Consider the following 72089-nt stretch of genomic DNA (forward strand, 5'->3'; position numbering starts at 1 on the left):
TTTTATTAATATTCACGCAAAGAAATACCATGTTGTGTAGTTGCTGTGTTTCGTTGTGAAAGCAAACTACTTTGTTTGGTCTTCCAAAAGAGGACACAACTAGAAATCAGTGGTTAAGTTGTATTTACAACACTGTTCCAGAACAGTTAACCCAAATAGTCAGATGTGTGCAGCGCATCTTCCCTCTGTAGCTAATGGTTAGAGATTTGGACTTGTAACCCGAAGGTCGCAGGTTCGAGTCTCGGTGCTGGCAGGAGTTGTAGGTGGGAGGGAGTGAATGAACAGCGCTCTCTTCCTCCCTCAATACCCATGACTGAAGTGCCCTTGAGCAAGGCACTGAACCCCCAGTTGCTCCCCGGGCGCTGGATATAGCTGCCCACTGTTCCGGGGGTGTGTTTACTTCTCACTGCTGTGTGTGTGCACTTGGATGGGTTAAATGCAGAGCACCAATTCCGAGTATGGGTTACTATACTTGGCAAATATCACGACTTTCACTTTCATTTTATGGAGGATGAGGACTGTTTCCTGAACCAGTGGCCTGCAATGCGTCTGTGGCACTGTTTCTATAAAGTTGGTCAGTTCAAACTTTGCAAGGACAGTCTGGTGCTTCTGACTCACAGCCTGTAAGTACGTTTTTTATATTTAAATAATTTGCCAATGATGATTCAAACAGGAGTTTTGAGCAGTAGGTTTGTTGTTTCTCAGACCACAAATGCAGACATGGTTTTATTTTTATGTAGCGCGATACACAACGCAATGCGTAAAAAGACAGTTTAAGTCATTATAATCAGTAATTATGTCCCCACTGGATGCAACAAGTGCCTCGTTTGTAATGGGTTTATTGGTTTTGTCTCGGATCACGAACAAATCTTTCTATTTAACCGGATCTTCTTAGTGAAACGGTCGAACCAGTTCACCAAATCGATCTGAATCGTTTGAAACAGTTTGCGTCTCCAGTACACACTAATCCATATATTAATTAAGTTATTCAGTTTATAAACGTGCCTTACACTCCCTCTGACTTAAAATAAACCAATATCCCGAGTTATTCAGTTATTCCTAACAGTACATTGACTGAACTGCTAAAAGAGGACCGATGATGGGATGTGCACGAGCAGAGCAGCTGGACTGAGTCTCGTGCTGCTGGCCTGGGAGATGGCATCACAGTATGTTAAGGGGCGTAACATTTCCGTCACACGCTTGAGTCATTCAGACAATCAGAGCACACCTCGCTTTTTCAGAACAATGAGCTTTGTAAAAATCAGCGCATTTCAGAAAGGCTGGGCATAGAGGAGAAACTATAATGTACAGTGTGTGGAAAATAATGTGTTTTGTTGACCTTAAACTGCATAAACACATTGCATTACACCAAATACACCAAATAATGTTCTTTTTAGCAGCATCATATGACTCCTTTAATTTTTTTCCTCATTTTAAGTAAATCATAGCCATGTTGTTCTAATTCTTTCAAGTGTTATAATAGTATATTATACTTAGTTTTTGTTAATTTTGTAAATTAGATTTAATTTTTATTTATTTACTTTAGCTTGTTTTAATTTGAGTTAATTTTTTAATAGTAATTGTTTGGTTTTGTTTTCTTTTTGTAGTTCTTGTTTTTTTTTAACGTCTATATAGTTTTTATTTGTTATTTATTCATTTTCGTTTATAATTTAAGCTTTAGTTATTTTAGTACTTAAAGTTAAATTAATTAAATGAAATTGCCTTAGCATTTAGCTGAAATAAAATAAGTTTAAGGTATTTTTATATTTAATTTCAGTTAACATTTGTTTCAAGTTACATATTTATGGTTTTAGTTTGCGACAATAACCCTGATTCTTTCCCTTATTTTAGCTGAATCATGGCTATGATGAAACTAAATTAATATAGTGCACATGTTGCATGGACTACTTTTCATGATACTTTTATGGTGCTTTGTAAATTTTGTAAGCATAAAATGCTTCAATTCCACTGTAAAAAACAAACAAAAGTACTTCACAGAACAAAAAAGTAACGTGTTTGGAACTTACATTTTTCAGCGAACTTCTCTTAAAATATGTGACATTTAATAAGCTGATTTTTTTAACTCTTGAAAACTTTCATACAATTCATATTGCTATGAAATAGAGTATACAGGGGATCCAATTGCTCTGGTTCTCCTTGTGTCCCATCCTCTTTGTCCTGGTTTTGTGTCTCTCAGCATGTCCCAGCAGTGGTGCAGTCCTGATAGTCTCAAGTGAGCCTTATTCAGTGTTTGGTGACTCCGTGTGGAAGTTCAAGAGACTTTCCTCCGCCAGCTGCGACAGATACTTCTATAAAAACACAAACAATCTTCCGTTACATTACACGAATAACAGTTTACTTCTAAATTACTGCCATAGGAGCAGCCATGAAGCCTTGAAGAGCAACAGTTTGGTTTCTCTGACTAAAATGGCTGACTGGCAGCCTCTGTTATGATTGTTATACTCAAGTAAGTTCATGCTACATTTGGATATGGCGTGTTTCTGGGCTCTTTCGGCTTAGAGACTAAACTCTTATCATAAGCGTACTTTTCAAACCCATTTGTTTAATAACTTTCCACTGACAATGTCTACTAGTGGATAAAATGGCTGACAACTTAGTCTTACTAAGACTAATTTCATAGCAGGCTTTTTATTTATCCCTCCTAAAAGCGTATTTGTTTACCAGTGAAACAAGGAGAGTTGAAACAGAAGAAGGTCAAAATGTAGGAGGAAAGCAGGTGTTTCCTGTAGTGTTTACAGTCTCTCTCTTTCTCTGTCTGTCTCAGTTTCACCTGTCTTGCTCTTCTGGTGTTAAATTCCGCTGTCAACTTCTCACTGTAGTTCTTGTAAACTCAACACAGCTGGTGGACCTCAAGGCGGAGAAGTGAAGTATGAGGTGACGCTCTTTGGCCGACCGCTCTAGTCTGAGAGACATGACAACTGGTTGTGGTCTGACTGTGATGACGGGGAACGTCCGGCTCCTTGCCACCTCTACCATGTTGTGTTGGAAAGTGTGTTCGTCTGTCTATATGTGTGCGTTTCTGAAGGGTTATAATGAGAAACTATATCCCACCCTGAGGACTGGCGTCTTAGATCAGTCAATCTTACATTGCAGTCATTGCACTGGTGCGGAGTAACTAAGTATGTGTAGCCTTTTCAGTAACAAGCTTCTATTTCCAACAAGTAGCAGTGTAGCGTGGCCAAATTCACATTGTTGAATTTCGTATTTCACATTGTTTATGTTGCGTGCAGCTTTACTGCCAAGCGAGCTGACACAATAGGGCCTTTCGCACCGCAGGAATCTTTTCATAGTACCAGTACTAATTGTGGAACTACCCACTTTTGAGCGTTTTTGCACCGTAGCAACTGGGTACGATTTTAGTACCAGACTGCCTTTTTCGAGAACCAAATTAGCTCCTACTCCTGAGCAGGGTCTAACCAGCACAACTGGTACTACCATGACGTAAGTAGACATTGATTGGTCAAACGCATTCGAAAACACCCTTACCCGCCATTCATGTCACTTAAGTACCTTCCATGTAGTTGGTTATTTAATGTAGTGTGTATAATTTGATCTATACCGCTTGAAAGTTTGATTAATTCCTTTAAATCGGTTTGTTTTGGTTGAGTATTTTAAGTTAAATTTAGTTGATTTGAATCACTTATGTAGCTTCCATGTAATTAGCTAACCTGTGAGTGTAGCTAATCTCAGATGTACTGTTGGAAAGTCTGATTCATTTTAGTGAATTAGTTCATTTAGGAAGAGATTTTAAGAAACAGTTTACTGATTCAAGTCCCGTAACTCATCAGTAATATAGATAATCTCATATGTACCTTTGTAAAGTCTGATTCGTTTAAGTGAATCAGTCTATTTGAGAAGAGTTTTTAAGCACCAGTTCACTGATTTGAATCACTTATATAGCTTCCATGTAGTTAGCTAGTCTGTAGTGTAACTTTTCCCATGTGCACCGCTTGAAAGATTTATTCATTTGCATAAGGCAAGTTTCTAACCTAAATCTATTGTTATCCGATCAGTTTTTTTAGGCAGAGCTTACTCCAAATGAACAGCCAGAAATGAACAAGTTCAACCAATGACCCTCAATGAAAAGTTAATTGTTTTCCTACTAGCAAATGATGTCTGAGGTAGTAAAAGTTTTATAAATGGACCGTAATTCCAATCAGTAAAGTACCTGCTTCCGTCCGACACCAACTAATATTTGATACCATAATTAATCATCTTCTTTCTAAAGAATACTTGTGATAAATCTTACATGCCACACCTAACAAACAAAGTTTGTTTGAAAAAATGGTCTAATGGTATCACAATGGTTATGTAAAGGTACGCTAAAAAGTTTTGTTTCACTGGCATGTTACGCAAGTAGTTTTGGACTTCATACTGACACCTATAGGTGCGGATGTATCATGCAAACAAAAGCATTTTTGCTATTGACGAAATATCAGGCCTGCTTCAGTTTATTTATCACATACAAGTATAATATGAAATTCAGAAATTTGAAGCATATCGTTTTATTTTATAAATTCTTATGTTAAAACCTGTGTATTATTAGAGCTCTTTGAATCGCTTTTGGGTTTATGTGGTTGTGTTGTCATTGGTTGTTGTATAGCTTTTTTGAGATTGGGTTGTGTTGTAATGGGCCTTTCATATTTGTGTGAAAAGAGAAAGGAAGACTGTATCTTCGTATTTATGACCTGTAGGTTCCTGTAGTGAATTGTACTCCGACAGTGTGACGTCTTGGCTGTTTGTTCACTGGTGTAAAACAAACCACACAGGTTGCAATAAAACCCCGTCCTTGGCACGATGAACTCCACACCTGCCAAAAACAACAAAACCAACCGGAAATCAGAACGACACCAAACCAACATTTCTTTCTGAGGCACATTTCACATATCCGTCTCTGTGAGTGTGTGCAGGGGTGTAAAGTCAGCTCTTCTGTGAGGGAATCTAGTGCGTTAGCTGTGTGGTAATGAGTACACAAGTTTGGGCCTCGAGGGTGCAATTCACACCTCACTCAGCAGGATGACAAATGCTCCACTGACATCAGCTGGCCTTAAAGGCTTCAGTCACCCACTGAGAGCCCACATCACAGCCAGAGCTGTTCATTAGTGCTGCTCTCGCTGCAAAGCGTCGCTATTACTATTGCTCATGCTTTCTTCTTCCTGACCAAATGGCACTTGCGGCATTTGGTTTGACCCTTTTGACTTCTGGTGGACGTACCTAACGGTATGCTGTGTTCACTGATGGCTTTCTCCTGCTCCTGAGAGGGTGACGCAGCAAAGATGTCTGTTGCCTGAGGTGAAGGGGCCGGTAATGAGTCAGGAATATCTGGAATAGATGAAATACGTGTGATGAAATGCTTTAGTGTTTGTTGTGTATCATTGATTTAAGTAAATTTAATTTATTTATTTTTTATTTTTTTGCATCTGCAGCCTGTAAATCACATTAAACTGCCACAAAATGTTCAAAATTATCCCCTAAGGTTTTTGAGGCAAGTAGATTTTAAATACAACTTCTAAAAAAAAAAAAAAAATCTTGGATGACAGAATTTAACAAGTTTTGTAGGTTAAATAAAAAAATTATTTGTCAAAATTTCCAAATTTGATCAAATTTTGGTAGTTTTTTTACCTTGAAAACATTTGTTCTATCAAGCTTCCGCAGATCATTTGCTTTAAACTTAAAATTCTGACATTATTTACTTTGTGTCACAAAATACAAAAACATTATCATCAAAACGTCAAAGCTTTTCTACAAAAGCTTTGCAAATTTTATCAAGTTTAGGTGCATTTTAATAAACCATTGCTTGGTTTATTATAACAAATATTAGCAGGACTGTGCAAATGCAACAAATGCAGTTTAATCAGATATCATCTTGTGAGGTGGCATTAGTTAATTTTTAGGAAACTTTCAACTGCACACCATTGTTTCCGGCATGCAAAAATGAACAGCGTGAACAGTGATGTCTGATTCATGGGCAAATTATTCTCAAAAACTTGTACTTTTTAACAGGTCAGGCAAAAGTCTCAAAACGCAAAAAATAAATAAATAAATAATAAATAAAGGTTATTATCAAAATGTCACAGCTTTTTAAGCAAGTCAAAGTTTACTCAAGTGAAGTTGCATTTTTGCTTGGCTCATTAAAAAATATTAGTAGGGCTGCCTCTAAAACTGTTGCAAATGGCAAAAAATTGTAAATGCAAAAAATGCTGTTTCGTCAGTTTCGTCTTGTTGGGTGGTGTTGGCTAATTTTTTTAATAAATTTGAGTGCACACTAGTGTTTTTTGCATGGAAAAATTTACAGCGTGAGCTAGAGCTGTCAAATAAGTATTAGAATTTAGAATATTTGGCGAATTTAAGATAAAAATCCACAATCCAATGTTTTTGCATTCAAATTTTAGATGTGCGTTAATCAATGCGAAGAAGATCTTGTTAACGTCAAAACTGAAACCAAACCATTCACGCAAAATGCATATTTTTGCGCATTTTCTAGCGGGACACCTATCACCATTGTACTCACATCTCACACAAGAGAGATGCATGTATAGAAAGCCATGTAAAATTAATGTAAGGTCAACTTTTAAAAAAACATGTCTCGAAACTTTATGGCAGGTTTTTTCCCATTCCACTGCACCACAATTTTAAAAAGAAAAAGGTACTCTGTGTGATTGGCTTTCAGCCCATTGTATTTAACTGTGCATACATACATGATGCCATTTTGTTTATAATTGTTTAAGCAATTAAATTAAAAGAAAACTTGCTCAGTCAGTGAATCTGATCCGCTCTTGAACAGCAATCTTAATCGTATGATTCTGTAGTTAGACTACAAGTGCGGTCTTATTAGTGCAATTTTGCAAGCAAAAAAGGTCTATTGTCAATCTAAGGTCTATTGTCAGTGAAGCATGCATGCATGATGCCCAGCTCACACAAAAGTCACTTATAAACCAAGCTTTATCTTTTATCTTTCTGTTGGTCTAAGTTGGGAATTTACATGACCAAATCTGATGTGAAATCTGCATGGGGAAATCCTTCGCCCTCACAATATAATTCCCAATGTGGATTCCCATTGAAATGACAGGTTTTCCCATGCAAACATTCGCCAATCAATGGTAAGTGACACTTTTTAGATCTCTGTGAGGAACTGAGAACTACAATGGTATTAGTATGGAGAAGTAACACTCCCAAACTCCCCAGCTAACAGGCAATGTTTAGAACACTGGCTATTGTTCTGGTAAGGTTCTGTCAAAGTTAGGACTTCTTCCAGAATCAAAGTTACCTGGGCCCGTATTCACAAAACATTTTATCTTACCACTAAGAGTTCTCCTAATTAACAGTAAAAGTTTTTAGCTAAGGGTTTTCTCTTAAAACCTATTCACAAAGCTGCTGAGACCAACCTTAACTAAGGAACAGAGAGAAAACTTAAGCTAAGAGTAAGGGTGGGGTTGACCTCATTGCTATGGATGATGTCAGCATACTTACTAACTATGCACACAGTGATTGTCTGATAGTCTCTGTCAGAGATTTATTCATAGAAATATTGTAGAGCACAATATATGTTGCCATATACAAATAAAGGTTTTAAAATAAAAATGTTAATTGTCACATTCAAATAAAGATTTTCAAATGTAGGCTTAGTGTCACTAATTAAACAAGTAGGCTAATATATTCAACTTATTGACAGCTTCTTATATGTATGCTTCTCGTAAACAATTAGTCAATACGCATTAGGGCTGCCCTCAACTAAAGATTTTTCTGGTCGACTAGAAGTCGTTCGTTTTAAGCATTAGTTGACTTTTAATCACACTTTTATTAATAAACCATATAAATCATAATAATGAGCCTTTAATTGCCTACATAGCCAAATAAGCACTCGAACGCATGCAAAAAAGGCTTTTGGCACTAGTGCTTTTGCCTACATAGCCAAAAAAGCACTCGAACACACGTATGCATGTTTCATATGCAGAGCCGATCCTAGACCTAGACGGGGTGGGGGGGCTTGTTGCAGTGGAGTGGGGTATGAGTGGTTATGAACGAATGAATGAATCGCATTTGTCCGTGTTTCACTCCGTCTGGAATTGCGCTTGCGGAAAGCGATTGAGATACAGTGTCTTTTCTGCAGCTTGATATGCTTTCAACTCATTTTTTTTAGTCTCAAGCAAGACTATACACCATTCACATTACATGATTTTTTTTTAAAAACAGTAGAAATGGCGACAGCGCACCACATTAAAAGAAATTATAATTTTTCAAATGATCGTTTTCATAACTGCTGGCCAAATTCAAAAACGAAAATAAAATTAAATCATCTTTGAGAGCAAGGGGGCCCCCTGGTGTTTCGGGGGCCCTAAGCAGCTTGCGTAAAGGGAGGATCAGCTCTGTTCATAAGGATTACATAATCTGAGAATATTTGTTTTCTGTTTGAATTGGTTCATTTAAAAGTTTCATTCTCTGTAGATATATTTTTCATGTCTGTAATAAGGCAAGCATACACAGAGTTTCGAAGTGACGCACACAAGTTCACAGAGTCCGAGACGGCAGAAAGCGCATCCTGTTTGCTTTCATTATTTTACAAAAACGCAACATTTTGTTGTTATTCAAGTAAACGTAGAGTCTTTACAGATACAAAAGATGCATTACTCTTATCTGTATGAGCAAAAATGATGAAGTATTTTAAGAGCAAATGATCGCACAGGTGCCTCCATCTGTCCTGCAGTAGCCCAAGCGTGCTACTGTTCAGCTTCCACTCTCCGCACAGACACGTGAACTGCACACTTTTTTTCTAGGCTAAAATTAGATTGAGCTGCCATGTTAAGTTGCTACCTCATACATATTTCAGATGATAAGTCATATTTGAGGTCGATGAATGTTAGGTGAGCATATGGATGTCCTTACCGATGTAATATATTAGAACATACACCAGCCATTAACGATTTGTCCATCATGGACTGTTTGATTTCGCAACTTCATGTGGATTTTTTTTTTTCTGCGACTAATAAAATTTTTGTAATATGCATATAAACAGCCTTTTAATGAGCAGAGTAGAATACTCATGGCTGACAGTAAGACATGCAAACATAAAAGAAAACCAAACTGAACGCGAGAACAGCTATATATTAAGGATATAATCAAACATTTGGAGTTGGGATATTGTAGTTGGGATAGACGTTAAATTTTTGAAGGTTCTTTTTAATAGGTTGTTTTTATAATGTTTTTATTAAGTGTTTGTTTTCTGGGGTAGGTTATTTTAGGATATTTCAGATTTGGTCTTAGTGACTTAGGGGTCCTCTTCACTACTCCTAACGTTTCACAGATTTAGGAGCTATTTTTAGTGCTAAAATGCTTTGTGAAATACTTTTAGAATAAAAATTTATGAGTCTTATAATTAGGACTGATACGCCCATTATTTTTATGATTTTCTCCTAAATCGGCGAGTTATGAGCTACTTTTAGCCTTAGGATGTTTTGTGAATACCGGCCCTGGTCTTTAATAATGTTCTTAAAATGTTAGCTCTAAAAAATATATATTTATATATTATTCAGGAACAATGAATCTTTTTCCTGAAACCTTTTAGTTGGACGTGCATCTAATGTTTTTTTTTTTAAATGTTGCCATTTTAGAATGTTCAGGAAACGTTCAAAAGTAACGTTCCCATAATGTTTGCAAAATGAACAAATAGTTTGTGGACGTTTTGGAAGTTTGAAATGTACAGAGAACATTCAAAAATAAAATTTTTATAACTTAATGGAAACATTATCAAAACGTTCTTAGAACATATTTTCATTAGCTTGGGACTGGGTCATTATAGACATTCACTAACAAACTAAAGTCAGTTATGAGTACCTTTCTTCTGACTGTCCTGTTTGAGACATGGTTCCTTGTTGTCCATCTCTGCTGTCTTTCTCTCATCATTACTCAAGTCCTTCACTTTCCCACTTTCACATGTGCTGATGTTGTTTAGAGGGTCAGCTGCTGTGGTGGTGTCGATGTGTGTGTCTAGATGAGTGGTGGAGCAGGTCTCCTCCGAAGCGCTCTTGAACTCTTGGGATGGGATGCAGTTGAGTTGACAGACCGTTTGCTCTGGGGCAGATGGTCTCTCTCCGGGGCTGGACTGAGCACCTCCAGAGCTTTCTTCTGGGACCAGATCCAGTATTGGAAGGGTAGGAGGGTCCACTGTGGTCTCTTCGCCTTCTGCTGGGGTCTTTGCATTTGGTTTAGGGCTGTCTGCTGTCAACTGACTGAGCTTGACTCTATGGTCCTCCTCGTGAAGATCAGGTAGATCAGGTTCAACTATAAAGTCGTCCTCTCCTCCCACTTCATCTACGGTCACCAGTTCCTCCATGCTTTTAGGATACCAACTCTCCTCCTCTCCATCATCTACACTTTCTAGTCCCTAAAAACCGGGAAGCATTAGAAATTAATACTTTTATTCAGCAAAGATGGATTTAATTGATCAAAAGTGACAGTAATGATGCTGAAAATTCATCTTTGCATCACAGAAATACATTTCGGAAAACAGTTATTTTAAGTTGTAATATTTCACAACATTAGTGTTTTTACTATATATTGTCTAAATGACATAACGCAGATTGGTAGATGAATGAATTAACATGTTTACCTCACTGTCACCACCTCTGTCACACTTTGAAGACTCTACAGGTTTGCTGTTATGAGGAGACGATGATCTTTCTTTGGTTCTATATTCTTCTTCCTTCTATAATACAAAAAACAGTGCTATAAAAATATTGTCTATAAAGCGCATTTTGATGTAATGTAATATAATATATTTAAAATTTTTGAAAGTTCATATATTTTAAATAATATATAATAATAAACTAAAATAATATAAAGATATTTTATCAAATATATGAACTGAATGGTAATATATTTTACATTTAGATATTTAATATTCTTAACATTCTGTGTATAATTTCAAATTTTGTGATTCAGAAATAGTATTATAGTTGTTGTTTAAATGAACCCTACTGAACTGAAACAGGGCATGCCTGATTTTCGGACTCCTTCTCCTCCCTGTCTTGTCTCCGGCTCGGCCTCTTGCTGCGTCCTCTGTCTTCAGCTGTCCGGTTGGAGTGTGTGTCGTCCGTCACGTCTGACTCTGAGTGTCGGGGTCTGTGGTAGTCGCTGTCTTCCCTTCTCTTTGTTTTCCCCTCATGTCTCTGATGTTGTGGCCTGCTCAGTTTATCAGTCTTGTACAGCGAGTCTTTCTTGTAAAAGTCATCTGTGGAGTGATAGGAGGAGAAGGACGAACCCTGGGGGCTTCCGCGGGGGTACCAGTCCCTGCCTCGCTCGTCCCCGGGGCCCATACGTGGGCTGTTCCGGTCCCCGGTTTTAAGGTAGGGTTTCCTGCGCTCAGATAGCCATCCGTTGGGTCTCTCTTCCTCGTTGTTCCTCCAGTCGTCTCTTTCACGGGGGTCCTCATCACCTCGGGAATGGGATGTCCAATCCCGGCGGGGCCCCATGTCATTGCTCCAGTCAGGCCGACAGGACGGCCCCGGGGGACTGTGGGCAGAGCTACAGGAAGTGAAGCTCGGACTGTGTGAGCGCGGACTCAGAGAACGGCTGACTGGACTCCGTGATCTGGCACGCTCCGGCAAATACCTGCAAAATTTTTTTAATTTTTTTGGTTATAGATACTGTAAAAATTAGGGCTGTGCAATTAACTGCATTCGATTGTTTTGCGCATCTCGACAGTAAAGCCGGTCCCATAATTAGTACTAAATCACCATCACCTGCTTTCAGATTGAACAGCATTTACTACACAGAGCCGTAGTTCACTGACAAGCTAGGCGATATCACCTTCGAAATCGAATGTGATTAATCTGCGATTATGAACACGATATTGCCTAATTGTCAGTGAACTACGGCTCTGTGTAGTGAATGCCGCTCAATCTTGAAAGCAGGTGATGCATATTTACTACTCATTAATTGACCGGCTTTACTGACGAGATGCGCATTACAATTGAATGTAATTAATTGCACAGCCCTAGTAAAAATATATATTTATCATCATAATTAATAAATATCATTACGTTTTTTTGAGAAGATGCTTCACGTCATTTTACAAACTGAACTAATATTTCTTTGTTATGAACAAGACAAATTATCTGATATTAAACTCTTAAATATTATATCAAATTATAAATATAATAAATATGATATAATAAATGAAAAAAATTTAAATATGTTATTTTTAGCAATTTATTTTTGCATTTTCAATTTAGAAAATTCATACAATTCTAGATCTAAGTATTCTATATCTACTATATTTAAGTATCTAAAATTAAAAAATGCAATTTTAGCTAATTTATCTATATTATACATAAAATAGAAAATTTTAATTTAGTTAATAATTCTATATTATCACACAGTCATGAAGATCTACCAGGGACATTTCTTTGATGTAATTTCCTTTGTAATGTTTTTCCCTTCTGCATGTTGGTCATACCACATGATGCAGATTTCCAGGACATATAAAATATTATATAAAAATTATAAAAAATAAATGATAACAATAATAATATGATAGTAAAAATTACTATAAACAAACTACTCAAATCACCCTGACATTTCAGACCAAAACCCATTTTTAGTTTTGAATTTTGATTTTAAACTAATTAGAAGTTCAAATCATTCTTCGATGATAGAAGAGATGTATTTATTTCATTATAAATACGAATTGGCATTTTTATGTATCGTAAAATAAATCAGTAGATCCAGAATTTAAAAAACGACCCAAAAAGGCTCAATATGAATGTGTCCTGGTCTCACCTGTCAATCCCCTGCATCTCGTCTTGCTCTCTCTGGGAATTGATGTCTTGGATAATAGAGTCCACATCTTTACCTGGTTTCTGGATCAGAAAGGAAAACACTCTTGAATTGGGTTTGTGTGAATCCTGTGATCTCGATGAGGCCAGATGAGCTTCATACCTTCAGCTGCAGCTCCTTGTATCTCTTGGACATGCGGATCAGTAGCTTGTGTCCGTTGATGGTAGCCGGCTGCAGCTGGTAGTACTGCACCATCGCCTGCGCCGCCTCCACATATGCCATTTCTAGAAAAGCCTAACGCCAAAGATAAAATCGTGCACGAACATAAAATGTGTCAGATGTGATCCGAACAGATCTTCTTTTTAATTGTGTAATAAATCTTCGAGACAGTTACAAGATCAATTCAATGCCAAGCATTTCAGGCACATGTCAAACTTGGCACTGAACATAGAATTTGATCCAGTCTGTACTAAAAGGACCAATCAAAAAGTCAAATTTGATTAACGAATCGGGGTGATGGAGACATCATCGGTGTCAGGGTTTAAATGTACGAAGATAAAGTAAATAAAGTGCTTGCAGTACTCAGCCTAGCGCTAACATTTTATTTACGACAAACTACGATATATCATTGCCATCTTCATTCAGAGCTGAAATCCCTTACCTGATGCGTTGAGCGCATGAGGATGTAGTTGGTCACTTTGCCGAAGGGAAGCCCTAAGTTAATGACGTCATTCTCCGTGCAGCTGCCCTCTGGGAGGTTACAGATGTGCACGACGCGTCCAGGACATGGTTTACGCTGAACAAACTGAGAGAGGACACGTAGATTATTATATATTCTGTATTAAACATTTTAAAAACTTCAACAATATATAAATGAAATATATGTGAACATTTAAGATATCTGTGAATAGCAGTTGTGTTCATGTGTGCTCAAACAGCTCCATTCTGGCCCCTGCTGTGCTCACTAATGCCACCTACTGCTGCTCAAATACTACATTTATGCATATATCTATGCATTCTTACTGAATAAAAGTTTTAATTTCTTTAAAAAAAAAAAAAAAAAAAAAAATTACAAATAATCTTACTTACCCCAAACTTTTATGGTACGATATATTATACCTTTACCACAATATGAACTAAAATTATATGTAACTTATGTATTTCATTCTACAGGAAATATAATTTAAGAATTATATTTTCAGACTACCTTTTTATACCTGCACATATAACACAATCGAAAATACTCTAAAAAGCATGTCAAATAAAGTTTTCATGATGGTAATATAAGCTGCAGTAGGTAGGATGTGTACAGGGAGTTTTTTTACACGGAGGTGACAGGATTTGATTGACAGCAGCAAGTGTGAGAGGCGCTCATCCCACATGAGCACAGGGTCAGAGACGAGGGTCAGTGTTTACACTGCAATTTACACACCATAGGAGGAGTATTATAGTGTAAGCACCACAGAGATCCACAGAGAGCGTGAAAACCGATTAATTATCATCAGCACCGATCGTGAGAATGAAAGCAGTGAAGCTCATGACGATCCTGTCATCCGTGTAAATGATTCAACTGTTGGATTCAGACCGGATCTCAAAAAACTGCCAAAAAGGCACAGAATGTGACAACCACTTACGAATTCAAAGCCTTAAACCAATGTTAATCTGGACACAGTTGATTTCTGGGTTTATCTGCGGCTGGCTGCTGACCGACTCTGAGCTGAGCTCGTGATAATTCTGTGAATGGCTTCCTGCCAGACTTTCCCTTTGGCCAAATGTGCCAAAAAGGTCACATTAGGTCTGCCTCCATTAACACATGTAACTGTGAATGGCTTCTGTGTGCTGGCCTAGTAAAATGTAACACCAGTGTTTTGGAGTTCGTTCAGCTTTTTGTAGGCAGTCAAAGATTGTTGAGTGGCTCGATGTTCTGGCAGTGAAGGTGATTAGATTGAAATGCTGGGTGGAACATAACTCTAGCAGTGCAGTGAAACCCTGAGGGGCTGTGGCTGCTGCTGATTGGCCAGCACGGAATGCCAATTAAAAAAAAAAATTTATGATTTATGATATACAGCGATCTGTTGCGTCACATCACAGAGCACCAAAATGGCATTTACTGTTTGAATTTCCTGAAAACAAAAATATATAAAACTGGAACTTTCCAATTAAGTTTTACTCGTGCAGTGGTTAAAACAATGCTTTATTTATTCAATACACGTGCGTACTGAACCAAAAGACCCGTTCCAAAAATGTTCTGTACAAATACGTATACTGTTACACCCCTATTTACTATGCTGAGCTGGCCGTGATTTGTAAACAAACAGAGCAATGTTTTGAAAGCATCACAGTGTAAACTGGCTTCAAAGGCACATTTTGATGCAAAATTAATTTACAAATGGCTTAAAGTTGTCTCTGCTTATTAAACTGCAGTGTTATTTAGTAGCAGGATACTATTACACTTTTTATTAATATTTTGAAGTATTTTATATTCTCAGGTGTTGTTTTTTTAGAACATTAACCTAGATTAAATGAAAACAAGATATACTGCCTTCACCAGCTTATATAAAATAATCAAATTTCTGACTTTTATACTTTAGTTAGATCACATTAAATTTAGTTAACGTTTATTTTTTTTTTTTATTTAAAGTATTTGTTTTTTTGTTATTTTAATTTTTTGTTTTTTGTAATAACCCTAAATTGTGATAAAGTTAAGTTGTGATAAAGCAGTTTAACACTAAATAAAGATGAGAAATAACTAGATAACTGAGACTAGATAACTGTTAAAATGTTTTCTGTATGCCAACAAAATATTGGAATATTTCTATACAATATAATTAATGCAGAAAATCAGAATAATACAACAATTATTCTGGATAATTTTGCCACATGACATGTTAACGGACAGTAATATGAACAAAAATTTCCTTATGAAACATACTCCAATTATCTTTTTTTTTTTTTTGTAAATAGAACTAGTGTTGAGATATGTAACATATATGATGTATTCAGTGTTACCATTAAAATGTAACTGAATTTTCCTTAAAGCAAAAATATTTTTTCAGTCATTGTCTGCCAGCATCTGTCACCAGTGACAGAGATTTGTTTCTCTTGTTATAAAAATGCAATGGTACTTTGATCACATCTCTTTATGCGACTGTAACAGAATGCAGTTGTGCTGCATTATGGATGTCACACTTGGCAAGAAATGAAGAGATATGTCATGAGAACCATCATTAATTAGGAACACGAATGGCATTCTCTTTGGAGATCTAGACATGACGGCACCATATCACACTATAGATAAATCTGTTTGCTTATCTAGAAAGGGTTTAAACTGCTTGACATGGGCCCTGAAACAGGTTCATCTGAAATCTATAGCATGCGCTTTCTGAATTTCGTGGATCTCCTGGCATTCCCCCCATCAGGAAGCCTTTATCCCCAAAGATCAGGTTTCGATTCTGTGGACTGAAATTGAATTCCCAGCCTCAGAGCTTTCAGAGAAACCTGGAACACATCACACAAATCTTGATAACTTGGCCAGACGGTTTGATCTGTTGAAACCCTGAATTTCCGTGTGTACTGATTTCTGAACCAGAATCTGTGCATCCTTTCACACGATAAGCTGAAAAAAACTAAACGAGTTATAAAAGCACTGCCGATGTACAGCTGCTGTAAAACAGGTGGGTTTAATAGGAGCTAATATTAGCCCATGCTTTCACCTCTCCAGTGGACTAAATCGTAAATAACTTGGCTAAAAAGACCACCATAAAGAATCTTTGTGTGAGTCTTTGAATCCACAAGCTGGCAACCGCATAAAATACCATCCTGCACAGGACATGGTTTCAATTATAGGTGGCAGACGTCTGTGCAAGGTCAGAGCATCTAATCCGAAACAATGCTTCATGCTGTCCATATGTGAGGACCCATCAGTCACACTCAGCCGTCTGTCTGAGCGCGACTCACATTACTACAGTTCATTTATCAAGGATCCTGACAAAAAATTTATCACAGTTTCTACACAAAATTTCACAGCACAACTTTTTCAACATTGATAAGAAGAAAAGTTTCATGAGCAGCTTTGCCATGCAGGAATAAATTATATTTGAAAATATAATAAAAAAAAAAAAAAATTCAATTGCAGTTTTTATTTTTCAAAATATTACATTAATATTAAAATATTAGTCTTGGTGAGCGTATGAGACTTCTTTCAAAAACATTAAAGGAATGGATCTCCCAAAAATGAAAATTCTACTTAACCACGTCATTCCAAAGCCGTAAAACCTTCCTTCATCTTCGGAACACAAATAAAGATATTTTTGATGAAATCCGAGAGCTTTCTGACCCTCCATATACAGCAAGGTAACTGATGCGTTCAAGGCCCAGAAAGTACATTCATTTTTGGGTAAACTATCCCTTTGAAAAAAGCATACGACACCAAACTTTTAAAGTATAATTATTATTGACCAAATAATTATTATAACTATTATTTTTATGACTGTAAACTGTGATTGTAAGGCGTATGACATTCTCTCTTGGTAACTCTTGGTTTCAGTCTCGGTTAATCTCTGTCTTTTCTCACATAGTTTAGAGTCCTTCACCACAAGATGACTTTGTTGTAGTTCTTTAGCCTTGAATCCACAGGCCTGCTTTGGCTTGCTACACTAAACTTACATATGCAAGTCATTAAGATTATAGTCTATTTCTATAGGATATAACGCAAAAAAAAGTTATACACTTATATTAAAAATTACATAAAAAATATCATATTAATAAGTATAATTTGGTAAATAAAAATTGGCTTTAAATAATGTGGAATTATTTAATTTGGCCAAGTAACATTTATTTATTTTAGGAATTACAACATAATACAGCACAAGAACTACAGTCAGGCTCACACTGATGTAAGAGATTCAAACCAATAACCCTTTACTGAAGAAAACCTCAGTTGAGCATTTACTATCTGAAAAAATCTCTCTTATTTTGTCCTAACTTCAAAAATCTAAACCAAAAACCAACCCAAAATGGGTGGTTTTATGTCGACATGTTTCATTCATTTTGTATTTTTTATTCTTTTATTGTGTGTTTTTTGTTCTGTCATTCTGTTGCACTGCGGAGGTTCTGTCACGAAAACAAATTCCTCGTATGTGTAAACATACCTGCCAATAAAGGTCATTCTGATTCTGATTCTGATTCTGGAGCTTCTGTCACGAAAACAAATTCCTCGTTTTTTTTATATTTATTTATATTTATGTTTATTTTTTATATATATATATATATATGTATATTGTATATATATATTGCTACAACTGACATCAATGATCAGCACTGTTTTTATAGATATCTGCAAAAAAAAATGTTATACAATTTTTTTGTCAATAAATATATTATTAATGTAATGCAATGTAAAACAAAAAATTAAATTAATTAGTAATGTTATGTATTCTGTCTGTGATACTGTGCTTTGTATCATTGGTGGTAGATTTTTTTCTAATCACTCAGCACTGGCAGGTCGGGCAAAAAGTTAATTTTGGAGACTGATCACAGAGCTAAATAAAGTGCCTAGACAACAAAAACTAGTGTTAGTTTTCAAATGGGACAAGATCTGTCTGGCCTGATGAATTCCCACTATATTACAACAACACAACAACATAACTTCCTGATCTGAGTGTGATCGGCACCTATTCATTTAGCTGCATATGTACAGTTGATATGGTTGGTTTTGTAGGATATTTAGAATTTTTTATATTGTTTATATAGTAACATTTTGGTGTTGGTGATATTGAATTTTTAATTGTAAGCAGTGACTGAGCTGTACAATACTGCTGGCTTCCACCTGCTCTCAACAAGCTCTAGCTGTGAAGATGGCTCACTTGTGGTTTGAATAATAACCGTTAGACTGTGATAATAAACACTAAGTAATCTGTCAGTCAGTGAAATAGTGTGACCTAAATATAGCATGCTCTGTATCTCAACGCTCTTGGCTTCTTTATAAACCCTGTGAGCTAAAGGTGGAACAAACAACGCTATGAGATAAGCCAACAAAAATTCACAAATAAAGACCTCATCAAATAGAGCTAGGTGAATTTTTAAATTCTAACATTTTTAAATTACGTTTCTTAAAAAGTCAACATCGAATATCATGTGAATCTTTGCCCAATTCTAACCTTTACCCCTGCTTGGTGCGAAGTAAATCCTGCCCCTGTGAGAGGAAATAACTTCATGGATGTGGCAGGCAAATATGAAGCACTTCCAGTTGAAGCATCTGTAGGAAACAGGAAAAGGCATTTCAGGTATCCAAATATATGTTTTTATATGATAAATGTTGACTACAATTGTGTACAATATATCTAATCAGCAAACTGAGGAAACACTACATACTTAGACCCCATGAAATAGTTTGACTAAAGTAATTCTGTATTATGTTGATGTATTTCTTCTGAAACAGGAAGTTGGGACAAGGAATACTGAAGGGTTTGTAGTTCTTTTTAAAAATAGACAATAGCATTTAGTTTATGTCACTGTCCCGCAAAACCACAGAAAGTCACTTAATTTGCAACCAAATGATAAAAAAGTAGATTGAATCGAATTAAAAAGTAAGCATGTTAGCATGACTAAAGACACACAGTTGAACCATGTTGTGCATCTTGCTAATGCTAGTCAATGGCAGGTGGTATTGGAGAAGGGACATGTTTTGTCAACATACTAGACAAAACTAGTAAGAACTCTGAGTACAAGATGAATCATCAATATTTTTTTCAAGGACTGTCTATTTTGTCTAATTTGTTAACTTTAAGAAGTGCACTAGTACATAGATGGCCTAAAATCTAACAAACATGTTATTTCATGGGGTCTAATCAAAAGATATCAAAACAAGGAACACATTCAATAAAGAATGGCCAGTGAAAAGTTTCTGACAAACACAAAAACTGGTGTTAGCAGGCGTCACTCAGTGTGCCGGTCTGTAGACACTCCGCTCCCTCACCACTGTACTGACAGCCCTAAAAATAGATTCCTCTAAAATCACGTCCCAGAGCTTTCAGTCTCCTGAATTTTCAGCACTTACACTGAAGAACAAATTAAGAGATTTGACTTACCTCGATTGGCAGCCGACGTGTATGCCATAGTGTTACTCAATGCCATGTTGAGACATCCTTCAGACGACACTGGAAAGTGCACTGCTCCGAGCGTCGGGCTGTGAAGGGACAGCACTGCATTTAGATCCTAAATCCCAGTGCATCTGGTCTGACTATATCTTATGACACAGCTCAAATTCAGGTCATAACCCTCTCTTTTTGGAAGAAGTCTCTTAATAAAATAACTCTGCGTTTACTACAGAGATTGTCTGTACTCATAAAATGCTTAACAAGAGTATCACAGGCGATGACCGGAACATAGCAAGGATCAAAATAGACCACATACAAACAAGCCCTTTAAAAATATCTTGTTTCTTTGCCAGGTTAGCAACTATTACTGTAGCCGCCCATGGATTAGAGCTTGCTGATTGATTATCACCATCATAAGACACATAAAAATACAACCCATTATCAATTGATGAGTGCCGTAACATGGTACAAATGGTATTTTCCTTTGTACTCACCTTTCGTTGTAGAGCGAACAGTTCTGCAGATGTAACTTGCCCTTCACATGCTGGTCCCAGTCCTGAAAACAACATACACACACAATACGCCTGTCAGATAGACGTCACTATGATCCTTCTATATGAGAGTGAGAGATTCCCCTGGCGTAGCCACAACCCAGGCCAATTATAAAGCTAGTAGTTCACAGCAGAGAAAAGGCGAGCAATAGTTGAGAACGAATGTGATTACGGCAAACTCTTGCAGAACAACTGCATCCTCGCCCCCTCTAAACCTGCCTCCACTCCACACATGCCAGCTTCCACAAAAGCATTCACACCCTAGTGTAACCAATGAGCCCATTTTAGCCAAGTGTCATTAAAATCCTCTCAGTTCTGCAGAAATAACTGGGGAAAAAACAGTTGCTGAAGTCGAGACCTACTGAATCTCAATGGATCCTGGATGCTGGAGAAATCAGGATAAACTTACTTAAAAATAAAATAAACTACACAGTTCATAAGCAGCATTCAAAGCTTAGCATAAATTTGGAACATGTAGGAAAAAGTTAAGAGTCTTTTGAGGTTTTTCTTACAGATATTTGATTTTGGTCACACCTAGTATTTAGATTTGTCTTTGTTATCTGATTGCAGAGGGTCAAAATTAAATACAAGTTAAAAATGTTTTTATCCCATCTTGGGTCATCTGATCTCAACTGGACAACTGGTTGTAACAAAATCTTAAACTGTGTCTGATGCAATCAACCTTCATAGTAGTTGAAAACACATTACATTTGTAGTACAAAATGCTAATCCATCTTTGAGGTTTGTGTGAATGGGCCATTTCCTTTAATCTCAACCAACAAGTCAGATCTACTCACCTTCAGGTTGTAAACCTTCTTCTCACAAATGGTGCACTGATGGGGTAGGTGTGAAGGTATTGTCCCATGATAGTCATTGAACTGGTGGGGTTGCAATTGCAAGGTCACCCCTTCCTCGCCCTGAGAAACCTGTGGCTGCTGTTGAATTCCCCCTTGCTGTCCAATGGGTGGGCCAATTCCTGGGCCACAAGTCGAGTTGAACTTAGGATCTGCTGTGGGTTCCTCTGGGTTGTACAACTCTGCTCTCTGACCAACAAACCCTGGTCCGGGTGGTACCCAACCTCCAGAACCTATTCCTGTACCTATATCCATCTTCCCCAAGTTGATTGGACCTTTCCATTGATCCTTAGAGGCTGATCCCAGATTCTGATCATTGCTTCCTCCCATGAAACCAGTTTGTTGTACTGGTTTTTCAGAGGAGTAGAAGTCTCTTTGAAAATTGCCGTGGACATTGTTTCTGGGTTGTGTAGAGGCTCCACCATACTGTCCTCCATCACATGCTTTACTAGTGACCACTGAAGCTCCTCCCAAATATCCAAACTGCAAGCGACGGTCCGTGTCCGTCGAATACGTTCCAGGCTTTTTGCCAAAATCATTGTGCTGACTAGGTTTCTGGTTAGACACCCCACTGTAGTTTGTGGGCCTGATTCCAGTGGGATTTGGGGCAAAGCCACCACCAACAAGTTGTCCCAGTGCAGCATTTGGTGGTGGGAAGGATATGGGTGTAGGTGGAAAGGCCCCACTGTGGGCCTGGGCCATGCTGGAACCCCGAAGATGGTTGAAGAGAGGTTGGGACATGGCCACATTGGAAAGAACCTGATTCAGGACAGTGGCTGCGGCAGCGGTATTGGTGGTCTGGGCAAGTTTGAGGCGGTGTAGGGTGAGCTGGGCCTGAAGCTGAGCCAGCTGAAGGCTGGCAGGACTCAGCAGCAGGTTCTGACCCACTCCTCCATGAGTACCAGACAGAGGAGCTGACTTACTATCAAGCTTTTCTCCTGAGGTACTGTGGAGAGAAACATAACAGTTCATCAATTAAATGACCATAATCCATGGCAAATGTACACAGTAAAAACTAGTAACTATCCAAACATTCAGCCAGCAAACACACAATGTTCTTCTAATGTTATTTTTATTGTTAATTTAAAATTGGTTATTATTTCCATAAAAAACCTTCCTGGCTATCCAAAATTAACCTCAAATATCTGTTTTAGGAACTAAAAAAAAAAAAAAGAATTATGTTCCGAGAACATTACAGGAACCAGAAACAGTTACATGGGTCACTATTTTAGTGACAGCTTTTAAAAATGAAATGTGTTGTTTTGCAATACTTCAAGGTTTTGTCCAATTCAGAAACATTCTTCCTGGCCAGACAGGGGTACAGAAACTCTGTCCCTGTTTGAGTGGACTGATTAATGCGCTCACATGCTTGCTAAATTTAGAAAGCACTACTATCAATCAAAATATCTGAGCAAGCCTGATACCACTCTAGCTGAGCACACACCCTAAGTGGGAAACCCAAGGGAAAGTTGTAATAGTGGTGAAAGAGGGAACAACAATGTTTCTTAAAGGTACGGACCATGATAAGGGGATTTTTTTAGTCCTTTAACCTCTGAAGTTTTTCATGAAGTTTATTCCAGGTGTTCTGGTGTTTCAAACACAGACCAAGGTTATGCATGAGCAGTCAAGAAACAGCTGGAACAAGAGGAGGCCCTCAGATCTTTTCAGATCTGAATTTGTGCAACTGAATCTTTTGGTGGGATTAGCACCTCACCAGAGTAGTGCTGGAGTCATTTAAGACTATGACATGGACTTACAGGAGCCTTTCCAGATCGTAAAGTTCACACATCAATACCGGCTCTATAAGTTATCCCTTCTTTCTTTAGACCAGAAGATAATAAGATGTCTGTTTTAATACATTTAGACCACCTAACTTAGTGATTACTTTCGGCATGTAAAAAGACTTTCAACCAGAATAAATTTTCTTGAACCAAATCACCTACTCACCCTTTCAGTGATATACTGACGGATTTGTTCCATAAGTTGTTTGCAGTGCACTTCAGACTCAGAATACATGCTCCTTTTGATTTTGAATCTTATATAAGATGGCGGAATATACTTTGAAGTGTTTCACGGGGCTCTATTGGCAACTGGAACATACCCCTTGGTGAATGTGTAAAAATAAACCAAAATATCTATACCCAAAGCACATGGCTACATCAGTATCTCAAGCATTAGTCTAATGAATATAGAGTTGCAGCGAGAGACTGGCAACCAGGCCACCTCTGTTTCAAACACTCCTGATATTTATGAAGGGATACAGTGACTCTCATCTGTCAATGACATTACACAGCAAGAGCCAAGCAAGGCTAACCAAATTCTAGAGTGCTTACATGGTTAGCGCTAATATAATACACTAAAAAATTATGTAGGGAGGCATTTGATTTTATCCTTTAGTAATTGATTGAATTGTGAAAAGTAGACTATCATTGAGCGGTTGGAGGAGAGAAAAAAAGTCAGGTGCAAAAGAAGCTAGTTATACATTTTGATAGAAGTTAAAAAAATTGCTTTGGGAGCATGCGCAATATGACCAAGAATGTGTTTTTTTTAGAAACAAAATGTTTAAATTTAACTTTAAATATTTAAATGTGACTTTAATGTTTCTCAGACCACAAATAAAGAAATATTGATATTAGTTTAATTGTTGTTAGCCCATTGGCTGAACGTCTGATGCATATCACACACAAAATTGAAAACACTTCAGGAGTTTCGAAGTCGTCATCGGATTGGTTGAATAATACAGGATTTCCGGGAGACATGCGTGTCGTATTCTTTAATGTTCTGCCTGGAAACAAAGATGCCATGATGCCAAAACCCTCATGGAAGAAGAAAGCCTGTCTTGTTTACAACTGTGACGAAGAGTACTTATCAGGGTCAACTAAACGGTGGATTTTCAATAGTATGTGAAATATGTAAAGTTTGCGGCACAGAATCTTTAAAAGGTGTCCAATAGTTTTACACACTGGTCTGTTATTGTGGTGACATTTCCACACCCCTAAACATGACGTGGCACAAAACGAAACACGATTGGTTGATTTACCTGTCAGTCATATGGCCTTCTGGGCGGGCATTGGTCATTCAAAGTGCTCAAGGTTCCCAGACCTTCTGCCGTCAGTCTGAAGGTCTGGCTCAAGACTAATTAGCACCTAGCTAAGGGTTTCTGATGCCTCAAAATCCTTTCAAAAATCAACCATGGTTTTATTATAGTAAAAGTGTAGTAACCATGGTATTTTGGCATATTGACTAAAATTTGTATAACCACAGCTTTCCTACAAATATCATGGTTAAACTATAGTTAGTGTAGCAAAACCATGGTTAATTTGTGGTTATCATGGTTAAACTGTAGTGACCAAGGTTTTTTTTTTTTTTTTTCATAAGGGAAGGCACTTCATATCTTTGTGGACATTAAGAAATGCACATAACAATATTAGTTTTAATAATGGATTGTTGTTAGTATGTTAGCATGTAGCCTAGGGCTTCTTTTGCCTTGAAATGTACTTTATACCATTGTGGACACAAAGAAAACCAAATTATATATATTTATTATTAGCCTATTCCTCAGACCCCAAACAGCTAAAGATACTAGTTTCAAAAATGGTTTGTTGTTGGCATGTTAGCATGTAGCCAATGGTTTCTTATGTTCTGAGAAGCACTTTATGTCTTTGTGGAAATTATAAGATGAACATACATTTTTATTTTATTGTTATAAGCAGTAGCAGCAGTTTAAGGACAGTAAACTGGTACTTAAATATGGGTGTATATTACCACATTACTAGACATGTACAACCTGGCATGTGAAACGGCATGCGAAAATGTAATGGAAATCTTGGACTAAGACACAACATACATAAATTAGATTTTATGGTACAACTGGCCTTTGAGACCCAACAGCTGGTCAACTATAGCATACCACGATTAAGAGCGCAGAAATGGAGCCAACGATGGATTTATAAAGTCTAGCTTTATGGTTGGCATGCTATAAAATGATCTTACACATTGTAAGTGCATGTTAACGGAAGGACCGACTCTCTTAGGTTAGGTTTCAAAAATATTGTAACGTTAGTAGCACGTAAGTAGTGCTTAATACCTAAAGCACATTTGCCACATTTATTTAAGATTATTTGAATAGATCCGTTTGACAGATTAGTTTTTCTTCCATTAAAACCGAATTTGTGCAATGTTAGTATGTTGTAATGTTACTTTTTTTGCATTTTGTTGAAAATGTATAAAAATAATTATCATTGGAAAAATCTAAACTCTACATATACAAACATTTTTGTCTGCAATTTCGTTTGCATGGTTGTGCCATTAAAGAGGACCATTGGACATTACGGTGGCATCGTCCTATCTTCATGACTCAAAAGCCCAAAATATACCAGTGACACACAACACACCACGTTTAGCTACCACCGCAAACTAATACTGCTCTCACAGTTGCCCGCTCACTTCTGTACTCAAGTCGTCTCATATAAGCATAGGATCCAGGCGCCAAATGCTCTTTGCCAATTAATACAAGCCTGTCTTAGGACAGGAAATGTGCGTAGCATAATTATACGCTATTGTGCATGTACAATGTCTTTGCACCAATCAGGGCCGTGGGAAGGAACAATCTGCGTGACTCTTAGTCTATCTCTAGATAATCCTGGGGTAAATTGGCAAGAGTACAGAGGTCATGGCCCGCCGACCTCATGATGTGACAAACTGTCCCGAAAGCAACTGTTCCAGTTTATAAGAGCTAAACTTTTATTGGCTGGAAATGCATGACATCATGCTTCAGATACATAATTTGTTTTTGTTTTTTTGAGAAAGAAATTAATATGGTAACACTTTATTTTATAAAATCATACTATGTACTTTTACTCATACTATGTACTGCAATTATATTACAGCAATTATAATAACTGGGTAATAACTTGCTACTAACCCTGAACCTACCCCTAAACCTAACCTTAACCTCCTATTACCCAGTACTTTCTTGTTAACTACACTGTAATTACACTGTAAGTACATATACTGTAAAATAAAGTGCAAACATTAATACTATTATTCTGAAACAATCCATTAGTGTTAAAGTTTTAAAATATGTTGCTAAAATATTTATTACAAAAGATGAATGCTGTTCTTTTGAACATTCTATTCATTAAAGAATCCTGAAAAAAAAAATGTGACAAACTTGTAACATATTGTAGTATATTACCATATTCAATTACCGCTTACAGGGGCATGTGGTGTCTGAACTGTAATGTACTGCATGTAGAAGGTTTCTTTTCACATTGGCTTCAAATGCTAGCACACTTTATTGAACAAAGTGTAAACATACAAATTATTATACATTACAAATTATGCTACACTGTGGTGTTATCAGCTGTATGTGCAATAAAAAAAATATTGTTTATTTACTTTTATTTAGTTATTTATTTAATTAGCCATCACAAAATATTATATTTTAACTATATAAAAATGTTTTTCAATTGCAATATGTAGCTAATAACTTTTTTAACCAACTTGTTTTGTTTGTTTGTTTGTTTGGTAAATCAATAAAAGAATCCTTTCTTTTTTTGAAATTCAACAAAAAATATTATTTTAACATAAAATTATGTTAAACTCTACTGTAAAAAGTGAACATGTTCAATTGTTCAATTAAGGACAGTTTCTAACCTGGTCTGGTACTTTTAATTTATTAGTGTAACTCCATGTACACTGGAAAAAAAAATGTGCAGAAACAATTTTCACTCAGAAATTGAGTTTTGCAATTACAAAGAAACTGCAAGTAACACTGAATTTAATATGAAATTTTATGAAGTATTTCCTTGTACTCCAAAAATAAATTACCCTTACACTTATTATTTTTTATACAATGTCATTTATTTTTACAGTGTAATGAGGTTGATTCAGTTAAATTAAATGAATAAAATTAAATATCTTTGACTTCAATTAAACCAGTTACTTTAGATGTTACCACACTACATTTTTTGGGATCACATCATTTTTAAATACAAATTTTAAAAACGCAACTAAATACAAAAAGCAAAAATTGCAACAGCCTCCAAGACTGCTCGAAAAACTTCTCAATGTTACATTTCAAAGAATCGCTTCATTAAAACCAACACGCATCTTTGTCTCGGCGTACAACTCCACATCTATCACACTGGTCCAGAAATGCCACACCACAAACATTTTCTCTTCACACTTTAACAAACTACATCTGAAGGCCGCGTTCAGAGAGGAAATAAATTAGCCCCTTGAGATGTGTGACAAAGATTTAAAAGAGCATTAAATCCAAGAAACCCGGCAGCCACTTTACAATTCATGGCAGAACACACAGTCAACACATCAGCAGGCCCCTGGCTCTTACCTTGCACTGTTCCTTCACTCAAGCCAATGACTTTCTGTCTTTATAACGACCTCTGCTCAGATCCAGCAGGACTCTGAGTTCACTAGCCGCCTGTAGTTCCCTTTGCCATGAATGTGTGCTGCTCCTACAGGCTGATTTGGCCTGGAATAGCGGCTGGAGTTTTGAAGAGTCACATGTGCTTCACAAAAGTGTGTGAAGGGAAAACAGGGAGGGCGATATTACATGAACTAACACCATATGGATGAAACCATTTCCAAATGGGACGTGCCTTCCCATCCGATGCATCAAATATAGTTTCTATACGCATACATATTTAGCAGATGAATGAGCTTTACTTTACCATGTTCGGCAGCTTTTAATTGAATTTAAACTCATTTTCTAGTTACATTTTAACTGAGCAGAAGAAAATAAACAAACAACCAAAAGAATTATGTGTTTTGTAAGTATAACCAAAAGTATTTTTTATTTTTTTATTTTACACAATTCAGATTTGCAGTAATAAACAGAAAAATAACAGTATTTATGTTGTAAATTGTTGTAGTCATTATTAAGATCAATTTAGTTTAATGTGGTTTCAATTCAATGTGATAACTGTGTACTAATGTAGTCATGTTGATTTAATCATATTAACATTAAACAAATAACAATAATGTTTTTGTTTTTTTGTAAAACAACTAATTTATTAGTATGTATGGCCAATTTTAATTAACTACACTGATTTTGTAAATAAAACAAAGATTACTGGAGTATTCTACTTCAACATTTCATGTTTGATTCAACTTGTTACTTGCTTTGAAATTCTTTGAAATTGTTTATGAAATTTACTAGTGACTTATGAGTGAAAATTGTTTTTACACCAATTTTTTTTTCAGCATAAAGTGCATTCTATTGACTACATATAAAATGCATCATATTCAAGAGTTAATTTTAACAATGAACTCCTAATATTAATTTCATTTTAGTTTGCAGATTGTCTGCAACAAATGTTTTTCATCTTTAATGGACAAAGGATACATACTGTATTTTTATCTATAAGTTGATTCAGTCATATTAAAAACTATTTAATTAAATTACAAGGTTAGTTTAATTAAATATAGCTTATTTTAATTAAAAGGTTCATTTTATTTAAATAAAAACTTATTACCACATGAAATGCATTTTTAGGTTGCCTGACAAAAAATGTAAGCCACACAAATTTAAGTAAAAAGCGAAATATGCATGTTATAATACGAATGTTAAAAATATGCCTGTAGGCCCTTTAGAACAGAATAAAAGTGAAATCTAAGTGAAACATGAGCAATCCAAATCCAGACAAAAATGTTCTCCGGGAGTCAAGTACAAGTTTGTAGGATAATGTTAGAGTATTAAATCCTGAATGTGATCCTTGTTTTGACAGCATTCTGTCTTTGCCAAGATGCACACCTGGCTCTGAACTTCATTTGTCAAGTTTCTCTCTATTCTAGTTTTCCCATTTTTAATTACCAACATCCATGCTTTGGAACGACAGATGAGTGCTATCATCTGCTTATCATGATAAACTGAAGCGCTGACAGCATCTGGGATAAAACGCAATTCCCTGACAGATCTACTTCAACTATTGGGAATATTATCACACAACAGAAAGTCATTATGAACCACAAACACATCCAACCTTTGGGTGGAAAGATTTGATAAAATTACTGATGAAATCTGAAAATAAATAATACATAATCATGCAATAATAAAAATAACATTTAATTTTAATTTAAATCTATTTGTTTTTGTTGCAAAACAATGTAAATTTTTCGCTAAATTGCAATAGTACTGTAATCAATAATTACTTTAAAAAAATTATAAATGATAATACATTTTTTCAGTAATTTGCTATCATAATGTAAATCTTGTAATGGTATTACAAATGTAAGCTATTAAGAATGAACAACTTTGTTATTTTATTTTAAGGTTTAAAATGTTCTATACCATTAACTCCACGGGTAACAGCTAAAATATATATAAACTTAAAATATGCAAAGTAGCCCATATTATAAGAAACATAACACACATCTAGTAATTTAGGAAAATTTAGTGTAAATGTTCATCACATTGTTTTCACATTACTTTATGAATACTCAAATCAAAATTTTGGGTAAGTTAGATCCTTTCGTGAAAATAAAGCATTGTTCCTCTATGGACCATAAAATTAACATTATATTTAATTTCACGCTTGAATATCCCATTAAGTAACAGACATTTAAGTTTATTTTATATAAATGATTTTAAGTTTCTATTGATGGCAAGATGCTTTCATGGTGTTATTTTTGTCAGTTTTAAACTGTAAAATGATATATATTTTTAAAAACAGTTGTTATGAATTTCTTTGACTATTACTTCATTTTAAATTTCAAATTTGAATCGATTCTTCTTTTTGTTTACAGCCTTTAAATTAAATTCAAATTTAAATTTTAAGCTCATTCTTAATTCATTTCTCAATAGTGCACAGCCCTGGTTGATGTAAAGCATTCTATGAGGATACTTCATGCAATATTTCAAGAATAATTACTAAATGTTACAACACAATCAATTAATCTGAAAGTAAAACCAATGAAATTTGAAACTCGGCAGGTTCAAGTATGTTGACCTCAAACACACATGGTCACCAAACCCCGAAGCCGAGCTGTTTTCAGAGCCGCTGAAAGTGAAAGAAATCTGAGCAAATTCAACCCCTCAAAGATAAAAGACAGGTTTTCAGTTACAAAGTGTCTGATAGACAATCTCATATTTACAAATAATTACATGATCTCGCTATCTGTAAGGTTTTATGTCAAAGCACAAATAAATACAGTAGTTTTGTATGTTGGTTTCAAACACCTGATTTAAACCTCAATTCTCAATTCTTTTGATAAAAATTCAATTGAATTTTTTGTACCTTACCTTTGCAGTTATTGTTTTCTACATTGTTTTATGTTTAAAAGTTTGCAAATAATTTTAAACACAAATACATTAGCATATAATGTTTTATTAATTAATTACTTATTTACTTTAGATAGCAGGTCATGCTCTACACAAAAGTATTTTTCTCAAATGAGGGTTTGCATTTGCATTTTGACAACCCTTTTACAACATACACCCACAGAGGACACATATTGTGGTTAAGTCAGGCGACATTACTTTCTTTTCAAATTACTTCCGTTAATAACATCAACAAACATTATTACATTACTTTATGCTTAATATATTTTTTGATTTAATTTACATACCAAGCAAAATACTAATAAATGCGATGAAACTTTAAATTATTAGCCTATTTTTATATAGACAATAATAGCATTAATTTAAAGTTTGTTACTTACTGTTTGTTAATAATTAGCTAACATATAGGCATTAATATAACAACTAACACAATTTCTTAAATTATACTACAAGTTTGTTACTTGTGATCTTGTTTAAAAAAAAACATTTTGATTATCTGGCAACCATTTATTTCTTAATCAACTACAATTTTAGGTGGTAGTTTTGTAGTGCTCTTCACGGCCTGCCATAAACAGGCCTTTGCACACAAGCGTCCCAGCATCCAATTTCCAGTTAGGAGTGAGGTTGTGATGTGTTTGCATTTAGAGATATGCTTGTGTTTGAGTTCGGACGGGACGACAAAAAGAATTTGAGTTTCATTTACCTTTTTTTTGCCAGAAAGGTGCAAATGTGAGTCAGTCAAAACCCTCTGACAGGTACAATGTGACTGCTGTAAAACTACACCTTTACGCTGATGCCAAAACAAAAGAGAGGAAAACCAACAACACGTGCTGATTAGAGAAATTAAACTGTACTGCTTTGACATACAGGTTTAAAAAAATAAAAATAAACAATAAAGGAAAATTAATCATAATAAAAATGTATAAACAAGTAAAAACAATGTTGTAATAATAATAATATGAAAACAAAATAGAAAAATGAAAAAAAAAACTAAAAGTTAATATGTCCAAAAATAGAAACTATATTAATCAATTACATAATTATTATACATATTACTATCATATAGATTAAAAAAATATGTAGAAAAATAAAGGAAATCACATTCAAAATAAAATACAAACAAGTAAAAAATTATTGTGTAGTAGTAGTAGTAGTAATAATAATAATAAAGGAAAACAAATGCAACAGAAACGATATAAACAAATGGTAAGTAAAAAAGCATTGTAATAAAATGTAATACAATATTAATAAAATGTAATATTAATAAAATGTAATGAAAAGTCACAACAAATTAACTAAATGAGATGAAGATGTGATGTAGTTTGATATAGTTTTTATGAGTGTTTTATTTGATGTTTGTAGTTGAATTTTAATTAAATGTAATTATTTGTTTCTTTTTTATTTGTATTTAAATGAGCAGATAAAAGAGCATGTTGATTACAGATTTCTGACTGTCACCATAGCATCAAGGATATTAGTTGTTTATTGTGATTCTACATTCGACATGCGGCCTAATGAGGGCAGTGTGTACTGGAAGATAAATCTGCTGCTTCAGAAAATCTCATGCTTCACACTAAGTTAACAGAGAAATCTCACACCTCAACTGACTTTTGGCTTAGCTTCTTCCCTAAAATGTAAGTGTATAGGATTTTCATAGCTAAAATCACAAATCTGTTTGCATAGACAACTAACAGAACATCTCTCCTTGCTTTGAGGTATCATTTTTGAGGCATTTGTAGCAAGCGTGGTGTTACCTTAAAAAAATACTTTAAGAAAAACAACTTTCAGTTTGTCTGTTCTAGTTTAAAGGTTGATTTTAAACTATCAAAACAGAAAACTTATTACTATTATTTTAAGATTTTCATTTAAATTTTGGTTGAATTTTGTCATTTTGCTGTGTGCTTTTGTCATTTTTATTACTATTCAGGTTTCATTTATTTTTCATTTGTTTTTGATTTTATTTTCCAGTTTCCATTTTCCAGTTTATTTTCAGTTTTTCGTGTGTCACCCTAAACGTCTGTCTAATTTCCATTTAATCTAATATTTATTTTTGTGTTCCAGTTAACAAAATATTTTAATAGTTTTAGTTAACGAAAATAACCCTGATGTTACATGATTATATACTGTACAAGTTGTGCTGTTTAAAGTCACCATTCGAGTGATTAGTGTTCATTTTGTGTACCATTTAAATAATGTATTTACAAAACAAAATGCATTATTTGTAACTTTATGGAACTTGTATTATGTTTAACAGACTAACTTTATTTTTATTTTTTGAATTAATACTTAGCACATTTTTTTCTATAATTTGAGAACAATGAGAAAAAAAGAGTGTAGGATTTACACTTTTTACTTCGAAATTAAAGGGCTAAAAAAGGGCAGGTAACATTAAATGTGACATCTTGAAATTGAAAGACTAAAATAGTAGTATCATAAAACATAATCCAATCATCTTTACAAATTATTTGCAATACTCCTATATTCTTTACCAATTAAAAATATATATATTTTTTTATAGTCTTTACTCTCTAAACTTACAGCTTTCTCAACTTACAGTGTAGAGTACATCAATGTCCCAAGTCAACTAAAATTCAATTGATGTATGACTCAGTGACCAATCAGATTTTAGAAACACAACTGTCCGTTTCATAAACATCACAGCAGTGACACTATATACAGCTACAGCATAAAATCAAAATTTAGAAAGCAGAAATGTTAAGCACGCATATAATTTTGAACCAGCTTCCAATAAATCACTCAGACATTAACAACCTTTCAGCAAACACAGCCTACGCCACTTTGCCAAGTCATTAGAGTCAGTGCGGATTGGCCATTCGGGGTTGTGGGGAGTGTCTGAGCCAAACATCATTGGGAAGAGAGAGATTTATGATGTTCTGGTGTGACCCAAACCACAGTCTAGTCCAACGGGCAACAGTGTACCATCACAGGCTTCTGGAATGTGATTCATCTGCTGTAGTAACGTCACAACCATCACATCACATTCCCCCGAAAGGTTTTTAAAAGGTCCACATTTAGTCATACCATATGGTGACTTTTACAAGCACTTCTAAAGGAAGAAAGCATGCGTGAACAAATGGGGCATTGTGTCACATATTAATTCCCACATACGAATCCTGATTCTGTAATAAAACCAAGCTATAAATGTAAATTACAAATGTAGCTGTGATATAATTGTGCGTCAAAGGTGATGACTGGTGTTACAGTGTTGGCACAAAGCAAGCAGCCTAAAAATTGTCATTGCCTCAACATAGAAATAAAACTTTTAGACTGGTTTAGTGCCTACTAAATACTCAAGAGTTACATGCTTTTGACCTTTGGAAAAGAAACTCTGGTTGTGATCCAAAATCAGCTTGATCTCATGGTTTTAGAGAAAAAAAGCAGGCATGAAGCTCCACCCTTAAATATGGGAGACTTTACAAATTCATTCAAATTAGCCACCATATGACAAAATGTAAAATATTTAAGAACTGCCATGAGATTCTATTGTCCAAAACTAAGCTGCCTATATATGGAGCATTTTAAATCATCACTTGAATGATTGTCTGACACAAAACATATTGACAGAGAAAACAATCCTAGAATGCTCAGTGATAAATAAATGTTAAGTAAAATATTATATATATATATATATATATATATATTTGTCCATTGGCAAAGTACTTGTTTGACAGGAGATCTGACCAATCTTACCAATGTCGCCGCTGCTATCTGCCATCTTGCCGGACAGCTATGGCCGGTCTCCATAGAAATCCATGTTAAAACGGGGTAAAAAAGATAGACTGAATTGAAACTTTTTCCAATACAACTAAATATAAAAATGTGTGCAGGGTTGCTGTGCAGTTGTTGACTGTGACAGTAACAGAAATAAGCTAAGGAATTCCTTTAAAGTGCTTGTTTGGCGTACCAGAAAATCTGTCATGTCTGGCTAGATGCATGGCTTGCAGCACTTAAGTTAAAATACTGAGTGTGAAATAATAAAATAATATGTTAAATGTGTGCTCTTATCATTCTGAGGACAAAATCCTGTGAACTTCACCCCAAGTTGTATATGTATATGCACATCACATTTTCATCTGTTTTCCATGCAGCTAACCTCGCATCACTTCATGTCATCTTCCCACTCATTAACCTACGGCAGGTCCTTTACTGCAAAAAGACAGTCACTGCGACACTCTAAAGTGATGAAATTGACGCCATGTGCTTTTTAAAAACCATTCTCATAGGTTTCACGTTGGCTCGGAAATTATGTAAATGCACATGCCCAGTAGCGGCAGCTGTATCCCTTCTAGCCTTGACCACAAATCAGACAGGAGAGTAGATTAACTTCGGTAGACTTAAATTTGAAAAATGGTGTGTTCCACGGTTGAAATAAGATACATTCTGATGTTTATTCATGTTTATTTTGTGTTTTAAGTAAATATGAAAAGACGATCGGTTCACATGTTTGAACTGAGGCAATACAGTGATCTGTCACGACACATTACAGAGCAACAAAATGGTATTTATTGTTTGAATTTCTTTAAAAATTACAATTTAAAAGCTGAGAGTCCAGAGACTTTATTTCATACCACAAGTAACCTGCTCTGTCTTGTCTGTCGGTGTGTTGTCAATTTCCTCTTTGCTATATTTTTCACTGCATGAGAATGTGTGTAGTGTGAGAGGTGTTTGTCGGGGATGGCAACAGTAACTAAGGAGGGCGGGTCTTTGTGAACGGTCAATTAGATAGTGACCTATGAAATCAGTTTTTTTAATTCCATTTGAATTTTTCACAAATTCAGTGTTTTCCATTTTTCTGGATGTCGTTTTATGAATTAAAACAAATTTATTACTAAAAACAGTGGTAATCATATGAATGCATACAACTTTAAAAATCTAATGAATCTTTTAAAATGTAATCAAAAGAAATTTGAACAATTCTCATCATTTTATTATTATTATTATGATGATGATGATGCACAACAGAGGTTTAATGTTTAAATTAAAATATGGACGAAATTTTGTAATATTGTTTGCTATTCCTTGAAAAAATTATGTTTGAAGTATTTACTTTAAGAAGTATATTCTGCAATCGAATAACAACATTTACATCATATTTTCCTCAAATTAAACCAAACTTTTATTCTGATGAGTTGTAATGAAGACCTTTGTGTATCTGATGTTATTTTTATTACATGAAATGGTGAATACAGATGTGTAGAACATGAAGACTCCATATTTAAATTAACAGAATGTTTAGTACTTTATTTTCATAGACACTACTCCATATCACATGCTTACATCTTTTAAAAGTGACCTATATCAGCATTTACATTATACACTTGGTGCACTCACAGGTTTGCCAGGTCTGTGAAACAAAACCAGCCCAGCTGCTATTCAGAACTATTCTCCAATTATCCCCGTCACATTTTTTGTCATATTTTCACTGTAAATCATTGATTTCTGTTGGTTTAAATTATGTTGGGAATAGTTTGGGGAAAAGATTAAGTGAAGAATTGGTGCAGAACTAGCCCAATTCTGCAGGCATTTTTGTTTTTCCGCTTTTTTTTTTGAAGTGAATGAGGATTCATTGACAGGGAAGTATCTGATTCCACATATGAATTTTCATATCCGGAAAAATGGGAATTAGACAATGTAATGTAAATACAACATAAATACTTTTTATTTATCCAAATTTTGCGTTGATATTCCACATTGGATTTTGTGATTCCGTCCACATTTTCAATGGTGCGAAAATCATATGGCCCTAGTTAGAGTATCATGTTGTTTAGCTTAGCAACATGCTAACATCCACTAAAATCAGTTACGACACTGCAATTTGTGAGGCGTGCAGAGCTGCTGCATATATAAAGCATTCCAAATCGGTCCCTCGCTAGGTTCCTTTTCAGGATGCTGCCTATATAGGTGGCGGGGCCACTCGCTAGGTTTTGGAACGGAGTTATTTACAGCAGGTCCAATGTTCCTTCTGTCTGAGTGTTCTTGGATACTCTACACCGGTATGATTGGTCGGTTTGGACAGTGGAGATCTGGCTCTAACCCCTGTGCTGACAGCCACAGGAAAAAGATGCCCACCTACCTGCAGGTTGCTGACAGTACATGTCACAGCACGTGTTGAGGGCAGAGGCCAGATTAATTACAGAGCGTTTGGCTCTGGGACCACCAGCCTATGAGTATTCTAAGTCCAGTCGGCTCAGCACATCATAATGTGGACTACATTCAACATTCACACACTCAGGCCAACACAGACGGCCTTCAATCTGTTCCACACTTTCTCAAGTCCAGTTGCACCAAAAAAAAAAAAAAAAAACCTTCAAAAAGTGGAAGGATGGACTTCTGTGATGTGCACTTCCATCATCTCCTAAAAAAATAATTTATCCATAATTTATATGGCCCAAATCTTGTTATATGAACAATCATGTCTTTATTATTCCAAGGTTGTCCAGTTGCCAGATATTGTATGAAACGCATCCTACTCACACAACTGACACATACAAATGTCAACCCATTTGTGACCTCAACCTGGCAACCTACTACGCAGTTGCACTGTTAATACCTGCACAGGTAATAGATGCGAGAAGTTACATCAAGCATCACTGGTAGAAATGGAAGGAGAAGAGTCATGTGGTGCTCCAGCAAAAAAAAAAAAAAAAAAAAAAAACTTAATAATAATTCACACGTATATTGACCAACAGCTGGACAAAACAATTTCATATCTCGGAAGCCATATTGAAAATGCCCATGTCTTTTGCAAAGTGTGTCTCACTGATTTTAATATCGGACACGGTGGGAAAAAATTAGGTTACCCAGCACATTAAATAACAACGGCACAATCGTGCAGTGGAGGCAAAGAAGGGCACACCTGCCATCACTAATGGATTTTTTTGTTTGTTTTCTGACGGCTAGCACTGTTAGGTTTTGGGGGTTTTTCCACTGTGTACAGTACCTGGTACTTTTTTTAGTACCATCTCGGTTGAGGTTCCAAGTGAATCATTATCAAAACATGACGTGTAAACTCTGCTGATCACTGATTGGCCGGAGAGAATCATCACTACCTGCGTCACTGAACTTGCGACACAAGACACAACAGATCCCCTAGATTTAAATCAGCACAGCCAGCGAAGAATCGAACGCAACTGTGTTGAATGAGCGCACCTTTTTTAACAACCAAAAATGGGCTTTCGTTATCTGTTTAAGGAAGTACAGACGTTCCTCTTGTTGATAGATGAGGAGCGGATCAAGCGAGAGCTTGATGGGGCGACACGGAATGAAAACGTTTTTTAGGAGTCGCAGCTATAGAGGCAGCGCAACTATAATGACATGTGAATAATCCCGCCCCATCTAAAGCGATACTAAACTGCAGTGGAAATGCAAACGAAGCCGAGCCATGCCGTACTAAGCCGTGCCGAGCCGAGTCGTACCACGCAGTGGAAAAGTGCCATAAGGGAATCCCATGAAATCTGTATCAGATTTAAGGCCATAAAAAGTCTTAAATGCTACAGAAGTCTTAATTATGATTTCAAGAGGTCTTAAATTTGATTTTAATCCTGCAGATACCCTGACCAATCAATCACACTTGGGAATACACATCTTAATCATTATTTCCAAAAGTTTAGAAGTAAATCTTTTTTAAAAAGTACCAAATATTTCTTTCAAAATATCATTATGTTTTTAGGTAAGTCACATCACATGACATTTTACAACCTGGACCAGCGTTGCCTTGTCAGAAAAAGGTTAAACTATCTGATATTTGAAGAGATTTCCCAACCTTGACACAGTCATGAGGGTCTCAGACTCTATAAATCTTGGTTGCAATTATGACTTTTTCAAATATTAATAAATAATCTCAATTGTTGGTTGAACTATTCCTTTAAAGGAGGTCCCTAAGGCAGGGTGTACATTTTCTTGTTGACTAGGCAGAACCAAAATAGATTAATTGGCCAATTTGCAGGCTAACCGGTTTTGAAATGCAGCTCATTGCAATGTCACAGTGAATCAAGCTGACATAAGAGAACATTTTCATCTCTGTATTTAAAAAGGGAGATGTTTCCAAACATAAGCAGATTTTATCCAAGTTCAGTGTAACATTCTCGAGGCATCCATCCAGCATTCTTTGCCCCCACCACCCCACACTGCGCCCCCTGACCGCCCCAACTACCACCACCCTGTGAGTGGATCTGTCCAGAGCTTGCGTAGCATTTTACCATCTGTCAGCACCATCAGCCTGTGGATGCCAATCACACCCTGTCACTCCCCAGCGATACCACCTTCCTCAACCAATCGCTATGAAGAACTACCTAGAAACATGTCCTCCCCTGCCAATCAGGATCCAGTGCCTCATCCACCTGTCTCTGTCCTCACATGGAAATCTATGCCTGCCCATATGTACTTACACATACACATGCGAAGTTCGCATATCTTTTGAGCTCAATTGCACAAGATTTCCAGTGTGAAATAAATGAGGACGTCTTCTCCTAGAGATGCTAAATAGCACAAAGGTATTCTCCAGTTCAGTTCCAACTCTAATCAAATGGTGTGTTAAAGTCATGTCGGACAACTTATTTACAAGTTCATTGCACATGAACAGCACCACAACATCATAATTATATGTGGAAACTTGGGATTTTTTTTTAAGTATCTGGGGGTTTGTACAAAATAACATAGTATTGTACAATTATGACAGTGTAAATTATTAAATTTACAGCTCCTTCATGAATTGAAAAAAAAGCAAAAACACACCGCATGCACATTCTTTATTCATCATTTTGTAGATGTAGAGTTCTTGCTGAATTTTATGTAGAAAAGGTACATCGCCATCTTGCTCCAACCAAAGCAATTTAAATGCACATGACACAATTACGACTCGTATTGACAATATTGAACTCGTAAATACGAACTTCCCAGGAGCACTAAACACTATATAGGCGCTTTCGCACCATGTGGTTCTAGGAACTAGCCAGCAGCGTCATTCATAGAGAACCAATTTCTCCATCAAAGCTGCTTTCCTGGTTGCATTCACACTGGCAGCAGGAACTCTAAAGCGGCCAACAGCAGCATCTTTATTCACACCATTTACAAATGTCAATAATCGGTGAATGGAGGACTGGGATTGGAGCTGTTTCTGTTGTGTGCCGTGGGTTTTTTGATAACGGGAGATGGAATGTAAAAAAGCACAGCTTGCGCAATTAAAATATCATGAAAATCTGACTAAATCTCCTATGACAACTTGCAGTGTTACATATTATCAAGGCTGAGAAAAGAACATGACGCTGCAGACAACAGGTAGAAATCTGACTAAATCTCCTATTTTTTCTTGTGTTGTTGGAGTAAATATTTTTAAATGGCTTTTTAAAAATGCCGGGTAGCCAGTGTTTTGTGTGCATTCGCCAGTCAGCATACACTTAGTTCCAAAACTTAAACCGTTTATAGTTCCTGCAGTGGGAACACGCCAAAAAGTGGGAACTTCCGCCAGTAGTTCAAGGAACTATAAAAAGATTCCTCTGGTGTGAAAGCCCCTTAAATCACCTGAGCCAAGGCCTTCTGGTTCAAGGCGGTCTAAAATAGTTGGAGAAAGACAGTATCCATTAGCATGCCTATTCTCAAGCTACTTCCAGTCCATTAGCACACCAGATCCAACTGAATTCATCAGCCTCAAGCACTTAAGTTGTGACGTCAAAATATTTTGGTCTATATTAGGGGTGTCAAACTCCGTTCCTGGAGGTCCACAGCCCTGCAGACTTAGCGTCAATCTTCATTAAATGCACCTGATACAGCTAATCAAGTTCTTCGGGGTTATTTGAAAACTACAGGTTTGTTTGTTGTGGCAGGGTTGGAACTAAACTCTGTCGAACTCCTGGAGGGCCAGAGCTTAGTTCGACACTCCTGGTCTATGTGTTAATTACTCACTTTGCTACTTTAATTTGTAGCATTTAGCTTCTTCTAGTGTAGAAATTATAAAGTATTTAACTGATTTCAGTCAAGTAAAATGACCACCTCTAACCCTGCCCCTAAACCTAACCCTCACAGAAACCATAAAATATCACACGAATGAGGACGTACAAATTAGACACCCTGTAAAATACGTACAAATTTGTTGTGAGATAACGTTGGAAATGCTAGCAGTAGTAGTAAAATCCTAATACTGCTTAATTAGTACCTTAACCCAACTTTTGTCTCAAGTAGCAATTGACTTCAATTAAGTACTATGAATGTTTCGTTAAATACTGCTGTTTATTTTGTTACATTTTTGTATGTTAGTAATTAGCCTATATGTTAAAACAATGTGCCCCCATTATCCTCTTTGAGATCCTGATAGGTTTAATGCACCAGATAATAATACTAACTATTTCGCACGCTATTTCTTATCTGACATGAAAGTAGCAGATTAAATATTGGCAATATATAAATAAATATTCACAGCTGTTCAAAAATTTGGGGTTGGTAACATTTTTAAAATGTTTTTGAAAGATATATTTTATGCTTACCAAGGCTGCATTAATATCATTTAAAATACAGTAAAAACAGCAATATTTTGAAATATTATATTTCAAATACTATATATTTAAAATGTAATTAATTCATACAGTCTTCAGTGTCACATGATCCTTTAGAAATCATTCTAATATGTTGATTTGCTGCTGAAGAAACATTTCTCATTATCATTAATGTGGAAAACAGTTGCGCTGCTTCATATTTTTGTGGAAACCATGATTTGTTTTAGTTTTTCCCTCAGGAAAAGAAAGTTCAAAAGAACAGCACTTATTTGAAATTTAAAGCTTGTGTAAAAATGTGTTTACTGTCACTTTCAATTTAATGCATCCTTCCTGGAAACAAGTATTAATTTCTTTAAAAAAAAATTTTATTGACCCCAAACATTTGGTCAAACTTTTAGAACTTACAGTAGCAGTTTGTTGACTACTGACTACATTACAGTCATAGCCAAACCCCACATTACAGAATCTCTATTTTATAATATCTTTCAGCAAGATGCAATTATGAAAAGGCATATGGCCACATGTGCATTCCACAGAACGGAAACATACTTTATCAAATGCCCATTACAGTAATGACTGTAAATACAGAAGATTACAGAAAACCTGTGAGCAGCTGCCACATACTCAAGGAAGCTGGATGACTGTGTGAAAATCACTAGTAAAAAGGGGCCGCATTGGTGTCACATCCCTACTGGATTTAATAAAGACACGCAGACTGTCAGAGAAGACAAATGAGCAAGTGAAGGATGAAACTCTACTGTGACTTTTCTGCCTTTGTGCCATTACACACATGCAGCGCTGGCAAAAAGACAGACACCACAGCTGTAAACAGCCGGAGGGAGTTTGTGCCAGTGTAGAAAGACTTCATATTATCAAGGATATACTTTAAGAGATAATTACTTCTGCAGAACACAAAAGATATTTTGAAAAATGTCAATACAATGTTTGGACCCCATTGGCTTTCATTATATGGACAAAATACATGAAGTACTAATATTTTACCCGGAACCGACAGTTTAATGTTAAATTCCCTTAATGACAGATTTGTTTCTTACAAACATGCAGCTCTCATTCTGACAGCACCCATTCACTGCAGAGGATCCACTGGTGAACAAGTGATGTAATGCTACATTTCTCCAAATAAGAAACAAACTCATCTATATTTTGAATGGCGGTTGCGTAAATCGTCAGCAAATTTTCAAGTTTGGATGAACTATTTCTTAAATCATGATGCAAGCATCCAAATTTTCAGAGTCATTGCGCATGCAAAAAAAAAAAATATATATATATATATATATTAAAAAAAAAATAAATAAATTAAAAAATTTGAAAGAAAACCAAAGCTTCTACAGTTTTAGCTCATGAAACACCTTTATTATATTTTAAAAGGAATGCAAATGAAGTTCACACATATGCGCACAATGGGCTTGCACTTTGCACTTCAAGTAAGCCCTATTAAAATAAAGTTATCACTGCAGTAAAGCCTAAAAAAATATCACTGTTTGGCAGGCTGCCTGCTTCAGTCCAGTAACAGCCACGTCTGAATCATCCCACAATGACACACACAAAGTGTCTTTGCTTAGATATCTAAAGAGAATATATATATATATATATATATATATGAATGGCCATGAATGTAGAAAAAAGTATATATTTATCCAGTTTTAGATTTTATATAAAATAGAACATTATATTAAAAAGAAATCTCAAACTTTTTTTTTTAAGGCATTTCCGGTTTTCTCCAGTGTAGTTCACTGCATCGCACACATAGCTATACATTTAACTGTTAAGTAGCTTCTTTTAAATGGCCATCAGTGTTGAAAGATGCTTTTTGCAGGCATATGATGTTATTACCGTATATACCAGCAGGGGCTAAGTGGGCCATGCTAATCAAACCTTCATCCCTTGTGCAACTAATAAATTGAATTTAGCATCACAGTCGGGGGCGACACTAGCTTTGCATCTGGGGCTCATTTGCAGCCATTTAATTACTACCGGCCATTACAAGAGGCCCCGACATCACTTCCTCCCCACTGGGCTCATTGAAAGATCATCTGATGAGAGGTTACAGCAGTTGACAGCTGTACACTTTCCAGACCTCACTGCGCTCTGGCCACCTGGGGTTATGAGATGTTATTAATACGCTTTTGAAGATCACACACATACGCAGATACTGTCTCATTCACACACATCACTGCCGTCATCCACAAAATTGAGAAGATACAGATTCTTCCATTTATCAGTGAAGGACACAGGCAGGGAACACAAGTCTAATGAAACTGGACACCCTCTCTTAGACACACATCCTCCCTCCATTAGACTGTCTGTCCCTGTCTCTGTAAAAGCTCTTATGAGATAACCATGAGCTGTACTGATAGCAGCAGCTGAGAATAGAGCAGTGACGGCCTGTTTGTTCCATAGACCACACTGGGCCAGTTATTTAAAAAGCAAATGAGTGCACAACTTATAAAGGTAATCAACAATGTCAGGTTAACTGCATTTCTAATAAAATTCTAGCCTTGTTAAGTTGGCTAAATAGTGTACATCTGATTTTAAAGGGATAGTTCACCCAAAATGAAAATTCTGGCATTCATTACACACCCTCATGTCGTTCCAAACCCGTAAAATCTTCGTTCATCTACAGTACACAAATTAAGATATCTTTGATGAAATCCGAGAGCTTTATGACCCTCCCATAGACAGCAAGGGTACTACCACGATCAAGGCATAGAAAGCTCTCAGATTCCATCAAAAATATCTTACGGTCTTACGGGTTTGGAACGACATGAGGGTGTGTAATGAATGACAGAAATTTTATTTTTGGGTGAACGAACCCTTTAAGTGAGGTTTCCATGCATAAAGATTCACGGTAGGTGCGTATAAGCACATTCATTTGTTCACTGGACAACACTTAAAAACACATGCAAATGCTGAATATCACTTTCGTGATAATGCATGGAGTCAGTGACATTTCCATCAACTGTACCTGGACTCTGACATATTTTCAGAGTCTGAAAGGCTAGAGTTCTTTTCGTCTAATGTTAATGTTGCATCCGAGTCTGTGACAAGTCCGAGTCCTTTAAAAAATTTGTACTTGAAATGACTCAAGTCCGAGTACCCCAAATCTTGAAGTGGTCAACGAGATGTCATTCACAAGCTGGGTTATGATGATCATATAAAATACATTTTGTAAATAGTCATTATTTTTTTATAAGAATTAAAAAGTACAAAAGCAGTTGTGTTTTAAAATATCATGACATTTGATTCTAAAACAAAATACTTAAATATGTTTTCGAAAATAATAATTTAAAACATTACTTTTTGTTTTTGGTGGTTACAGCATTCGACTAGAGTCATTCATCGAAACTTTTATTTAAAAATAATAAAAGTTGAAAAAAAAAAAAAACACATCCCAGCAACTTGTCTGTTGCATCCTCACTGATGTGTTTGAAAGAAACAGCAGGTCTACCGAGTTCTTGTTCATGTGTGTGATGTTTTGGGTGTTATGTAAGAAGGACTGTGGGTGGACATGAGTCACCTCGACCCTTAAAATGTCTACATGACTCACTCTTCATGCATCTGCCTGATATTTACATTGTGAATGAACACGAATAGCCCGTACCTTCACACGTCCCACCCCACAGACAATCAACGCCAACCTGCAGCTGTGTCATCCGCTCAGACTGCCTCCAGAGGAAAACTTTAGCTTTTTTTTTGTCATGTTTTTAGGTTCAGCTAATGACACCACAAGCACAGGGTTGGCTATCCCACCATGCTAAACGAAACAAACAATGTTTGGCAGGTGTCTACTGAGTCTGAGTCAGAAGAGACATGGCATAGAAAGAAGCTACGGAAACACTGCAGTAGAACCCTGAAGGGAATACAGTTTGGGAATGTAAATTTGGGCTTTCACTGTTCAAACATGAATGGGTCTCCTCCAAAAATAAATTGGACAGTTCAAAAATACATACATAAAAAAAAACAAAAAAAAAAACAGTATTTTGAAACAGAGCTGTTTAATCATAATGTCTACTTGGAAAACTAATTCTCCATGAGTTGCCTAAAGAATTTCCAACAGGTTTTTAGAATAGCTTTTGTTGTATTTGTAGTCCTTATGTAGAATTTTGTGAATTAAACAAACATATAAACACTAATGCTACTATGCTAACGCTACTTCGTAAAGCACATCAACTTGCGCCCTTGTGGTATTTGTAGTCTGTATGTAGAACCTTATTAACAAACACTAATGCTTCTGTGCTAATGCCAATTTGCCAAGCAGAAGCTCACGTTTTTATGGTATTTGTAGTCCTCATATAGAGCATTTTTAACTTGTACAGTTGGTTGAAACACAAACACTAAAGCTACTATGCTAATGCTAATTTGTCAAGTACAAACTCACGTTTTTGTTATTTGTAGTCTTCATGTAGAACCTTGTTAACTTGCACAGCTGATTAAAACAAACATTAATGCCGATACTACTTTGTCAAATACATCAACCTGCATCCATGTGATGTTAGTCTCTATGTAGAACCTTAACTAATTGCATAGCGAACAAACATAACACTAATGATACTATGCTAATCTGTCAGATACAAACTTAAATTTTTATGATATTTGTAGTCCTCATATTGAACCTTGTAAACTAACAGTGGACTAAAACACACTTATGCTTCTAAGCTAATTGTCAAGAACGTAAACTTGCATTTTTGCGACATTTGTTGTAGAACCTGGTTTGCAGAGGTTGTCAAGCACATAAACTTGTTTTTGTAGTCCTTAATTAAAATCCTGTTAGCAGCTTGCATGTGGACTAAACAAACACAAACTATGCTACTATGCTAATGCTACTTTGTCAAGCACATAAACTTGCATCCTTTTGGTATTTGTAGTCCTCTTGTAGAACCTTGTTAATCACTTTCACAGTGGACTTTACAGACACCAAAACATATTACTATGGCTAGTGCCTATTTAAGAATGAGTTAACTTAACATCACTTTGTGAACAATACGAGTAAAAAAAAAACTAATTGTAATTGATTAAAAACCTAGTAATTAATATTCATGGGCAAAGCTGACAAGTTTTATTATCTGTCCACTTCTTTTTCAGATCATCCCTACACCCCTTCATCTATTAATTTTGTCGCTAATATGGTGAGGAGTTTTTTTGGCATGGCCGTAACACGGGTTTGTGTTTCGAGGAAGATCATATTGAGTCTCAGAGAAAGACAAGCTGTCACAGGGTCTGTAAAGCTGCTGTAAAACATGGCTTGCCTGTTGCCACCGTGTCCTCTAAATTAATCTTGAAGCCCTCAGAGGCTGTAAGTATGTGTGGTCTATTCTATGATTTTGTGTTTGCGTTAGCTTTTAATTTGAAGAAACAGAGTACAAATGTTTTGTTTAAATAAAATCAATCTTATTTTTTAAAACAATTAAAGTTTCTGCATTGTGAAAAGATAACTGACACTAAAGTGCCACCTTAAAACATCAAGCTACGCCTTAGTAGCTTTTGCCATCCACTATTTAGCTTATTTAAAGATATGTAATCATTTAAAATTACATTAAAGAAAATTTGTTTGGAAAATTTGCTCGTCATTAAAAAATAAGGACGCAATGTAAAAGATCTTAAAATCCTAAATCAAATTTCCATGTATTTGTTTGTTTTTCCTTCCCTTTAGGTTGGCCTGGAGATTTATTTTGCAATCTTAACTCATGAATTTAAAGAACAAATCACATATTGAAGAATATTCTTCAGAAGCTTCCAATGAAAATCTAAAAAAAAAAAAAAAATAACCTTCCCAACAGTGACCATCAATGAGAAAAAGCTTCTAGGTGTCAACACCAGTGGATTATGGATAATTATTCCAGGTATTCGATCCTCCTCGTTTATCTAACTTGCTGAACAATGGCTACCGGCTACCGCAGTCTTGGCATCATTTGAAAGGTAACCTATTTTGAACTGTCAGCAAGTCAACAAAATGTCGGTCACACAAGTACACACTATAGGCGGGGTGGGGTCATGTGATCAGAGCCGAACACCGCTGTTAGTCCATGAGGAATATCATGCATTGCTATCCATTAACATCGGTAGCAGTCAGCATCTAAAATTACAAATGGTGAGTAGTAAAATATATGGACCCCTGCTGTTTTCTTCCCTTCTGCACACCTGCTGGCAAATGTGGGCATTGCATTAGTCGCTGCCCTGCCTGGTAATTTATACACCGAACACCTGGCCAGTCCACAAGATCTCAGCGCAACCTGCTAGCAGGCCCGTCTCTGTTTCAGATGTGGATGAACATTATACTGGCTTAATATGGAAAAAGAAGGTTACTCGTCCAATATAGTATGTTGATCTGTATCTTAATACACCACAAATCAACCATGACTTGTCATGGTTTGAAGGAAAGATAATTAATAAACCAAGAATTTAGGGCCTTGTACAACATCTTAGCTTTCTTTAGAAGTGTCAATGTGCACCATATATGATCAGGAAGAAACAGGTGGAGGCAGTATATAACCGATGTAGAGAAGCTTTGACAGGCCTCTCTTGAATGTGCCGTTTAGTGATGAACAAAAAATAAATAAAAAGCAGCGTCAATGTTTTTAGTAGCAAATATTGCTAACTTTCTATGAAGCCCATATTTATAATACATTATAAGGGTATTCTTAATTTGAAGGTACTCTTTAAACAGCTGTTGATAAGTAACTCTGCAACTACGTCAACTAGCAGTCATTGGAGTATTAGTAGTATGTCTGCTAATTATATGCTAACACTTTATTTTGATGGTTCCCTAACAGACAAACTAACTATAACTAACTTTTACAGGTATATGTCAACATTCTACCAAACCTAAGCTTAACCTAAGCCTACTAATACTCAAATGAGAGTTAGCTGACATGTAGTTGCTTATAGTCAATAGACTAAGGGTACCATCAAAATAAAAGGTAACCTAACATATAAACATTGCTTTTTTTTCCAGGTTTTTTTCTCTCTCTAAATCAGCACTGAAAATGCGAAACAAAGACCATCTCAAGACTTCGCCTGGGCCTCGTAAGTCAAATTCGTAAATCAAACCATGTGGTGTCGTTCTATTATTAGCGCCCACCGTTCTCTGTCACCATGTCAGAGCTACATCTCCTAGATGTCTAGGTTTATTTGTACTGTATGCTAATCATGTGCTTTGGTTCTGAGGGCCAAGCGGATCCGTCTGCTGACAGGAGACAGCTTTCCCACATAGGGCTCTTCGGTTTCACTAGTTTTTAAAGGCTGTCCAGAGGAATGCTCAGCACACATCAGTTACTCAGTCAGTTAGTCCCATCAAGTAGATGGCACTTTTTTTTAGACCTAAAAAGCATCTTTCTCCATTGAGGCTAAGTGAAGAGCTTAACCTGATATATTCTCTTCAAACTAGACCGATTTCTCGTATTCTTTTGGGTTGTTTGCTCAAAAAGAAAAAGCACATTTGTGACCCCTGAACTTTCCTTGAGACACATCTGTTTTAGATGGTACCATTTTATGGTACAATAAAGATTTAAGAAGAGAGAAAGTGTGAAAGCACCATAAATCAGTAAACAACAAATGTAATATTTAGCACAGTACTTAGCACCCTGAACACTTAGAAGTCTATACTAAACCCAATAGATTTCATAGAGAAATCTGTACTGCTACCTACTGCAAACACACGAGGTGTTAGAAATTCAATCAGCCTCAAGCAGAAACACTTATATTTGATGAAAATGGCTTGCACTTATTCCAGACGTGTGATGGTGTCAAGTATAAGAGAATAATAATAGGTTATTTACAAGAGAACTTATTATTAATTGTAATTAAATTCAATTATGAGTAATGAGTCATAACATCACCACCCTGAATCGCAGACAAGCTGGAGAATTTGTGCTATAATTGTATTAGTTTTATTATAAAATGTAATATAATATAACCTAATATAAATACATAGTATAATCATTTTATTATCTCAGTGGTGAACTGCATAATCAGTGCCTCTAAAACAGAATGGACTTGACTGTTTTCAAACAGGTTTTTTTTCTTCTCCAAGCCCTGCCATTGGTAAGGTAAACACACAGCTCCACCCGAAACTCATGTCATTGGCTGAGTCAGTGTTGCTATGCTTGCTAGTTTGAATGTTTTAAAAAAGTTTTTTTTTATGTTTTGAAAACACCTGAGAGACTTGGTAGAGGAATCAGCCTATGAATGGCTGCATATTAAACTGGGATATGAGAAAGTATTTTAACATAGAAATATAATATATTAGAAATAGTACATGAAGTATTATTCTCATTTCAATATTTTGGCTTTACAGTACTCACAGGGCATTATACCTGTGCCTTGGTGCTTTATTATGGAACTATATTATCGACCAAAAAAAAAAAAAAAAAAACCCTAAAGACATCACAAAGGATGGCAGAAATGAGCTACAGGTTGTAAAACGAACATGCCGGAAAGTTAAACGCGTGTTCCTGAACGGTGATGCCCGTAGATGAAAGCAAAATGCCTTTATGCTGAGCATACGTGCTACAAACTACTCACAGTTCACAGAGCAACAGCATCTGTGCAACCCTGAGCTCCAGACAAGAGATTTCAAAGTCTCTGGAGAGAAACCGTACCTTCCTGGCATTAAGGCATGACAGGGCTGTTGTCAGGGACTGTGACAAGTTAGTCAGACGAAAAGAGAGAGAGGGAACTGCACACTCAGTGCCTGCTTTTATCTTCTTAATGCATGCTTTTTGTCATCTTTTTGTGCATGATTCATTAGCAAACTGCAATTGTCTTTGTAATCTTTCATAATGTATGACCTGAGCCCTAACCCTAAAATCAGTTGATAGCAATGTTATTCCTATCACAGTAAGTTCTTTCACCAGCTAAGTACAGCTGTGAGATTTTGATAAGATGTGTTTTTGCAGGTTTTCGTTTACTGGTTGGCAGTGGTTTCCATCTGTAACTATCCATTTCAGATGAATGTAACCGCATTCTTCTGCATCAGCTAGAGAAATGACTCACAATCAGGAGTGAATGTACCTTAATAAAGAAAAAGCATTAAAAATATTAATACAAAAATATATATATATATATTTAGTTTTATAATTATATTATTAAATGGGTTAAATGAAATCATATTAATAGCTTGATTTTTATTTCTTTTTAAACAGGGAAAACATAATTTGTGTTTATTTATTTAAATTTGCATTATTTTAGTTTAAATGTGTCTAATAATATTAATCAGTGACATCCAATATATTGTAATAGTAAATACTATTTTTGTTGCAGATACAGTGCTAATTTTAAACTAAATCTATGGAATTCTGACTGTTAAGTAAGTGTATAATACAATGTTACATAGTTACAGATAATACAAGTACATAGTTATGATACGGAATTAATGGGCACTAATTCATTGGGATGTGGGGGACAGAATAGTTTGGAAACACCGAGATCTAGTTATTTAGGGAAACAGTATTAACTTTAATGTGATATGTGATACATTATTGTCAGGAGCTATCATACGGACACACAATGTCAAAAGGAATTTGACATTGAACACCGAATGTGCCTTCAGCGGCATGACAATGATTTTTAATTCTGCCCTTGGAGGACCTTGTGTTTTAACAGTCAAATAAAGGCTAAATCTAGTTTAATAAGCAGATCTGCCTCATGCATCGTTTCTGCTCAGGGACAGACGTCCAATTAAACTCGGATAAACACCTTCTTTAATTTTAGACAATGTTTACCCAGGGACCTTTACACTTGGCTGACGTGTTCTCAGCATATGTTCGGCACACAGCAGGACAACCACAACAGCAGAGCTCATTACATTTAATTCAATCAAACACACATAGAGCTGTCAGTGACGTCACATCGAGCACAAGGGATACAGCATCGGGACTGGTGTGAAACAGTGATCACTTCCTATTTCTAACTATATCAAATATGAACTTGTGCAGTTTTACCACTTGGGTGTGGATGAGGTTGCAAAATCTGAGTATGGTATAAATAGATATAAAGCAGAGAAAACTGTTCTGATAAAGTCATCAGACCTCAAGTTCATGCATTTGGCTTCTACAAAATATAGGTTTGTTTTTATATCTTTATAAGATATAAAATATTATTGCAACAGCAATATATCACCACTGTAAATTTGTGATGTACTTTCAACTTAGAATTTCTGAGATGCCTTTCACCAAACACTTTAAAGCTCAGAAATTCCCTTTCAGTGAAATAGCAGAAGTTGCTAGTGCCATAAAACTGTCATTCGTTTAACTTAAAGATTAGCCCAGTTGCTTCTACATGTCAACAAAGCAATGAACACATGCTCTGAGGCCCGAACCCCAATGCCGCAGCAGGAAACCCGCAATTCTGCAAAGATGGAAACAAATAAGTGTCACCACAAATAGACTGATAGTGGTTGACACCAGCTAAGGGCCAAGGCTAATGCTTTTTCACCAAGCTAACGTGGCAGCATGTTGACAAATCTTTTCACACTGTATTTGTTGCATTTGTGCGTGGACGTGAAGGAAATAGCACTTGTGTCCGATGTCTTTCCAAACACTGACACTTCCCGAATTTGTTTAACCAAGCTCAACTAACTGGTTTTGATAATTAATGACTGCCGGTTTTTACCAGCGCCCATCAATCAAAGCAGCTGACAGCACCCATCTTATGGTTGCTGAAAGGGCGAGTGCTGATATTTGAGAGATCACACCTTCCTGAATAAACCGTCATGTGATCCAAGCCACAGGAGAAAAGGAGGAACATTCAGACATACTGTCTGAACCTCAAGATTTAGCCAAATGGCGTCAGAACCATTTGGCCTTGGCTATTACAATACAAGATCCAAGAGATATTATAAGACAATGAAATTGTCAAGTGTAAAGATGTTTTGCTGGTTTTCAGATTTGCCAGTGTCACATAAATCTGGCGGCATGTAGATGGAACTTTAAAACTAATAAAATTAGGTTGCTTAATTACATGAAGATAAAACTCTTATCGTAAATGTTTGCAGTAAACCGTAAAATGTTTGCATACATCTACAGAACAAATGCTGTGTTGCAGTGTTTAATTGCTTGACAACTATTACCAAATTGAACAAAGCTAATGTTAATGTTTCTGGTCACATGATATCATCACCTTTTTGCAAACAGTCGCAAATCCTCCGTTATTTGGTCGCTAAACGCCTTCTTTGTTGACAATCAAAAACTTCAAAGTTAACAGTTGTGTTACTGTTTTGTTTATTTGTATACCACTGAACAACACTGTGTACGTCAGGAACAAATTTATGATTGGAAGTCATGTCCAACATCCATAAAGTGTTCCCAAATGTCTAAAAAAATGGCATATGAAGAAACAAGGAGCAGCCCTACGATCAGATTAGCAAGTTTTTGATTGCTATGCCAACGTCCTGATATTGGACAACACTGTGTGGATATTGGGAACAAATTTATGATTGGAAGTTATTCCCAGCATCTATAAAGTGTTGCACAATATCTAAAAGATATTGATATAAGAAAGATGTAAGTTGAGGCTAGACCAGCCAATACACATGCGCAGTCTTAAGCGCGTTATAACTGCAAATGCGCATTGGCTGGTCTAGCCGGAAAAATAAGTGTTTTTAACACTATTCGAGTATACAAAACAACATTCATGGGGCAGTTCATTTCAGATTTTGTTGCTGATTTGAAAAAATTACTTTAATTGGGAGTTCAGAGAGCAGTTTTTGAGATTTTAGGAGTCCCCTATCATTTGGATTGGACTTGGTCTTATTTGAGCTGCCCGGAGGCGTTGCAAATATGGCCGCCGACTGAACAGACTTTTCTTGAAAGGGAAAGCCTTGTGGGTAGAGTACGGACATACAGCGCCATGGTGCTACGGGTATCCCGTGCTTGAATTACGACTCGAGGACCTTTCCCGATCTTGCCCCTATCTCTCTCCCACTTCACTTCCTGTTAGTTAAAGGCTGCGTTTCCCAAAAGCATTGTAAGCTTAAGTTCATCGTAGACCCACTGAAACCTACGGAGCTACGATCAACTTAGGCTTACGATGCTTTTGGGAAATGCAAACCTGATCGATCCATATTTTTCACATTTACAGGTAGATTATAGTTTGGACTTTAACACTGTAATTGTTGTTCCAAGACCAACAGAAGAACACTGGTAACACTTTAGTACAGGGACCAATTCTCACTATTAACTAGTTGCTTATTAGCATGCTATTATTAACATATTGGCTGTTTATTAATACTTATAAAGCACATATTCTGCATGCCCATATTCTACATACCCAATACCAAAACTTAACAACTAAATATTAATAAGCAGCAAATTAGGAGTTTGAAGCAAAAGTCATAGTTAATGGTTTGTTAATGCAGAGAACTGGACCTTAAAATAAAGTGTGACCGGAACATTTCTTGCTTTAAATTCTCATGGTGAACGCCTTTAGCACATGCATTCATCTCTTTCCTGCCATTTAAGAACTTTACAGGCTTCTGCTGCCACATCTACACATCAAACGGCTCAAAACACAAGTGTTTCCATGCAGCATTGTGTTACCATACGGCTTCATACCCACATACACATGAAGCTAATGACAAAAGGCAACCGAATAGCTGGTAGTCTTAAGAGCTGAAGGGACAAAGGCATTCACAACATATTTCCCAGCTGTGATTTAGGCATCCCTGGTAATACCAGCAAACACGCATGCTATGAAGAGCCAAGGTCAACACGTCGTTCAGGCCTTCACTAAGAAACAAGTTTAAAACCTTTCACCCTCTATACATTGTTAGAAACATCTAGATCCAACTGTTTAATGGTCAAACAAAACCAGCAACCAAGACTGTTATAGAAAAAAGTGAAATGCTACAACAAAAACTAACAAAGTACCTTTTCAGGGGCATATTCACACAACAGTTTACACCAGTATCTGGAAAACTCAGAAGCGCTGTAACCCAGAATGGCGTCTGGGACTCCCATCAGCCCTCACGTTCCCGGGGGTACGAGGCAACTTCCCCCTTTGGGTCGGGCTGGCATGATATAGAGAGAGCAGCTGAGGAGGGAAATATGGGAAAAGAGAGGGAGCGATACAGTACGACGGACGAGAGGAAAAAAAGCCAACACAACAGTCCTGATGCATCCCGACAATACCAATTCTAATGCTGCGGCCCACTGCGCTATTTAAAAACAATCCATCAAAAATACCCCATCTTTCACCACACTGTCAGAGCCCACGACCTTTCGCTGGCTGTGAAAAGCTTCATGCAGGCAGCTGAGGGTTTAATGCACTGCGGCGTTTAATGCAGGAGCCAACCTGGACAGTACTGTTAAATAATTAAGATGACTTAGTAAGCATGACGGAGATTTTTCAAGCAATGTCACGAAATTGTAACAGTCACGTGTCAAATGATACCGTGACAACTTTGGCTTGGTACTGCAGGATTATTTTTGATTGAAAATGTTTACACAGAATTTGCTCAACACAGAAGTTAAAAAAAAAAAAAATCATATATATATATATAAATATATATGGATTATTTTTGATTGAAAATGTTTTATATATACAGAAGTTAAAAAAAAAAAAAATCATATATATATATATAAATATATATACATATTAATTTTAAATTCATTACCATTTTTTAGTGTATTTCTATGCTAATGTTTGTATGGTGAAAGTAAATGAAAATGTACTTCTAAAATCTTTAATACATCAATTCTGTACACCACTGCAAATATTTTATATATTTACTAAACCATATTACCAAAGACAAATTAAAGGGGGAAAAAAAAAAAACATGGGGAAAAAAGTATTCAAATATTAGAATGAATAATGTCTTCCAAAATATTTTGCATAGCATTAGAGAAATAAACGTTTATTCAAATAGCATTAAAGAAATAAAAGAATATTCATATTATATATATATATATATATATATACATACACACAATGTAATATGAAATGCACAATGGTTAAATGCAACACCTTTCACATGCTCACAGAAAGTGAAGAAAAAACAGAGAATGTTGATGGGTTAAAATAGACTCGGTGGACGGCATGTCCATAAACGGACACCTTTTTAGCACTGCAACAAAACTGGCATCCATATTTCTGTCAGTAACACACACGGAAGAGTCGCGTGGTTCTATAAGTCAACCGCTGTTAACCCTTCAGGGCGTTTTCCACTCAAGACTTCATATTACTGCCATGTTTGTCCGGTATACAAGGCTAATTTTGTTTGCCTGTATTCAAGCAAGTTATATACTACTTCAAATTTTATGCAAGTATTTTGAATGTGCAGGATAGTTAGATATTTAGAAGATTTTTCCTTGCCTATGCAACAATCTATACATTGCAAAACTGCTTATAATCCAAAGTCTAAATGAACTTCACAAACACAGCATGTTTTTTTTTGCATGATTAGTATTATATTTTGAGCAGTGCTAAGTGATTTCAGAGAGGCATGTTGCAGGAATGTGGTCATCACTTAAACGCACTTCAGCACTGATTACGCCGTGTGCCATTTATCTGTTACAAGCAAATAGCAGTTTGTCACCAGTAACATCTGCTAAAAACATTTAGTGGGGCCACATACATGACTCGCATGTGCTGTCTTGTCTGTGGAGACCCAAGGTAATTGTTTTTCACTTTTCTTTGTTTTCTTCTTCATAACTGCTTCAACTTGTCAAATCAATGAAAGGGAATAGCTCTGTTGTGATATCTTACCTTCTACAACATTAACTTTTTAGTTGAAAGTATGTTTTTAACGTTTGAGTGCATGCATTAAAGGCTTTCTCATACTGCACTGGATTATGAGTTTATTTGATGCAGTTTTTTATTTTTATTTTAATGAATTTATTAGATTTTATTTTGTGAAAAATGTAAGTTACCAGTGAACTTATTGCTTAATTAATTTTAACACTTCTCAACAATTTGTATGACTTAAAGGTCAGTTATAAAATCTTATAGAGATTTTTTTTAATTACTTAAGCCATAAATGTCCATAAGGAATGTTAATAATAATAACAACATGTAACAATCTTATTGATGTCTGCTTTTGATTTATATAAATATATGAGATTTTTTTTTCAGTATTTAACAGTGGCGTTAATGACTAGCTTTTAAAAGTTTGACCAGATACATTATCAAAAATATAATAATTACAGAATTATTAATAAGGATTGTTGATTATCTTAAATAATTATATGCAACAATCTTATTAATGTATATAAATAGATTTGGATTTTTTTCCCCTATTTTATCAGTCCTGCTAACTCATCACTTTTTTTTTTTTTTTACCAGATCCAAGTGAATATATTTTCAGTGTTACTTTTAAAATAGTCAGAATCAGACTGAATGTGTGTTAGAATTAAAAAACTAAACAAAAACAAAATTAAAACAATCAATAAAATAAAGCAACTGATTATATTAAAATTACCTTAAATACATAGGTAAAATATTTACTTTTGTAATAAGAGAGAAAGCATGATGGGATAAGCAAGAGGAATGATAACAGTGTTAAAGATCTTTGGCTACAATAATACAGCTCAGAATCATAGTGGAATTACACTTTGGCAAAGAACTCCAAGTTACACTCATCAAAGCCATCCATCATCCAGGAGTGTCTTGACAAGAACCATGCGACATACAGCATTTTATTAGATTTCTTACTGTACTTGCTACTTAAGCATGATTTATCCACCAAAACGGTGGCGAAAAGCTTGCGAACGAATTGATTTCTCATACATCTCCATGCAACACAAACTACTTTCCCCACAGCAGCACATTACCTACCTCTGGAGGTGTTCCGCGGAAGCTGTCCCAACATTCCCTGGAATGTTTGACTGGCCGTTCTCAAAAACTCCCTTGTCCCAAGTTTGCTTCATGGTAGAAAAAAAACTTTCTACCCACAAGAAAATCCAACGAGTTGTTTCCCGAGAGCTGAAGGAGGTTTTTCTGCACTGAATCCCGATGGAGGTCCAGTCTTTCCGTGCAGCCGTGTTGTTTTGGATCGGCCTCCAGTGCCTCTGGGATCAGCAGCGGTAGTGAAAGTTAGCCCACTCGCGCCCTCTCACTGAGCTTCTGCCAGACCCTCAAACGTCTAAAAAAAGTGTGGATAAAAAAGGGTGCTCAAAGGGGCTGGTAGTAAAGCTGGGATGAGGGCTGGAAGAATGAAGCAGGGACGTTAAAGACACTTGACCATTTGGGAGTCCCCGAGGGCTGCCGTACACTTTCATTCTCTCTCCAGCCAATGATAGAGCAAGTGTGAGGAATGCCATTAGCCAGTCACTCAAAAGTGCCGGATCAGTTTCGTCAACAGATCATCAAAGGCCAGAGCCCTGTGTGCAGATTATTAATATTTCCGGCCATTAACATTTTGTGGGGAACAATGGGGCCCCTGCTGCAAGTCTATGTGTAAAGCCTTTGATTCTCGCACTGTAAAGATCTGGAACATTACTGCTGACGAAGAGTCCCAGAAACAAAGATTTACTGGAGAGCTGGATGCCGATGGAAGGATTTTGTGTTTGGGTTTCATTTGACTCAAAACACTGGGATGGATTTCTTCTCAATGAAACCGAGATGTGTAAATAAGATCAACTTGGATAACAGACTTTGGGAAGTCTTGAAAACTTTGAAAACTGAAATCCACATAACCTCAACCAAACAAGTAACTAATACTCACTGCTGAATGCATTAGTGAAAAACCAATATGTCATTCTACAAAATAGATATCTAACAACCAATGAAACAGATGACAGAATGATAAAACAAATGAACAAATGTTAGATCAAATGACAGACAGACAGATAGACAGAACGATGGATATTATAATAGAGCTAAAAACAGATATAACAAAAGAATAAATTAAATAGAACACACACACACACACACATATATGAAGAATTTGGTTCCAAAACGCGATAAACGTCTTTTAAAAAAAAAAATTGAGTTTCCGCCAAAATCAGTATCGTATCTGGTCGGTACTGAAAAGTCAATTTTTAATTTTATGCAAAATCCAATATTTGCACAGTTATTAGGTCATGTTTTCATCTCAGTAAAGCCGGTTCTGTGATTAATAGTAATGGTAAATTTCCATCATTTACTTTCAGATGGAAATTATTCAGATGCATTTAATACACAGATCCGTAGATCACTGACAAGCTACACTATATCGCGTTCATGAGATGAATCGCATTCGATTACGAACACGATATTGCGTAGCTTGTCAGTGTTTTTATTAATGCCATTAATGTTTTTGTTAATACAGCATATTTACATTTATGCATTTAGCAGACGCTTTTATCCAAAGCAGTGCATTCAGGCACATTTTTTACCTAACGTGTTCCCTGGGAACCCATATAGCACTAGTCAACTAAATGAATGTTACATGGCAAAGATGAATGCACTTTTGGAAGTTGAATGTAAGGAAAATGTCATTTTGGAATTTCTGTGGTCTAATGTGATGTTGTTCATGTTCTTGTTCATGATGAATTTTTCTTTTGTTGCTGTAATTAATTTATAGCATTAACAAGATGACCCGGCTTTGAATTCATTTTGGGAGTGATGACTGATGAATGTATTTTTAGTCCAGTGCCTGTATATAAGATTAGTATTGACCAAGTTCAGAGGCTGTCATACGTGGATCAACTTACTATGTTGTGTATTTTCATCAGTTTCAATATGAAAAAGAACTTTTATATTGATTCACTGGATTTATTTTGAGAAAAAAAAAAAAAAGTATCATGGATTTTTTGCATTGTAGGAAATTTTTTTTTATTTTTTATAATCTTTGAAAATGAAAACCTGGATTTGAATTTTTAATGTTATTATAAGCTAAAGATGTGATGTGAAAGTTTGAAACAGAAAATAGTGGTTTTCATCTTGCCACTTTCTTGGTAAAAACCAAACAAACAAACTATAGATGAAACAGAACAGAACAATAGAACTCATGATAGGTAACAGAATAATAGATAAATCAAACTACAGACTGAACAACAGATAGAATCTGCTGATAGAAAGTAGATAAGCATAAAGAATTGTAATTTCACTATCTATGGCTGTTAAAATAATCAACAGAAAATGCAGAAGATCAATTGGACACTCTCACTAACCCCCTGCAGACATGTGTGACACTCGCACACTCACAATCCCGCAGTATTCCTGACCGGCAGGATTGATTGACTGAAGGTGGGAAGATACGGTTTGAGGGAATTGTTGACGCTTTAGCAGGAGGAATTGAAAAAGATGTCCCTCATTAGCAGGGAAGATGGGTGGAGAAACGCATGAAGAGAGCTCATATAACGCTTCTTTTACTTACTGAAAAAATACTTCTTCAAATCAATATATTAAAATCCATGATTAAATAATTGAAACAAACCTAATTTAATTTGTGAATTATTTAATTGGATTTCAAATAAATAAAATGCTAGCTGTGAAATTGGCCTTTAGCGAGTCAAAGGAGCTATTTATCAAACAATCATAAAACGATTTTAAACAATGCATTATTTTAGATGTGTTGGAAACGATCCTGACTTTCAGTGGAAAAAGTGAAAATTCTCCTCTTGATGCATGCATGTCCATTTTTGGACCGTGTTGGTCATGTAAAAAGTCTTTATTTTCTAAAAAGGGCAGAGAGCAACACCCAGCCAGCTGTTCAAATTAGCACCGCCGCTCATTAGACCTGTGCTAAGTCATGACGTTGCCCCTTTGCACCAGATAGCTGTTCTGAAAAAGCGTGGGCCACAGCTGCGGATGCCATTCACGATAACTCGCCCCAAACGACCCAATGTTTATGCCACGCTGGATGTAAACGCTCAACAGTCACTCGTCAGGAGAGCAATAATGGTTTGCAGTAAAGTATGCATATATTATAACATCAAGTTCAGAGTGAAATCTCAGTTTCAGCTTGAGGCCCCAGAGGAGTGATTGGCAGGTCCTATTTTTGACCTCATAAAACTGCTTTAAAAAAGGAACGAATGCAGTTCCCATTCAAAAGGGCAGGTTGTAAATGCCTTTTCACTCAGGGCTGAGGCACTGTGGTGGTTTACATGAGTATAAATGGAGTGGCAATGACACAATGACGCCTCGGCGAGTGGTTATATGTGGAGCTCGTAGTTGCTGGGTTAAATTTGAAGGATCAGACATAATTTTTAAGTCAAGCCAGTAAATGAAATTGTTATTTTAATTTTTTTTAAGTTTTTTTTTTTTTATGCTCTTTGTTGGTGCTTTATTGGTGGAGGAAGTTAGGAAGTGTTACAAAAATAATAAAACGGCCCTTTTGTACTTTTACTTTTGAAGTATATTATTTTATTGTTGGTGGAATCTGCTACAAGAAAAGCTTTAATTTTGTGTTCAGCTCTTACTTGCACAAAGCAAGCACATGAAATAATAATTGAATAAACCGGGCATTTTTAAATGACTGGCCACAGAGTGATTTGGGACTCTTTTTTAAAAAGCATGTTTAAAATAATAATAATAATAATAATAATAAATACACACACAAAACCGCAATGACAGGCAGGAGTGCATGAAAATAGTTAATTTTAATACTTGTTAGTTTTTCTCTTTTTTTTGTGTAATACTTGAGATATAATAAATATATCAAAATCCATCATAAAATAAACCTAAATTATTTTCAAATTTAATTTGTGCATTTTTCATATAATTTCTTGTTGTTGTTTAAATAAACATTACAGCTGTCCCTCTGATGTGTCATTTTCACACCGCTTAAGTTTTTCCCTAATAAAATGTGTGAAAATAATAATTAAAAAAATGTAATTGTATATAAAATAAATAAAATGCTAGCTCTTGAAATAAGCCTTAGCCACACAAAGGAGTCTGCAAAGGAGTCTGGTCACAGTAATTTGGGCCTTTAAAAAAAAAAGAAAAAAGAAAGAAAAATGTCCTTAAATTAAACTGTTTGTCTGTTAAGAAAAGTCACTTTTTCTTTAGGAAAAAAAAAAAAAAAAAACACTGCAAATGAAATGCAAGCATACTTACCCCAGTAAAAAGTGATATATTTAAAATAAATTTATTTCATACTACATATAGTTCTATTATATTCTATAGTAATCTATTAATATATTTACTGACATATCGCTCGAGACTTACTGATATAAAACTTATAATTAAACTTTATTTGGAGAATCACTTGTGCACAATGCACGTTTCTTAAAATTAAGTCTAAAAGGTGTTTTAATGTCACTTTTAATGAGGATTGTGTGATCTTTGAATATTGGCCTGTAAATGCAAGATATTTAAAGTGTACCTGAAGTATACTTGCAATAGTTCCACTTAAGCACCATCAAGCGTATCTTTAGTTAAACCTCAGCAATACTTAAGCACAATTAAAGTGCATTAAGTACAAAATTAGTTAGTATTCCAAAAGTACAACTGAAGAGTATTTTTATTAAGTACATAAATATGTAAATGCATTTATAGTATACTTTGCATGAAATAAATGTTATTTCTAATAAATTTTATAAATAAATTATGTATAAAATAACAATAGTAGCATTTCCATATAACTTCTGTAGAACCTCAAAACAGAACACACATGCAATACAGTCAAAGGTTTTCTTATATTTTTAACCAAATGCCCCAAAAAAGATTGTGATCGTACGGACAGCTGAATGTCGTGTCGCATTCATCCCGTGACAGTAAAGTGACTTAAAGAGCCATTGAGACAGCAGCATCTGTTCTCCCAGCAGGCCACTGCTCACAAAACTGACAAGTTTAATGGGACCCTAACACTGTTCACAGAGACGGACAGAGTCAAGGGCACATGGAAAGACCTAGTGCTTATCGGTTTGACACGGCACCTGTCAGACAACAAATTAACTTGTGGGTGAGCGACTGTAAAGCAGGGACAGATTTATGCGAGGTTTATCGAGGCCTCGCCGTGATTATGAGGTGGTTTCATCTGTTGATTATGTTGTGTGGCTCATCTCGGTCGCCAGAGAGCGATTCTGGCAGAGAGAAGCGCGTGAGCAGTTAAGAGAAGAGAGACGGACAGGCCCAAAGGACTCTTGGACCGGTTTAGTGATCAGCTGAGCAGATCTGGCAGATAAAACTGCATTTGTGTTGTTGGCAGATGGAAAGAGGATCCAATTTCCCCTCAACGTTTCAGTGAACATGACTCACCTTTAACAGAATGACTACAAACCTATTACAGACAAGCATGATCATTTCCAAAGCCTGATCTCCACACGCAACTCTAATCTGCATAAGCTCAGGCTTGACAGACACTAGGATGGAAAACAATGACAGAAGCATTATAAAATAGAAATACTAAACCATTTTAATATTTAATATAGTTAACATTTAAATTATATGCTCAGGGTTTACATCTTACCTTGAGATTTATTTTATAGGAGCTTCTCTAAAAAACCTACAAAAGCATAGATATAAACATGTATATAGTGTATATAAAAATAATAATAATAATAATAATAAAAACTTATATATATATATATATATATATTACATAAATTATAGAACTTTACAAATATATATTCTTTAGATTTTTATAAATATTTATAGATAAAATGTTCTTACTTGCCCGAGCCAAAAGCAGCCTCCAAGTCTTGATATTTTTTTTTTCAATGTGTAGCACAAGCACATAATGAAGTAATAGCATTAAAACAGTAAAATGTGTGGCACAGCGCCCTCTAGCGGCAAGAAACCAGTGCATGTTGATAAAGACCAGGGTTATTTTATTATTTTTGGATAACAGAAGACACATCAAAAGACTATAAATCACAATGACCTAAAGAAGAAATGAAACCAACAAAACAATGATAAAAACATTTAGGCTTCGGGAAACCTACAAAACGAGCCTCTCTCGTAGATCGCTTTAAAAAAAGGGAGTATGAAGGAACAGCTCATGCTGGTTTAGAGTATTGAGGAAGAGAGAGCCAGTGCCAAAACGAGCAGACTGCAAACCGCAGCTCTTTAACACACACCTACCGGTGTATTCAGTCTCAGCCACTACACATGAAGCTTAACTCTGAAACAGAGCGACTGAACTTCCTCAACTTTATATACCCCGGGCTGATGCAGGTGTAAAGCAGGGCACATTTCATCAAAATACTGAAAAACATGTTCAGTGTTTATCCTTGCAATATGAGAATTAACAAGAGAGAAGAAAATATAAAATAGCTGTAAAACAACAATTAGTCAGTATATCCTCTTCGGAATACAAGAAAAAAAACGTTGCATTCATTCCAACTGGGCTTTTTAAAGGAAACACACCAGTTAGAGACGGGGGTGAGAAACGAGGAACATGAGTGATACAGGTGTATAGTTCCTCTTAGCCGTGAGTGGTGTCGTCCTCCACAAAGTCCTTCGCCTGCTCTGCTGAGATCACATCGATGTGACTCACCTAACGAACACACACACACACACACACACACACACACACACACACACACACACACAGTAAGTCTGGGGACCTCATCTGTGCAGCTTCAACTTGACAAGACTTCCATTTATAGTTCAGTTTCTACACGGATACTCATTTGCATTTGCTAATTACTTGGCACATCAGAGTGCTAATGATGCCTGTTACCTTGTTTCTGAATTTGACGCCGTAGAACTTATCAGCTGACTCCAGAAGCTCAGGTCTGAAGGTCGTGGTGATGAACTGAGCATGCCCAGCCAGCTCCACGATCATGTCTGGAAGACAATACAAAACATTGATACACCACGCAAAAAAACAAAAAAACAAACTACTAATACACTTAAAGCAGAAGCTTGCAACCTCCAAAAGCAGTAACTTTTTTTGTCGTTAAAAAAAAAAAACATTTCTGTCAAAATCAGATACTTACAGAAACTTAAATATTTGTGATAGAATTTAAAACGTGAAAAGAAAATGTGAGAAAATAAAACTTTTCAGTGGGGAAAAAAATTAGTCTTATGATGACATCAGAAACTTAAAACACAGTATTTCTGGTAGAATTAAAAAAAAAAAAACTAGAAGAGTAAATAAATAAAACTGGATAATATATATGCTGCTTTTCCTTCTGTGAACTGTTCTGGTGATGTAGCAGTTTATTTTTGGACTGACTGACTTTCAGTGGCTGAAATGCTGGCGCATCTCTAAGGTCAATAATGCAGTGGCTGATGGTACCTGACACTGCTTTTCGGTGCTGGGCGTCTAGAGCCTGGTCGATTTCATCAAACAGGTAGAAAGGAGCAGGGTCGCATTTCTGGATGGCAAAGATGAGAGCCAGAGCCACCAGAGACTTCTGACCCCCAGAGAGCTGCTGCATCTCTCTCATCTCTCCCTGTTTACCTGTGAACGACACCTGACGAACACAAACAAACACAAACACAAACACACACACACACACACACGATTGGTCAAATATCAGCAGCAATAACTGCACATGCAAACATTTGATTCTCCATCCTCTTCTTACCCTGATGCCCACTCCAGTGAACTGGTCTACACTGGGCACACTGCTCTGGGAGGAAGATCCCCTCTCACTGTCCGCTCCCTCGCCCTCGTCCTGAGACTGACCACCTTCAGTGTCGCCCTTCTTCATCACCAGAGTGGCTTTACCGCCGGGCACCAGCTTCTGAAATACCTCGCTGAAATTCTTAGACACCTGTAGACACACAGAGCAGGATGCTTACGTGGGACCAGATGACATGTTTTTTTTTGCTTACTGTGGTAGAAAGTAGATTTAAAAATATTTTTTAATGTAGAAAAAATATTTGTTGTGGTAAAAAGGAAAATACAAAATTTTGTTTGCAGTCAAAATACACATTTTGTTAATAGTAGAAAAACAAAATGTTTGTTGTGGTGAAAAACAAAACCTTGCTTGTAGTAAAAAAAAAAAAAAAAACATTTTGCTTGTAGTAAAAAGGAAAAAAAAATTGTAGTGAAAACAACACTTTAAAGTAAAAAACTTTTTTTGTTTTGTTTGATGTGGGAAAAAAAACAAAAAAAAGTGTTATGAAAAACTTTTTTGTTTTTAGTGAAAACAATGTCTGCTGTGTCAAAAACAGTAACAAGCACATTTAAAAAAAAAACTGGAAAACAGTTTTTTTTTTTATTTTACGGGAAACAAAACTTTTTTTTTTTTTTACGGGAAACAAAACATTTTGTATGTATGTATTTTAAAATTAAATGTGTCAAGATTTGAAACTTAAAGAAAACAATATTTTATTAGTTTGTTTTTTTTTTAAGTTTGAGTGAGTCTGTCTCGTAGTAGTAAATTTTTGAATGTTTGATGGATGTTATAGTATTTGCGCAGCTCCAAGACGTTCATGAGCTCCATGATGGATTTGTAACCTCTATCCAGCTCCTCCTGCCTCTTAATCAACTTCTCTTTCTGCTCTGAGAAATTGACGAACTGGTCCAGGGCTTTTTTATTCACATGGCTGTACTTCTTCAGCTCTGTGTTACACTGCTCCAGCTTCCTGAACAACTACACACACACAAAATAATTACAGGTAAATTAATTTAGCAAAATTTCAGGAACATGAAAAATCTGTGTTTGCATGGTTTCTCGAGAGTATGAGAATATTTTGCGTAAAACCCAAAGTTTCTTGGTGAAAACCGAACTAAACATTTTGTGAGGGGGGTGAAAGTTTATGTATGGCAAGTTGGTGAAAAGTTTCAGGGACGTTTGAAAAATCTGTGAGCAACTGGAAAAATTTTGTAAACAAATGCAAGGGTTTTCAGTGGAATGTGAAAATTTTGCAAGCAAATGGAAAAAATAATTTTTGTTTCAATTTGCAAAGTTTCTGAGGGAATGTGAAATTTCTGCATGCATATCCAAAGTTTCTGAAGGGAAAGAGAAAATTCAGTTGACAAACACAAAGGTTTTCAGGGGAACAAAATTTTGCAACCAAATGGTGAAATTTCACAAGTTTACACAAAGTTTCTTTAATCATTTTGCAAGTAAATGCGGAGGTTTTTAAGGGGAATATGACAATTTAGTGATCAAAGGTAAAAACTTTGCAAACAAATGCAAAAGTTTCTTGGGGGAATATGAGCGAATGTCAAAATGTTGTGAGCAAACAAAATTTCTAGGGGATGTTTGCAAATGAATGCAAAAACAACTCATATAAAAGTTTTCATTAAACATCCATCTCTTCTTTTTTTTAATAACAATGTCCACTTAGTAACTTAACACAGTTTAGGATCGACTTCAAATTATCATTTTGCAAACTACAAAAACGTGTCAATTTCTTTCACATCAAAATCACCTAAATGCACGTAATGCCATAATTCCCACTTCTGAACCCGCAAGAGAAAATTCCAGAAGAGAGCTAAAGAAACGCACAGAAATGGCACAATTCAAAAACCTCCCTCCTCAACTCCAGACCCTCGAGTTCGCCAAGAGAGGGTGAAGAAACAAGAGCGCAAGGATGGGGTAATGAAGAATGAGTCACCTCTGTGTAGGAGGGCTGACACACAATAGAGGCCCTGACTGGAGCACTGGAGAGATAGGAGGAAGATCAACTAAGACAACCAATATGAGAGCCAGGTGGGAGGGCTGCGAGACTGGAGGGGGATGAGAGGGAAAACTAAAGCCAGACATAAGCCGAGGAGGAGGCAGGAGGCTTCTTCAAGGGTACCCGGTCATGCCTGGGTCTTCATAAGATTACATTAGACTCGTTTATGACCTCATTTGCAACAAGCTATTTTTTGAGCGAGAAGGAAAATGCAGTTTAATGTCACTCTAAATGAGTCACAGGAAATTATACAGAACTTCAGCATGAACTTTAACTAAAGAGGGAAAAAAAAACTTTGCACAAAACTATGGTTGCTGTACCTGTTTAAGTGTCAGCGTCTGGTACTTTTCAAAGGCCTCCTGCGGCAGGGAGCCCAGCTCGCGAATCTTTTTCATGCATTCCTCTTTCTTCTTCAGTAACATGCCCTGTCTGTTGGTCATCTTCTCCAGCTCCTTTGTGTCGTGGTTGATGGCTTCGTTCTGCTCCTTCTCGATGTTCTTCCAGCGCTCCATACTCTTCTGGTGGTCCTTTATTTCCACCTCCGTCTTATCGATGAGGGTGTCCAAGTCTGAAAATTGAGATGAGAAACAAAATGCAGACCAACAAATGTAGGTTTTTTAAGAAAAAAAATAAAAATAAAAGACAATGAGTCTTCACTCACCCTCAGACCGAGCCAAAGTGTCTTTTATGCGTTTATTAATGCCATCTAACTCTGACGTTGTCGCTGTGAGGACAGTTCCTCCTTCGGTTTCTCTCAGTTCATTCAATTCCTACAAACACACACTTTATTATTGTACTACATGCCACTGTGTTTCATAAAGGCTTAAGTGGTGGAAGGGTAAACCGTCCTCTTCACCTGCTCGACTTGGTCGAGACGTTTGCGCAGGTTCTCGTTGAGGTACGTCTCCACTCGGGTCATGATTCCCTCCAGCTTAATTCTCTCATTCAGCAGCTGTCTGTTGTCCTACAGCAAAAACAGGCCACACGTGAAAAACAAACATCTCTAACTGACCCCAGACTGAAGGGCCAAAAGCCACGTGTTCGGTTTTAATCGTTTATTAAAAAGGCAATTTTAGATTAAAAACAGAACATGTGGCTTTTGGCCGCATGAATATACATCTAAAGGAATAAATGAAACTCATATGCATATGCTTCAATGCTAACCCTTTCTGAGAATACAAAAGCAGACAAATTAGCAAACCAAATTGAAGTCCATACAAAAATAACAAAGACTAATGATGTGGGCCGGTTATACAACATTTAAAGCAGCTTTTCAATTGTTTGCTGTGTGTGTCGTGTGTCGGGCTGGAGGTGGGAACGAGCTGCAGCTGTGGCTTCGGGGCTAATTCTCATATAAATCTAACAAGAGCTTCAGACTGACTAACACAGGGGTTTAAAAAAAAAAGCATTTTACTATTTTTTCTGCCTGTCTTGTAAAAAAAAATACATTTGAAAATTATTGAATAACAACAAAAATTATATTTTAAGCATTACAAACAGTGGATTAACTGTCACAGAGACATAAGAAATGATTCTGATATTCACCAAAGCTGTTAGTTTAGGGCAGCTGTGGCCCCAACCTTATACTCTGGGTGGTGGTCTGATATGTAGATATACACACACAATGTTTTCAAAGTCAAACAGTAAAAAAGGTTGTTGATGATTTTTGTGTTAATTGTGTTGTTGAACCTGTTGCAGCTGTCTGATCTCGTCGTTGAGGTCGTCCACTCTGCGTTGGTCTTCTAAACTGAGCTGAGAGAGCAGGTCTGTCCCCAGCTCGGCCTTCAGAGACTCCCGCGTGCTCTCCATGGCGTGCAGACTGGCCTCCAGACTCTGAAGACTGCGTTGCTGGGGGGAAACACCACAGAGAAACCCATTTAAAGATTTGGTACACAAATGAAATTATAGTAAATAATAGCTAGTTGTGGTATTACAGTAGCACGGGTTACCTTGGGCATAAATGTTTTCTCTGACTGCTGTCTCTTCTCCTTCAGCATCTTCATCTCAGACAGTATACTGTCTCTGGATGCCTTGAACTTCCTCTGCTGGGTCTCGATCTGCTGCATCTGATTCATCAGCTGATCAATCTCGTTATTGATACGTGAAGAGCTGAGTTAAGGAGCAGACAACAACTCCCTTCTTGCTTATCTGTTATTTATATACTGTTATAGTATTTATTAACATTAATCAGCTTTTACTTTTTTAGTTATTAAAGGTTTTACTTGCCTTTCGATTTTGCTTTATTTTAGTGAGCTGCCGATTTTTAATTTTTACATTTTTAATCCAATGTTTTTATTTTAGCTTTATTTCAGTTAACAAAAACACTTTTAAATAGTTTTTGTTAACAGTAATGCTGCTCTTTGAAACACTAATAATATAATCAAAATCTGATTATACTAAACTCACTTATCTCAACTGTACAAATACAATCTGTTAAACACTTTTATTTGGCCTGTTTTTGCTGCAGCTGAGAAAATGATTACGTCATCATATAAGCTCTGAATGAGTCACAGAGTATGAGCCACACAAAGCCAACGTGTGTTGATCAATGGCTTTAAACGAACATCACTCGAAGCCTTGACGGTCACGTCCACCAATCCAGACACATAATCTCCCATCCCTCCATTCACTAATATAACACCATGTGTGCAGCTCGCACATGACTGCATACACATTAATAACTAGCTGACTCACTCTGTGATCCTCTATGACCTGGTGTCATCTAGGACGATTGTACCAGAATGCTCTACTGGCCAAGACACACACGACTGGGATTCAACAATCAATTTGATTTTGTGCCACTGCGTCATAAGTAAGCCTGCATGAGGCATGAGAAGGATATGTTCAATATTTCTACGCAGGTTCTCGTTGAGTTTGGCCTCCAGTTCTCCGAGCTCCTCCTCGGCCTTCCTCATGTCCTTCTGCAGCTCCAGACGGGACTTACGTGTGTCGTAGTAGCCACCGGTCAGAGCGCCACGATGACTCACCTGATCACCTGATCCACCAAAACAAGGGTTTAGAAATCATACCGTCTGAATACAAGAAGCGCACACACATAAGACAGCGTGGGTTTACCCTCCAGTGTGATGCAGTCCATGGTGAAAGCTCGAGCCAGCTGAGTGGACACCTCCATGCTGCGGCAGATCAGCGTCTTCCCAAACACGTGTTTGAAGGCCTTGTCGAAGTTTGGGCTGTAACGGAGCTTGCTGATCATGGGGATTGCATCCTACAGCAAATGCAGAGAAGGAATGACAGGTTATTTTAATCGCTTTCCACTTAACAGAATAACAAAAAATTAAAACACAGAAAAAAAGAAAACGAATGAGCTTCATTTTTAAAAGGAGGATAATTGAACATTAACAGTTAATTAAAACCATAAAAAATCATAAATTTTCATTGCTTTAAATTAAATTTCAACTTAAAAATACAGTATACAAAAAATCTCAGCAAGCTGCCAATGCAACATTTCTCGTTTTCATTTAGTTTATCTTGAAGCACTAAAACAACTATAAATAAACAACCTAATACTAATAAATAAAAATAAATAAATACAAGACATTTAAATAATAAATGTAAAATATAAATAAACAACCTAAATAAAAATGGCAAAATTTAAAAAAAAAAAAAAAAATAGCTTAAAACAGAAAATATAAACATCAAATTTAACTTAAAACATTAACAAAAACTATAATTGTATATTAATGAAAATAAAACAGGCCAACACATTTTTTATTTATTTTTTTCATAATCCAAAAAAATAATAAATCAGGGACAGGACTTGGTTTTGTCAATCAGGAGTTGATTAAATGATATAAACTAGGCATTTCAGACTGAATATGGACATTTTTTTTTGGCCAATATATTCCCTTAGGAATAACAGACAGACTCACACAGAAGTCAATTTCAAACTAAGCAGCTTTCTCTTGCTCAGTGTGTCGAATTCTGAGTATGTAGATTTTTTGTAGATAAAATTTGTTTGGGGTTATTTATGTGTGTGGTTTTTTATTCCAGACTGGGTGAATTCCTATTAAAATTACTGGATTGAAATGACTGTAACTGCACCCGCTATGCTGACAAATGTGCACAATAAGTTGCAGCATAACAGATCTTTTCTTCTGTATTGTGACGTACATTCAAGTGAAACAGATAATGGTGTTAAAAATTTGATGGTAGTGGATCTAAACGGATCAAGAAAACATGCATTTAGGAAATCCAACAGGGTGCATTTTAAATGTCATGTCAGTGGTGTAAGCTTACGTTAGTCTCAGGGTAAGCGGTGTCCCTGACGTCCAGTTTGCTGAGGGGCAGGAAGGTGACCTCTCCTGGCAAGTTCATCTTATTGAACTCCATCAGAATCTTAGTGCTCACTTCATCCGTTTCCACGATGTGGTAAAACAGCCTGAACAAACACCAGCACACACAACTCCATCATGCTCAGTTCACACACAGATAAACATTAAGCAGAAAACAACAATAATAATCAAAGTGTCTGACCTGGTGCCAGCGGTCACCTCCACACAGGTGTAGAAGGCAGGTTCGCACTCAAAGTTGTTCATGATGATGCCGTGGTAACCGTTGATGACGTGCTGGTTGATGCCCTTCCGGCGGAAATGTTCCAATACTTTATTAATGCTGTCGATGCCATTCAAAATAGCCTGGAGAAAAAGCAAAACATTGCCCTTCAAAGTTCCTACTTTCATTTCAAGCCAAGATCCCACTTCATCTATACTGATGTATATTTTTGTAATGTGGGAGAGTTGCTATAATTAGTGACTGACTCAGTCCTTGAGAAACCATCCAGCGGCCAAGTTGAGCTTAGGAGGTATGGTTCAGTTCAGCTGATACACAGTGAACCAGTGTGGGTGGCTTTTTTACATGATTTTAAATACATACACACTGGTTACATATAATGAACTCTAGGGTAGGTTTGTACGGTTAATCTCAATAAAATCAAAATCGTGACATGGCTCAGTGTGATCATCAAATCTCAAAAGCTGTGATTTAATTAACTAAAAATAAGCACTGTATATTAAAAGAGTAAAGCGTGGCACTGTGTTCATTTACACACAAACAGCTCATGCCTCAGCGTTTTCAGTTTCTGATTCGGTTCGAAGTAAACAAACGAAACGGAAATGAATAATGTAGCCCTCTTCTGAAGTAACAGAAAAGACGTTTCAAGAGTGTAGAAAGGCATTACATTTACGTAACAAAATTATGAACAAATATTATATAAATAAAAAAAGTAATGCACAGATTATTTGTACACGATAAGATCAGTAACATTCATAAACATGTTTAGAACACACAGGTCTGTTTTGGTTGCTAACCTTTCCGGTGGCTGCTCGCAGTAGCTGTTGTTTCTTCTCCAGCTCTTCTCGTTTGGCTGCCAGCGCCTGCTGCTCTGCGTTCTCCTCTCTCCACAGGTAGCTGCAGGAGGAGGGACACGGACACACCCATCAGCCCTGGCTCACAAACACTACGCCTGGGTTCAGCAGGAGACCCTATTCTATAGCCCA

General features: G+C 36.2%; 2 protein-coding genes across 4 annotated transcripts in view; both read right to left on the bottom strand.

Annotated features, from left to right (window-relative positions):
• Window positions 1-1698: 1698 nt before the first annotated feature.
• On the bottom strand, window positions 1699-57787 carry LOC109047605 (RNA-binding protein 20-like). Of its 3 annotated transcripts, none has more exons than XM_042749204.1 (14): window positions 56899-57787; window positions 21241-22243; window positions 20387-20448; window positions 19884-19981; window positions 18960-19051; window positions 13457-13600; window positions 12958-13089; window positions 12799-12878; window positions 11016-11628; window positions 10628-10723; window positions 9853-10402; window positions 5236-5343; window positions 4710-4831; window positions 1699-2309 (listed from the first exon to the last, which is right to left on the bottom strand). In XM_042749204.1, the coding sequence occupies exons 1-14, from the start codon at window positions 56988-56990 to the stop codon at window positions 2241-2243; spliced, it is 3261 nt and encodes a 1086-aa protein (XP_042605138.1). In that variant the 5' UTR covers window positions 56991-57787; the 3' UTR covers window positions 1699-2240. The 3 variants fall into 3 exon arrangements, with proteins under 3 accessions (XP_042605138.1, XP_042605137.1, XP_042605139.1); XM_042749203.1 differs by having other exon boundaries at window positions 18954-19051; XM_042749205.1 differs by lacking the exon at window positions 56899-57787 and adding an exon at window positions 27653-28022 and having other exon boundaries at window positions 18954-19051.
• A 5015-nt stretch (window positions 57788-62802) lies between these two features.
• The window catches only part of LOC109047613 (structural maintenance of chromosomes protein 3-like), a 17899-nt gene continuing 8612 nt past the window's right edge, over window positions 62803-72089 (bottom strand). The window contains exons 16-30 of the mRNA XM_042749568.1: window positions 71901-72000; window positions 71068-71228; window positions 70831-70972; window positions 69649-69799; window positions 69416-69568; window positions 68523-68674; window positions 68263-68421; window positions 67430-67537; window positions 67235-67343; window positions 66894-67141; window positions 65330-65540; window positions 64527-64717; window positions 64235-64412; window positions 63674-63780; window positions 62803-63487 (exon numbers count right to left, since the gene is read on the bottom strand). Of these exons, the coding sequence (XP_042605502.1) occupies window positions 63416-63487; window positions 63674-63780; window positions 64235-64412; window positions 64527-64717; window positions 65330-65540; window positions 66894-67141; window positions 67235-67343; window positions 67430-67537; window positions 68263-68421; window positions 68523-68674; window positions 69416-69568; window positions 69649-69799; window positions 70831-70972; window positions 71068-71228; window positions 71901-72000 (2242 nt within the window). The 3' untranslated portion in view covers window positions 62803-63415. The remainder of the gene's footprint in view (window positions 63488-63673; window positions 63781-64234; window positions 64413-64526; window positions 64718-65329; window positions 65541-66893; window positions 67142-67234; window positions 67344-67429; window positions 67538-68262; window positions 68422-68522; window positions 68675-69415; window positions 69569-69648; window positions 69800-70830; window positions 70973-71067; window positions 71229-71900; window positions 72001-72089) is intronic.

The sequence above is a fragment of the Cyprinus carpio genome, chromosome B22, assembly GCF_018340385.1.
Source record: "Cyprinus carpio isolate SPL01 chromosome B22, ASM1834038v1, whole genome shotgun sequence".
In the NCBI taxonomy this organism is placed as follows: Eukaryota; Metazoa; Chordata; class Actinopteri; order Cypriniformes; family Cyprinidae; genus Cyprinus; species Cyprinus carpio.

What these genes read in the sequence shown, in the direction of transcription:
- LOC109047605 (XM_042749203.1), bottom strand. Translation starts at nt 56,990, where the DNA reads ATGAAGCAAACTTGGGACAAGGGAGTTTTTGAGAACGGCCAGTCAAAC. An exon ending in TCCGCGGAACACCTCCAGAG is followed by an intron (nt 22,244 to 56,898) that starts GTAGGTAATGTG and finishes TTCTCTCCACAG; the next exon opens with TACCTCAGGAGAAAAGCTTG. An exon ending in ACAGAGGTGGTGACAGTGAG is followed by an intron (nt 10,403 to 10,627) that starts GTAAACATGTTA and finishes CCCGGTTTTTAG; the next exon opens with GGACTAGAAAGTGTAGATGA.